This window comes from Bombina bombina, chromosome 3, assembly GCF_027579735.1.
Source record: "Bombina bombina isolate aBomBom1 chromosome 3, aBomBom1.pri, whole genome shotgun sequence".
Classification (NCBI taxonomy): Eukaryota; Metazoa; Chordata; class Amphibia; order Anura; family Bombinatoridae; genus Bombina; species Bombina bombina.
The window spans coordinates 32,273,030-32,345,118 of NC_069501.1; positions in this window are offsets into that span (position 1 = coordinate 32,273,030).

Below are 72,089 nucleotides of genomic sequence, written 5' to 3' on the forward strand. Positions count from 1 at the left end.
CTCTTGGGTGTGAGGGAGATTTTTAGACTGATGGGTGCATGGTCTGAAATTGTTGGGGTGTCAATCCTTGTGTCAGTTATAATTGGCCCTAGGGTATTGGATGTAAGGAATAAATCTATCCTGGAGAGCGTATGTTTAGCTGGGGTGAAACATGTGTAGTTTTTAACCTCTGGGTGTTTATCCCTCCAGATATCCGTTAAAGCTAAGGAGTGTTTAAACTTAGATAAGATGAGGGAGTCTCTTCTAGTGTTGCGTTGGGTCGTGATCTGTCTGATATCTGAGGCAGGGTCTCTAACTCTGTCAGCCGGGAATTGCTGCACTATGTTGTAGTCCCCCCCTAGGATTATAGGAGTGTCTGCAAATTGTAGTATCTTATTACTTAAGTCTCTCCAAAATTCCTTCTTATTAATGTGAGGGCCATATACTCCCCCAACAGTGAGAGTTTTGTTTGTGCATTTCAGTTTAAGAAGGGCATATCTCCCTTCCGCATCTATTAGTTGCTTGTCTATGGTATAGTCCAGGTTCTTTCTAAATAAAATAGCTACTCCCCTGGCTCGCTTTTCCTGATAGGTAGTATGGATTACTTCTCCCACCCACCCCTGTTTTAGTTTTTGGTGTTCAATATTATTATTCAATTAAGTGAGTTTCTTCTAGGATCACAATATCTGCATGTTGGTTTTTTAGGTATTTAAGTATTGCTTTTCTCTTTATGGGGGAAGTTATACCCCCCACATTCCACGACACTATTTTCCTGATGCTCATCACTATGTGAGTGATTAACTATTCCCTACGAAGAATTGTGTGTTATGAGTGTTTGGTCACCTGTGGTTACTTACTATTAGCTGGGCGAGGGAGAGAGTACAATCTTACCACAATCTCTGAGATCTGTTTAGTATCCCCTTCCTTGGCTCTGAAATGAGAAGCAACGATTAAATACAGAGTATATTACCGCTTTTTGAAAAATGTTGAGTAGTGAACTTAAATCTGAAAAAACATGAAAAACAATCCCTTTCAATGCAACAACAAATCTAACAAATGAACAGCAACAGACCCAACAGCCCCCCCACCATATTTTCAAGTAAGAGCATGCAAACCGTGGTCTATACAACTAAGAGTTCTAACCGACCCTCCTAATGGTCAGTATCGGCTGGTAAGTCTAGAGTGTGAGTCTTTATAGTGTTAACAACTACTTTCCTAATTCAGGTTCCGTTCTCCTCTCTTCGTCTGTCTCCTTGCATGCTTTCTGGGGATCTCCTGGTTTGGTCCAGAAATGCCTGCAGATGCTTGGGAGTCTCAAACAACCTCGGGCCTTGTGTCATTTGCAATCTCAGCTTAGCTGGGTAAAGGAGCGCCACAGATTCCCCTTGAGCAATCAGTTCCCTGCAATATGGAGAGAATTCCCTCCTCCGTCTTGCTACGTCCGCTGAATAGTCCTGGAAAATGTATATTCTTTCCCCCTCATATGCAATGGAGGGCATCTGTCTGTAGGCTCTAATCAGAAGCATTTTGTCCTTAAAGTTTAAGTACCGTATCATAATCTGCCTTGGGGGTCTGTCCTGGACGTCTCCTTGTAGCGGGGTCCCAATTCTATGGGCTCTTTCAACTATACACGGCACATTCTTGGCGGGGAGCTTGAGTAATTTCGGGAGAACTGTCTCTGCAAATTCTATTAGATCCCTTGATGGGATAGATTCTGGAACTCCCACTATGCGAACATTGTTCCTCCTTGATCTGTTCTCCAAATCTTCCAGTTTAGTTTGTAACATCTTGTTTTGCTTCTGGAGGTTGGTAATTCTTCTCCTTCCTCTTCTTTTTGCTCTACAGTAGTTAGGCGTAACGAAGTCTGTGGACAGTGTATCCATACCTGTCTGGAATTGTTCTATCTTAGGCAAAAAGAGAGCTGAGAGCTGTGCTACAATTGGGTGTGTGTCCTGCACATTGAGATCTGGAGCTTCTGATCGCAGCTGGTCAGTTTCTTGAATCTCTGCCTGATTTTTATGTAGCCTATCCGGTTGCTTTTGCCTCCCTGACATTTTGTCTGTCTTTTCTTGGTATGGGAGAAAGTATTTTTGCATGCAAATGGCTTTTGGTCGCAGAGTTATCCTGTAATATAGGAAGAATCAGTGATTTTTGAATGGGTGTCAGTGAACCATTAAAAGTTGCTGCGTGGAGGGTCTTCACAAAGGGGGGGGGGGGTTATTGGCCCCTGCTTAATGTGCCATGGTTTCTAGTGCGTCCCAAAGAGTAATCTTTAAACTGTCCTTGGTATAGGTGAAATTCTCAAGGAGGTGAAGTTGTGTGCTCTGTGCCACTCCTTGTGTCTCTTGAATCTCAGGGTATCAGTACAGAATCTGCTGCCCCTAGTAACCAGTTCAGGCTTCTGGCGTGTTGAGTTAATTTCTTAAGAAGGCCTCCCTCCCATATCAGTCAAGTGTGGGGTTAGGTTATGGAAAAGTCTGCCCAAAGCTAATACAGGAAAGTCACCTCTGTTGTCACGGATTCTAAGCTTTCAGCGTTTGTTGAAAGCTGTTAGGAGCAGGTGGCTTATATGGAGAGCTGGTAGCAGCAAGTGGGGGCCGTTTTAAAGATGGCGCTTAGTTTTGCGCCTAATAGTGAGTCCCTTAATGCGGGTTATATTGTCCCTTCTCCTCTCCTTACAAACTTTTGTGCCCCTTTTTTACTCACAGTTCGGGCTATTTTTGCGATGCTGCTGCCCCAAGACAGGTTTCTGTCATGATCCGCCGTCCGGCTTTGATATCGTTTGCCCTCCCGCGTGGAGCTCGATGTCCGCTCCTAACTCTAGTGTCTCCGACAGCTACCTGCAATTGATGCTGCCTAGGATGTGAGCTGTGGGGCACTTATTAAGGTATTTTACACCTTTTTCCTCACTGCCAGCACGGAATTCCACCAGGGACTTAGAAGGACTGGCACATTTTTATAGAATTCCACCAGGAAATTAGAAGGACTGGTGCATTCTTATATAATTCCACCAGGGAATTAGTAGGACTGGCTCATTCTTATAGAATTCAACCAGGGAATTAGACGGACTGGCACATTCTTATAGAATTCTACCAGGGGCTTAGAAGGACTGGCACATTCTTATAGAATTCCACCAGGGACTTAGAAGGACTGGCGCATTCTTATAGAATTCCACCAGGGAATTTGAAGGACTGGCGCATTCTTATAGAATTCCACCAGGGACTTAGAAGGACTGGCGCATTCTTATAGAATTCCACCAGGGAATTTGAAGGACTGGCGCATTCTTATAGAATTCCACCAGGGACTTGGAATGACTGGCACATTCTTATAGAATTCCACCAGGGACTTAGAAGGACTGGCTCATTCTTATATAATTCCACCAGGGACTTAGAAGGACTGGCACATTCTTATTGAATTCCACCAGGGAATTTGAAGGACTGGCGCATTCTTATAGAATTCCACCAGGGACTTAGAAGGACTTGCATATTCTTATAGAGTTCCACCAAGGACTTAGAAGGTGTAACGCTTGGCCGCTGGGAAGCTCCGGCGGTCCTCTCTGTGTGCTTGATTGGCAGGTAGTCTGAGCCACCCCTTCCTGATGATGTCACTACCAGGCTTTTTATTCTGGGCTTTCTGTTTCTTCAGTGCCCGTTTGTTTGTTACTCTTTGTGGCTCCTGTGAGGACTTCGCTGTGAAAACTCTCTAACTGCTGATTTTCTGTTGACAAACTCTGCAAAGACTGACTATGCTGGGTTAACCCTCAAACTTCCTGATAACCTGTTGCCAAACACTGCAAGTACTGTTTATTCTGTGAAACTCTTAAACTGCATGTTAACCTATTGCCAAACTCTGCAAGTACTGTTTATTCAGTGTAAACCTTCAAACTGCTTGATATCCTGTTGCCAGACTCTGCAAGTACTGTTTATTCAGTGTAAACTCTCAAACTGCATGATAACCTTTTGCCAATCTCTGCAAGTACTGATTCATCTGTGTTAACCTTCAAACTACCTGATATCCTGTTGTCTAACTCTGCAAGAACTGACTACACAGTGTTAACCCTCAAACTACCTGATATCCTGTTGTGTAACTCTGCAAGTACTGACTATTCTGTATTAACCTTCAAACTGCCTGATAACCAGTTGCCAAACTCTGCAAGGACTGACTACACAGTGTTAACCCTTAAACTGCCTGATAACAAGTTATCTACTCCTGCATTATTAACTGTTTCTTGTTTTACCCTTCCTCTGTCTGAGTATAAGTGGACTATCCCAGCTCTCCTGATTCTGTGGAAGACATTTCCTGAAACCAGTTCCTTACTCAGAAGTCTATTTGGCTGATATCTTGAATTACTTTGGACTCAGGCTAACTCTGCTCCATATCGTGAGTACATTATTTTTTAGAGGTTGTCGTGGGGTCATGTCCTGGATTAAACTCAGAGTGCAAGGGTGTTGTTTAAGTTTGCCCTAGCATTTGGGTCTTCTTCTGGACATTTCCTAACCTGACAGTACAAACGGGCCATAATATGGACCCTGATGAGTTATCCAGGGCTGTGGCTTTACAAGGGCAACTTCTAGGAAATCATTCTGCTCATTTGCAATCTTTGGATTCCAAGCTTGACCAGATTACTGCTCTGCTACATAACCTCTCCGCTCCTTCTCAAGCTACGGTGACTCCTGCTGCAGCTGCTACTAGCTCCAATGCTGTCTTTAACCCACCTCAACCTGTTGGACAGTATATACCACGAATCCCACTTCCAGATAAATATGACGGTAATCCTGAAGAATGCCATGGATTCCTTAATCAATGTCATTTACACTTCAGAAACAATCCTCAAGTTTTTTCCAATTCTACTTCCAAAATCCCCTTTATTATATCCCTCATGAAGGGTAAGGCTCTAGCCTGGGTGTCTCCTCTTTTAGAGAAGAATGATCCTTTACTACAGGATGTGGAATTATTTGTGTCTATTTTTTCTTCTGTTTTTGACAAGCCTGGGAGGTCTGCAGCTGCAGAGGCAGGATTGTTGGATCCGAGACAAGGATCCCTTTCGGTAGCTCAATATGCTATTGAATTCAGAACTTTACGGGCAGCCTTTCGCAAGGGACTTTGCGAACGCCTTAAGGATGAACTTGTATTTCTGGAACTCCCCGATTCAATGGAGGGTTTTGTCAATTTGTGTATTACTCTTGACGCCCGGCATTCTGAACGTCTTCAGGAGAGAGATGGTGTGACGGATACCCCCAGCTACCCCGACTGGGTAGCTCCGCCAAACGGGTCCTGCTTCCTTCCTGCCAACTGCAGATATGTAGCTGGCAAGTGACCACAGCCTGTAGCCACCCCTGATGCCCGACAGCACCAGTACTCAGGGTCCCACCCTGTGGCAGACTCCAGCTACCAAGGCTGGATAGCTCTGCCTGAGGATCCTTTCTCTGCCTGGAACAGGCTGCTATGTAGCCCAGGAAAGTGATTTTAGCTGGAACCAACCCAAATAACTAGACACACTAGCATTCAGGTTAGACAGGAACTGATTTTATTGAAAACACACACTCCTTTTATACAGTAAGCTCATCTTGATAAGACCCTGGACAATCCTACTATTTTCCCACCATTCCCGCCCCTCCAGACAGCCCAGCACTCCATAGGAGCCACAGTCCCACATAATCCCAATACATATGGGTGGCGGTTTCGGGGTGATCCCGGTGGAGTGGCGGCACTTCCAGGGTGTCATTTTAAAGCTCTTGGTCCCCAGATTTCACAGTCCAAAAATCATGATTCATTACTGGGGACCGGAGTTACAGTCCGATGAAGTTATGGGGTTAGGGGTGTCCAAAACCCCCGGTTCCCAAAGGAGCTCCCCTCTGGCAATTCCCCCACCCCTTGTACTCCCCAGGGGCTACTAATCCCCAAAAGAGTGGAGCACATGGGCACATGGTTGCTGGAGCGACATGGGTTAAATTTTGAGGGTGTTCTGCTGTCCTGTTGCCGACCGGGAGTTCCAGGAGCCTGGCCAGCCTGAGAGGGGTTAGGCGGGTGTCTGTTGTAAGGCGGCCGACCGGGAGTTCCAGGAGCATGGCCAGCCTAGGAGGATTTTCCTGGTCATACACCAACTTTTCTCTGAACACAAAAACAAGCCAACACAAAGCAAACAAACAGCTTCCAGAGATGGTGGTTGCTCTGAGGAGCCCAAAACCACTGAGAAACAACAGGGGTGAGGTTGTAGGGGGGTGGGGGGTAGCCTTAGCCGTCTGATATCCGTGACATCTCCCCCCTCCAGTTCGGCAGACCCGGCTAGACCCTTAACGGGTCAGCCTGGGGCTGTCCGACAGTGGCCCTCCACTTCTTGGTTGCTGAGAGAGGTTATCCCATCTCTCCTGAGCTTGGGGCATCCTGGGGGGTTTCTGCTAGTGTTTATACCCTGCGCCCTGGGCGCAGGGATAGTCACAAAATGCAAAGTCCCAAACAAGTTTGCTAAGGCCGGCTCCCAAACGATTGCTGTTCCACAAGTTCCAGTGTCCTTAAGTTCCATGGCCAAACTGTTTCCCTCTGTGACACTCTTTTGAGTACCGGCTGACCCACCCCCAAACAAAGCCAGTACAGGTTTCCCGGCTGTATACCCACCCCAGACTGTTGGTGGAAGTTGCTCCTTGGTGGGGCTGTCTTCTCTCCCGGCTCCTGGCTCTGCCGCTGGGGAGGGAGACCGACTGTCTCCTCTCCAAGGAAGGGGTTCGGCCGTTGGGGAGAGATATCGATACCCATCTCTCCCTGCAAGGGCTTCTCTGTAAGGGGAGGGGGGACGACTACCTCCGATCCCAGGGGATGGCTCTGCCGCTGGGGAGAGAGACCGACTGTCTCCTCTCCCGGCTCCTGGCTCTGCCGCTGGGGAGAGAGATCAACTGTCTCCTCTCCCAGGCAGGGGTTCGGCTTACGGGGAGGGAGGACGACTACCTCCGCTCCCAGGGGATGGCTCTGCCACTGGGGAGAGAGACCGACTGTCTCCTCTCCTGGCTCTGCCGCTGGGGAGAGAGACCGACTGTCTCCTCTCCCAGGAAGGGGTTCTGTTTACGGGGAGGGAGGATGACTACCTCCGCTCCCAGGGGATGGCTCTGCCGCTGGTGAGAGAGACCGACTGTCTCCTCTCCCGGCACCATGCTCTGCCGCTTGGGAGAGAGACCGACTGTCTCCTCTATCAGGAAGGGGTTCTGTTTATGGGGAGGGAGGACATTCAGGTTAGACAGGAATTGATTTTATTGAAAACACACACTTCTTTTATACAGTCAGCTCATCTTGATAAGACCCTGGACAATCCCACTATTTTCCCGCCATTCCCGCCCTTCCAGACAGCCTGGCACTTCCATAGGAGCCACAGTCCCACATAATCCCAATACATATGGGTAGCGTTTTCGGGGTGATCCCGGTAGAGCGGCTGCACTTCTCGGTCCCCAGATTTCACAGTCTAAAAATCAGCATGATTTGTTACTGGGGACCGGAGTTACAGTCCAATGAAGTTATGGGGTTAGGGGTGTCCAAAACCCCGGGTTCCCAAAGGAGCTCCCCTCCGGCAATTCCCCCACCCCTTGTACTCCCCAGGGGCTACTAATCCCCAAAAGAGCGGAGCTCGGGAGCACATGGTTGCTGGAGCGACCTGGGTTAAATTTTGTGGGAGTTCTGCTGTCCTGTGGCCGACCGGGAGTTCCAGGAGCCTGGCCAGCCTGAGAGGGGTTAGGCGGGTGTCCACTATAAGACGGCCGACCGGGAGTTCCAGGAGCCCGGCCAGCCTAGGAGGATTTTCCTGGTCATACACCAACTTTTCTCTGAACACAAAAACAAAGCAAACAGCTTCCAGAGATGGTGGTTGCTCTGAGGAGCCCAAAACCACTGAGAAACAACAGGGGTGAGGTTTTAGGGGGTGGGGGGTAGCCTTAGCCGTCTGATATCCGTGACAGATGGGAATCGGAGATCCTTTGTTAAATCTTCTTTTCGTCCTCCTATTCGAACCTCAAGTCTGTCTAATAATAATTCCCAATCTCCTGAGTCTGTGGACCCAAGGAAGTAGGAGCTATTAAATTGTCAGAAGCTGAACGCCATAGAAGGCGTACTCTTGGATTATGTCTGTATTGTGGTACCAAAGGACATTTACTGAAGAACTGTTCTATCCTGCCAGTAAAAGCCAAGACTTAACTTTTGATAGAGGGACAGAGTTAAGCCAGAATCCCATATCTTCCCTCAATTCTAAACTTTTTGTTCCTGTAACTATCACTTTTGGAAACACCAAGTTTCGAGCTCAAGCCCTCATTGACTCTGGAGCTGCTGGAGTTTTCATTGATTCACACTTTGCTGACTCTCTCAGGATTCCTCTCCAAGCCAAGAAACAGTTAATTAAGGTAACCACTGTTAGTGGACAGCCTCTAGGTTCTGGTATCATACAAAATTCTACTATTCCTATTCTTTTGTCAGTGTGCATACTCCATTCGGAAATTATTCGTTTTGACGTCATCACTTCTCCCCACATACCGTTGATTCTGGGGTTACCTTGGCTGCAGCTTCATGATCCAGTCTTCTCATGGTCTAAAGGATAACTTATTTCCTGGGGAACTACCTGTTTCAAACATTGCCTGCAAAATCCCTCAAAACCATCTTGTCCTGTCGTAGCTATGGTGGAAGTTCCTGATTCATTGCCTAATTACTATCATGCCTTTAGTGATGTGTTTTCTTAAACGGAGGCTGAGACGTTACCTCCACACCGGATATTTGACTGTCCTATTGAAATGTTTTCAGGGGCTCCTCTACCTAAGGAAAGGACCTATCCCCTCTCTTGTCAAGAAAATGTCTCTCTTGAGGAATACATAAAGGACAACTTAGCCAGAGGATTTATTCGTCCTTCCTCATCACCTGTGGGACAGGGTTTTTTCTTCATTGGGAAAAAAGATGGAGGTCTCCGTCCCTGTATCGATTATCGGGCCTTGAATCAGATTACTGTCAAAAACAGCTATCCTCTGCCGCTCGCTCATTCCTGAGTTATTTGATCGTCTTCAAGGTGCTTCTATTTTTTCCAACTTAGATCTCCATGGGGCCTACAATTTGGTCAGAATCCGTAAAGGAGACGAATGGAAGATGGCATTTAACCCTAGATTTGGTCACTACGAGTATCTAGTAATGCCATTCGGATTGTGCAATGCACCAGCAGTATTTCAGCACTTTGTTAATGAAATCTTCAGAGATTATCTAAATCAATTTGTTATCATTTATCTTGATGATATTCTGAACTATTCCAAAACATTACAGGAACATGTACATCATGTAAGACTGGTACTTCAGAGGTTACGAGACAATTCCCTGTTCGCTAAATTGGAGAAATGCTCTTTTCATCAGAGTTCCATTCCCTTTTTGGGTTATATCATTTCAGAATCAGGTTTTGAGATGGATCCTGCTAAACTTTCGACTATCAAGGACTGGCCCAGACCAACTACTCTCAAATCCCTGCAGAGGTTTCTTGGCTTTGCCAATTACTATAGAAAGTTTATTAAGAACTTTGCTGACATCACGTCTCTGCTCACTTCTCTTACTAAGAAAGGGCAAAATTGTAAGAACTGGTCCACTTCGGCAGTACAGGCTTTTGAAATGCTAAAATCAGCATTTTTTTCTGCACCTCTTCTAAGTCATCCAATTCCTGATCTCCAGTTTATTTTGGAGGTTGACGCTTCTTCTATAGCAGCTGGAGCTGTTCTCTCCCAACGTGATCCGACTACCAGCAAGATACATCCTGTGGCGTTCTTTTCGAAAAAATTAAATCCTGCCGAGTTAACTTATGATGTGGGCAATAAGGAGCTTTTGGCTATAAAATTAGCTTTGGATGAATGAAGGCATTGGTTAGAGGGTACCAGTCAACCTTTTTTCATTCTGACAGATCATAAGAATCTTTTATACCTCCATACAGCTACTCATCTTAATCTTCGTCAGGCTCGGTGGGCCTTGTTCTTCTCCAGGTTTAATTTTGTACTTTCCTATGTTCTTGGTTCAAAAAATTCCAAGGCAGATGCTTTATCTAGGTAGTTCCAATCTTCTGAGCCTTCTCCTTTGGATTCTGAACCTATACTACGTCCAGTCAAAGTTTTGGCTCAAGTATCCTCTTTTCCAGTACAGGCTTTACATGCTTCTCAAGTCCCATCAAGTACCATCTTCTTGCATCTTCTTGCAAACTACCTTCTGGTATCCTGTATGTACCCAATGGATTACGTCTTAAGCTTCTACGTTGGGCTCACAACAACATTTCAGCAGGTCATCCTGGAGTAACCAATACTTTGTGGAAACTGAAGCAGCATGTTTGGTGGTCCACTATGAGGAGGGATGTTAAGGATTATATTGCTGCTTGTAGTTCTTGGGCTTCAAACAAACAATCTTCTCATCGACCATTTGGTCTATTACACCCTCTTCCTATTCCTCATTACCCTTGGTCTCAATTATCCATGGACTTTGTTATAGATCTTCCTGTTTCTGCTGGAAATACGACCATTTGGGTAGTGGTGGATCGGGTCTCCAAGTCTGCTCACTTCATACCTCTTCCAGGCTTGCCTTCAGCTCAAAGACTTTCTGAACTCTTTGTTCTACATATATCTTGTTTACATGGTTTTCCCACTGACATAGTCTCAGATCGTGGAGTTCAATTTGTTTCCAAGTTTTGGAGGTCTTTTTGTAAGCACTTCGGAATCAACATATATCTTTCTACTGCACATTATCCTCAATCCAACTGACAGATTGAACGTGCAAATCAAGCCTTGGAATCTTTTCTTAGACATTATGTAGACCATCACGACTCCAACTGGTCTCAGTTATTGCCTTTGGCGGAATTAGCTCACAACTCACGCTATAACGCCTCATTACAGACCTCTCCCTTTAAGGCAGCTTATGGTTTTGAACCTAGAACCTTTCCTATGATTAGCAGTTCTACTGAAGTCCCCGGAGCAGATCATATTGTGAAAAATCTCAGTAACCACTGGCAACTCATTCATCAAAATCTACTTTCCTCTTCCTTAAGACACAAGAGATATGCTGATCGCAGAAGGTGTAAGGCTCCTTTACTTCGTACTGGAGACAGAGTATTTTTATCCACCAGATTAATACGTCTAAAACAACCTTGTACTAAGTTGGGTCCTAAGTCCATTGGACCTTTTCGAATTGTTTCCAAAGTTTGTTCTTCTGCATACCGCCTGGCTTTACCCAAGACTCTCAAGATCCATCCAGTGTTTCATGTCTCCTTACTCAAGCCAGTCATCTACAACCGGTACTCTATCAAGAGTAAACCACCTCCTCCACTTTCCGTAGAGGGAACTTCTGAGTTTGAAGTCAGCCAGATTTTGGATTCCAAGCTACGGGCAATCGGCTGTACTACCCATTGGAAGGGTTATCCTATCTCTGAACGATCTTGGGAACCAGCCTCTCATGTTCATGCTCCAGCTCTTGTCAAGTCTTTTCACAAGAAATACCCTGCCAGGCCTGGTCGGGTCCCCCGGAGGGGTCCTTAAGGAGGGGGCACTGTCACGCTCGACCACTGGGAAGCTCCGGCGGTCCTATATGTGTGCTTGATTGGCAGGTAGTCTGAGCCGCCCCTTCCTGATGATTTCACTACCAGGCTTTTTATTCCGGGCTTCCTGTTTCTTCAGTGCCCGTTTGTTTGTAACTCTTTGTGGCTCCTGTGAGGACTTCACTGTGAAACTCTCTAACTGCTGATTTTCTGTTGCCAAACTCTGCAAAGACTGACTATGCTAGGTTAACCCTCAAACTTCCTGATAACCTGTTGCCAAACACTGCAAGTACTGTTTATTCTGTGAATCGCTCAAACTGCATGTTAACCTGTTGCCAAACTCTGCAAGTACTGTTTATTCAGTGTAAACCTTCAAACTGCTTGATATCCTGTTGTCAAACACTGCAAGTACTGTTTATTCTGTGAAACTCTCAAACTGCATGTTAACCTGTTGCCAAACTCTGCAAGCATTGTTTTTTTCAGTGTAAACCTTCAAACTGCTTGATATCCTGTTGCCAGACTCTGCAAGTACTGTTTATTCAGTGAAAACTCTCAAACTGCATGATAACCTGTTGCCAATCTCAAACTGCATGATAACCTGTTGCCAATCTCTGCAAGTACTGATTAATCTGTAAACCTTCAAACTACCTGATATCCTGTTGTCTAACTCTGCAAGGACTGACTACACAGTGTTAACCCTCAAACTACCTGATATCCTGTTGTCTAACTCTGCAAGTACTGACTATTCAGTATTAACCTTCAAACTGATAACCAGATGCAAAACTCTGTAAGGACTGACTACACAGTGTTAACCCTCAAACTGCCTGATAACAAGTTACCTACTCCTGCATTATTAACTGTTTCTTGTTTTACCCTTCTTCTGTCTGAGTATAAGTGGACTATCCCAGCTCTCCTGATTCTGTGGAAGACATTTCCTGAAACCAGTTCCTTACTCAGAAGTCTATTTGGCTGATATCTTGAATTACTTTTGACTCAGGCTAACTCTGCTCCATATCGTGAGTACATTGTTTTTAGAGGTTGTCGTGGGGTCATGTCCTGGATTCAACTCAGAGTGCAAGGGTGTTGTTTAAGTTTGCCCTAGCATTTGGGTCTTCTTCTGGAGATTTCCTAACCTGACAGAAGGACTGGCGCATTCTTATAGAATTCCACCAGGGGCTTAAAAGGACTGGCGCATTCTTATAGAATTCCACCAGGGACTTAGAAGGACTGGTGCATTCTTATAGAATTCCACCAGGGACTTAGAAGGACTGGCGCATTCTTATAGAATTTCACCAGAGGCTTAGAAGGACTGGTGCATTCTTATAGAATTCCACCAGGGGCTTAGAAGGATTGGGTGATTCTTATAGAATTCCACCAGGGGCTTAGAAGGACTGGCGCATTCTTATAGAATTCCACCAGGGGCTTAGAAGGACTGGCGCATTCTTATAGAATTCCACCAGGGGCTTAGAAGGACTGGCGCATTTTTATAGAATTCCACCAGGGACTTAGAAGGACTGGTGCATTCTTATAGAATTCCACCAGGGACTTAGAAGGACTGGCACATTCTTATAGAATTCCACCAGGGGCTTAGAAGGACTGGCACATTCTTATAGAATTCCACCAGGGAATTAGAAGGACTGGCGCATTCTTATAGAATTCCACCAGGGACTTATAAGGACTGGCGCATTCTTATAGAATTCCACCAGGGGCTTAGAAGGACTGGTGCATTCTTATAGAATTCCACCAGGGGCTTAGAAGGACTGGCGCATTCTTATAGAATTCCACCAGGGGCTTAGAAGGACTGGCGCATTCTTATAGAATTCCACCAGGGGCTTAGAAGGACTGGCGCATTTTTATAGAATTCCACCAGGGACTTAGAAGGACTGGTGCATTCTTATAGAATTCCACCAGGGACTTAGAAGGACTGGCACATTCTTATAGAATTCCACCAGGGGCTTAGAAGGACTGGCACATTCTTATAGAATTCCACCAGGGAATTAGAAGGACTGGCGCATTCTTATAGAATTCCACCAGGGACTTATAAGGACTGGCGCATTCTTATAGAATTCCACCAGGGGATTAGAAGGACTGGTGCATTCTTATAGAATTTCACCAGGGACTTAGAAGGACTGATGCATTCTTATTGAATTTCACCAGGGGCTTAGAAGTACTGGCACATTCTTATAGAATGCCACCAGAGGCTTAGAAGGACTGACGCTTTCTTATAGAATTCCACCAGGCACTTAGAAGGACTGGCGCATTCTTATAGAATTCCACCAGGGGCTTAGAAGGACTGGTGCATTCTTATAGAATTTCACCAGGGGTTTAGAAGGACTGGCGCATTCTTATAGAATTCCACCAGGGGCTTAGAAGGACTGGCGCATTCATATAGAATTCCACCAGGGGATTAGAAGGACTGGTGCATTCCTATAGAATTGCACCAGTGGATTAGAAGGACTGGCACATTCTTATAGAATTCCACCAAGGGATTGGAAGGACTGGCACATTCTTATAGAATTGCACCAGCGGATTAGAAGGACTGGCGCATTCTTATAGAATTACACCAGGGGTTTAGTAGGACTGGCGCATTCTTATAGAATTCCACCAGGGGCTTAGAAGGACTGGCGCATTCTTATAGAATTCCACCAGGGGATTAGAAGGACTGGCGCATTCTTATAGAATCTCACCAGCGCAGATCGCTTTTTAAAATCAGGCCCTTAGTCTGCTGAGGTGCTAAAAATGTTGAGGTAAAATATCTTCCTTTTTTACATAGAGAGGTTCTGGTGATATTTTCATGTCAGCGTTTTACAGCTATGCTGCATCACTTTCATGTAATTTAGCATATGAGTTTTATGTCCCTTAAACTGCTGCTCTATCAAAAAAATTATAGAACAATTTTAAGTAAAATGTTGTTTGGTTTTCTGTGGCGGAACTTACCTGATTATCACCTACCTGTTCCCAACTGTGCTCAGATATAGTTAACCTGAAATTCTTAACATGAATGTAAATTTTAATGAATAAGTGCCCGGTTTTAAAAATACTATTAAAAACAGGGGCACTTTTATTCATCAAACTTTACATTGAAGTGTTTTTTAAAAAAAATACCTTTTTCTTTAGGATGAAACTTCCTCCAATCGTTGTGTGGCCTCCAGAGCTGGACGCCTTATGGTGCATGCAACGATTGGAGGAAGCTGGTTTTGTGCTAAGTACAACAGGAGCTGCGGGCAGAGGATCAACGGTCTGGTTTTCCTAAAGAAAAGGGTAAGTATTTTAAAAAAAATTCTTCAATGTAAAGTTTAATGAATGAGTGGGCCCTGTTTTTAATAGTATTTTTAAAAACTGGGCAATTATTCATTAACATTTACGTTGACTTTAACTGCATGTGGCCCTTCAGTTGGACACCCTGATACAGATGGTATCATTGACAGGAATTTAGCAGATGGATGATGTATTTTAAACTAGGTCATTGGTAAAAGAAGCAAAGACAAACAAATCAGATATATAGTGCAGAAATGCTGTTTATGACCTCTGGCACACAGTGCTCTGTGGGACTTTCCTAACATTTTGTCGGTGCCCCGCAGCTACACATGGGCATTGATTTTACATGGGTATCACTTGTACAATTTCTCTCCTGTGATACATTTCTATTTCCTTTAAAACCAATGAACATCCTCTAATCACTGGGTTTTCCAATAAGATTATGCCGCTGACTATATCAGTATCGAGGGAAGCACAGCTTTGGGTGTAATTATCACTAATTCCTGGGATTTCTATCCATATGGCCATCCCTGAAATATTTCTATATTAAATGTGTGTAAGCTTTTAAGACCTTGACCTGAGAGCAGGAAAGGAGATGCCAGCTTGGGTCTGTGCCAAGGCCAGGAAGCAGCTGAGTGGGGAGGAAAGAGAGGAGTATTAGGACAAATTACCAGAGGCAAACAATAGGCAGTTAGAAGCTGTGTAGGCGGGAAACCCGATATAAGTTTGTCCTGTGTCAGGAAATGCACGGCTAATCCCTGGTACGAGATAGGCTTGAGGCCGGCAGTAACGTGTGAGAGGTTCTGCAAAGACAAAGAGACGCTTCCTCTCCAGGGGATTTTGCATGAAATAGGAGGTTTATTTCTTGCAAGTGAAATTATGGGTCCTTCAGCAGCACAAGTCCAAGTTATATATATATATATATACATACCAAAACATACACACACGTGCAAGCATGAACGAATGTACGCAAACACACACACACCTGTACTTTAAGGCCCTAATATTACAACCCATTCCTTCCTAATGGACTCCTCTGCCTTAACATTATGGTGTCGATTCCATAATGTTCCCCTTCCTGGAAAACAGAAAGGGATGGGTTTTTTTCCATTAACAAAGAGTAAATATAATTTGTGTTAGTATTTTGCAATTGGATAGAATGGTATTATATATATGTATCATAAAATATGAATGCCATCTCTAAATGAGCATTAAGGGCATACTGGGCATGTTTGATCAATTATGTATTTAAAACTTGTAATATGTTAAAAGTATTTTTTTCCATTTATTTATTTATTTATTTTTGTTTCATTAAGAAAACCTTGTTTTCTGTTTTGGCAAGATTTTTCTCTAAATTCATGAAGAACAATGTGGGAAATTAATTTCCCCAAGAAGAAAGTAGCCATAGCTTATCTCACTTTCTAAAATGGGATTTTGACAGTTCTCACACTGTAAATCATGAAACCACTAATTGTCAAGTTTTCAGAGATAGTCCAAGGTTACAGAACTTACTGTAGATACCCCAGCTTCAAAAACTCACTGTACAGACCATGTTTACAAAAACTCACTGTACAGACCATGTTTACAACAGCACACTGCACAGACCATACTTACAAAAATCCACTTTACAGACCATGTTTACAAAAGCGCAGTGTACAGACCATGTTTACAAAATCTCACTGTACAGACCATGTTTAAAAAAACTCACTGTACAGACCATGAGGCTGATTTACCGATTGGCTGCCCCCTGCAGACTCGCGGCCAATCGGGCGCCAGCAGGGGGGTGTCAATCAACCCGATCGTACTCGATCGGGTTGATTTCCGGCGATGTGTGTCCGCCTGCTCAGAGCAGGCGGACAGGTTATGGATCAGCGGTCTTTGTGACCGTGCTTCATAACTGCTGTTTCTGGCGTGTCTGAAGACTCGCCAGAAACACGGCCCTTCAAGCTCCGTACGGAGCTTGATAAATATGGGCCATGGTCTGCACAGTGAGTTTTTGTAAACATGGTCTGTACAGTGTCCTGTTGTAAACATGGTCTGTACAGTTTGCTGTTGTAAACATGGTCTGTACAGTGGATTTTTGTAAACATGGTCTGCACAGTGAGTTTTTGTAAACATGGTCTGTAAAGTGTGCTGTTGTAAACATGGTCTGTACAGTGTGCTTTCGTAAAACATCATCTGCACAGTGAGTTTTTGTAAACATGGTCTATACATTGTGCTTTTGTAAATGTGGTCTGTACAGTGTGCTGTTGTAAACATGGTCTGTACAGTGTGCTGATGTAAACATGGTCTGTACAGTGTGCTGCTGTAAACATGGTCTGTACAGTGTGCTGATGTAAACATGGTCTGTACAGTGTGCTGATGTAAACATGGTCTGTACAGTGTGCTGCTGTAAACATGGTCTGTACAGTGTGCTGATGTAAACATGGTCTGTAAAGTGTGCTGTTGTAAACATGGTCTGTACAGTATGCTTTCGCAAAACATTGTCTGCACAGTGAGTTTTTGTAAACATGGTCTATACATTGTGCTTTTGTAAATGTGGTCTGTACAGTGTGCTGTTGTAAACATGGTCTGTACAGTGTGCTGTTGTAAACATGGTCTGTACAGTGTGCTGATGTAAACATGGTCTGTACAGTGTGCTGCTGTAAATATGGTCTGTACAGTGTGCTGCTGTAAACATGGTCTGTACAGTGTGCTGCTGTAAACATGGTCTGTACAGTGTGCTGATGTAAATATGGTCTGTACAGTGTGCTGCTGTAAATATGGTCTGTACAGTGTGCTGCTGTAAACATGGTCTGTACAGTGTGCTGATGTAAACATGGTCTGTACAGTGTGCTGATGTAGTGTGCTGTTGTAAACATGGTCTGTACAGTGTGCTGCTGTAAACATGGTCTGTACAGTGTGCTGCTGTAAATATGGTCTGTACAGTGTGCTGATGTAAACATGGTCTGTACAGTGTGCTGCTGTAAACATGGTCTGTACAGTGTGCTGCTGTAGTGTAAGCATGGTCTGTACAGTGTGCTGCTGTAAACATGGTATGTACAGGGTGCTGCTGTAAACATGGTCTGTACAGTGTGCCTCTGTAAACATGGTCTGTACAGTGTGCTGTTGTAAACATGGTCTGTACAGTGTGCTGCTGTAAACATGGTCTGTACAGTGTGCTGCTGTAGTGTAAGCATGGTCTGTACAGTGTGCTGCTGTAAACATGGTATGTACAGTGTGCTGCTGTAAACATGGTCTGTACAGTGTGCTGCTGTAAACATGGTCTGTATAGTGTGCTGCTGTAAACATGGTCTGTACAATGTGCTGCTGTAAACATGGTCTGTACAGTGTGCTGCTGTAAACATGGTCTGTACAGTGTGCTGCTGTAAACATGGTCTGTACAGTGTGCTGATGTAAACATGGTCTGTAAAGTGTGCTGTTGTAAACATGGTCTGTACAGTCTGCTGCTGTAAACATGGTCTGTACAGTGTGCTGCTGTAAACATGGTCTGTACAGTGTGCTGTTGTAAACATGGTCTGTACAGTGTGCTGATGTAAACATGGTCTGTACAGTGTGCTGCTGTAAACATGGTCTGTACAGTGTGCTGATGTAAACATGGTCTGTACAGTGTGCTGTTGTAAACATGGTCTGTAAAGTGTGCTGTTGTAAACATGGTCTGTACAGTCTGCTGCTGTAAACATGGTCTGTACAGTGTGCTTCTGTAAACATGGTCTGTACAGTGTGCTGCTGTAGTGTAAGCATGGTCTGTAAAGTGTGCTGCTGTAAACATGGTCTGTACAGTGTGCTGTTGCAAACATGGTCTGTACAGTGTGCTGCTGTAAACATTGTCTGTACAGTGTGCTGCTGTAGTGTAAGCATGGTCTGTACAGTGTGCTGCTGTAAACATGGTATGTACAGTGTGCTGCTGTAAACATGGTCTGTACAGTGTGCTGCTGTAAACATGGTCTGTACAGTGTGCTGCTGTAAACATGGTCTGTACAGTGTGCTGCTGTAAACATGGTCTGTATAGTGTGCTGCTGTAAACATGGTCTGTACAATGTGCTGCTGTAAACATGGTCTGTACAGTGTGCTGCTGTAAACATGGTCTGTACAGTGTGCTGCTGTAGTGTAAGCATGGTCTGTACAGTGTGCTGCTGTAAACATGGTCTGTACAGTGTGCTGATGTAAACATGGTCTGTAAAGTGTGCTGTTGTAAACATGGTCTGTACAGTGTGCTGATGTAAACATGGTCTGTAAAGTGTGCTGTTGTAAACATGGTCTGTACAGTGTGCTGATGTAAACATGGTCTGTAAAGTGTGCTGATGTAAACATGGTCTGTAAAGTGTGCTGTTGTAAACATGGTCTGTACAGTGTGCTGCTGTAAACATGGTCTGTACAGTGTGCTGCTGTAAACATGGTCTGTACAGTGTGCTGCTGTAAACATGGTCTGTACAGTGTGCTGCTGTAAACATGGTCTGTACAGTGTGCTGATGCAAACATGGTCTGTACAGTGTGCTGCTGTAAACATGGACTTCTCCAGATACTCTGCCTCCCGTCCCACTCGCTCTGCTCCTGACGTCCTCCTGTCCTCCTCTCTTGTTACCTCCTCACATTCCCATCTACAATACTTCTCCAGATACCCTCCATTCCATCCCCCTCGATCTGCTCATGACTTCCTCCTCTCTTGTTACCTCCTCTCATTCCCGTCTACAAGACTTCTTCAGACTGGCCCCTAATTTGTGGAACTCTCTGCCTCGCTCTACACAACTCTCCCCTAGTTTTTAAACCTTCAAGCGCTCCTTAAATACTCTGCTGTCCAGGGATGCATATAATATACACAAACATTTATTATCTTAGTTCCTCTCCTCTAGTTATCCCCTTGAACCCCCTTAGCATGTGGGTCTACAAGCCCAGCTTATTGTAGATCCTCTTCATGAGAGATAATATACAACAGTGCAACTCTTGGCAGGGTAATCTATCTCACATAATTATCACCTTGTATATTAGCCCCATGTTTATAGTGCTGCGGAATCTGATGGAGCTCTACAAACAAATGATAGTAGTAATAAATAATAATAATAACGATTTGTACCCGTCCTCAACAAAACTCCATAATACTCAATAGAGCCGCATATATCTTAAATCGGCATCACAAGAAACGCATTCAAAACCTTTCAGTACAAACAAATTAACATGAAAAATAATACACAGAACGACCTAATGTGCAGAGAAGAAAACGCGATAGCAGTTAAAGAGAAATAAATAAAAAGTAAAAACAAGACAACCTGAGATGTGACCGCGAGCCAAGAACCTTCACAGGGGCCAGAGAGTCTATGAACTCTGCATTTGGGCTGAAGTGTAGGCGAAAACTTCAGACTTCACCACTAGACAACCCCAGAACGCCCACAACCAAACCTCAGAGACACTGATCATCCTATCCAATACTTTTGTGAAGATTTGCGGTTTTTGAGGCTTTGCAGTGCAGACGCAGGAGCAAGCCGCAACCACAAATTTAAAGGGATATGAAATCCAAAAATGTTTCCAATTTACTTTTATTATCAAATGTGCTTTGTTCCCATGATATTCTTTGTTGAAGAGCTACTTCGGTAGGAAATAGTGCTGACATCTGGTGCTCTCACAAATGGATGACAGTCTTGCAAAACTGCTGCCATATAGTGCTGCAGACACGTGCACGCTCCTAAGCTTAAGTCCCTGCTTCTCTACAAAAGATACCAAAAGAACGAAGACAATTAGATAATAGAAGTAAATTATGAAAGTTTGGGTAAGGCAGACAGGTTCTGTACTTGAGAGCTACATTTAGCCACCAATCAGCAAGCGCTACCCAGGGTGCTGAATCAAAAATGGGCTGGCTCCTAAGCTTACATTGCTGCTTTTTCAAATAAAGATACCAAGAGAACAAAGACAATTTTATAATAGGAGTAAATTAGACAGTTTCTTGCTCTATCCGAATCATGAACGATACAATTTGTGCTTCATATCCCTTTAAAGCTTGTTGTTGCTATTGTTTAATGTGGGGGATATGATGTCTTGGGTACCTCACGCAGCTATAGACAATAATGGCAGGAACATCCACTAAGGCAACTTAGACATTTAGGTAAAAAATCCTTTGAATAATGAAAAGTAGTTTTTGACTATTCTAAACAGGGGTGTGGAATTGCCTGCATGTGAGGTTTAGGGGGGATTAGCTGAGGATGTATTAGAAACCTTTTAGCTAAATGGATTTCCCAGGGTTAACGAATTGATTAAAAAAAAACCCTTGATAACCCACTTAAAGGGACATTCCGGTCAATATTTAAATACACATAGATGAATTCCATATTTGAATAGAAACATATTTGCAATATACAGGTATTGGCAAAAATGATTCTAGTAAAAGGTATCACTATTTTAGTGTTAAAATTTTTCTCTGCACGTTCATGTGAAGCATAGCTAGATATTCTCAGTGCACCAGCATTTTAAATACTGTAGCTGCTCAGAGCACCAGCGGGGTTTGTATCATGTCCGAAATTAACAAATTGAGTCATTACCAGATGGTACAAACACCTTAGGCTCTCCGAGCAAGTGCTGTGTTTAAAATGCTGGTGCACGGTGCATACTTAAATACACTTTTGAAACAGCTATAGCTTTTATTAGTAGCATTTCTGCTAATACATTTATTTTGCATCTCTTCAGAACTGAAATGCACCCATGTGGATTCCAATTCGGGCTGGAATGTCCCTTTAAGTACCAGAAGACCATTTTGGTCAGTTCTAGGCCAATGTGAGCCTTCTCTCAATAAGCACAAGGGAAATAAATATGGTGCATTTCTCAATAAAGATAAATTGTAATTGTTCGGCCTCCTCCATTGCGCATTTCACCTCTAGTGCACAAGGAATGTTTTCAGCAGATATAGTGGTGAATTTGAATCTTGTCAATAGACCTTATTGGCTGTTTACTTGCTCCCTACAGACCTCTTTGGATATTGGAGTAATCACAATCCAATTAATAAGATCATTTTCATTCACCCATATAATGCATTGAATTTGACAGCGATAACTTTTGCAATACACCTGTGCACAAATAAATATCGTCAACAAAACACACTGAATTGTTACCATTTCTGTTACAGGGAAATAGCGACCGAATAGAGTGACAGTTATCAGCCTCTGCTGGGAGTGACATAGGAACAGTGTAATAGATTTAATAAAAATATAAAGGCCTATCTTGTTTTTCTGATATCAAAAGATTGTAATTAACCCCATTATGTGCGAATGTGACATTCTTCTTTGCTATTTTTCTATACTTTTTATGAAACATTTTGCTAAATTATAAAAGTATATTTATTATGTTTAGTATTACCTTGTGCTATATCTCAGTTCTAATGAGGATTAACAAAGACTCTTGTTTTTATTAATACTAACTGGTTAATATATATTTCTGGAAATCTTTGAACCAATGTGACATTCTGCTTGCGGTTCCCCAGTAAGTGGCACTGTGCCTTTATGGAATAAACAGAACCCGCTGCTGATTTACAGGACAGAGAACTGACTTAACTGACAGAAGCTGTTAAAAGCTGCGGCAGGTTACACAAGATATCATTTTACCATCTGAAGACAGAGGCTTCTTCAATCTGCTGGGGCATGTAAATAGCAAATTGTCAATTTCTGCATAACATGCCATTGGCTTGGCAATAGCTCTAGAGTTTCCCAATTTAGAATGGCTCAGATCTGACCACTCAAGCTATTGAAGTGCGTGGTATTTCCAAGCATAGGGGATCAACATTCCCTGCGGAGGTGTCAGGGGATCTGGTTACCAGCAAGATGGAGGCAAAGCCAGTTCTGCAGAGTGATTTTATACAGACTGCAGGAGATTTAATTAATGCAGCAACTGAAGGATACACACAAGTACTCACAGCTGACAGAGAATATTAGATATCTCTGTAAGCACTTGAGATGAACATAGTGATGGCAAAGTGGAAAAAGATTCAGAACATGAAATGCGTAGAGGTTCATCATCCAAGGATCATATGCTCTGTTACTTATCATGACATGACTGCTGCCCACCTGTGCACCATGATGCAGCTCTCTCTCTATATATATTTATATTTATATATATATATTGCTTTTCTATCAGGGGAAATGGTCAGCACCTAATAAGGAACAATTAGCTTTAAATGTTTTTTCCTTTGCTTCACACCAAGGTCCCTGATCTAAAGCTCTCTGCTCTGGTGAGAATTTTAGAAAAACACATTTTAGCTTGACAGCTGTTTATGTCTCTATGTAGGTTCTATGTGATAAAGAGACAACTACATTACAATATAATGTTTAAAAAAGTCCCCAAAGAATAATAGATTTATATGTGGGTGTGCAGTTAAATGAATACCTGATATCGCTTGCACTATAAGTTGGCTACTTTTTGCAGAGTGTATTTTGGATTTAACAAAATTGTTATTGTTTAAAAAGATAGGCAACGCCTTTACTACCCATTCCCCAGCTTTGCACAACCAACATTGTTATATTAATATACTTTATAACATTTAAACCTCTAAATGTCTGCCTGTATCTAAGCCACTACAGACAGCCTCTTATCACGTTTTTTTTAATAGTTTTTAACATCAAGAGACTGCTAGTTCATGTGGGCCATATAAATAACTGTCACCTAGATTACGAGTTATGCGCGCTATAGGGAATTTAACAAACGCACGTTATTTAACCCTCTATAGCGCTGCCATTACAAGCTTTGAAAGAGCCGGCTTGTGCGTGCAATATGGTTGCATTGAGCTCCATACCGCACACGATACAAGCGCTGTTTTGACGTGCTCATGCACGCTTTCCCCATAGACATCAATGGGAAGAGCGGGCTAAAAAAAAGCCTAACACCTGCGATCGCGGAATGAAAAGCTCCGTAACGCAGCCCCATTGATATCTATGGGAAAAAAAAGTTATGTTTAAACCTTTAACATGAAAACCACGTCTAAACACCTCTAATCTGCCGCCCCCGACATCGCCGACACCTAAATCAAGTTATTAACCCCTAATCTGCTGCTCCCGATATTGCCGCAACCTAAATACATCTATTGACCCCTAATCTGCTGTTCCCGATATCGCTGCCATTAAACTAAAGTTATTAACCCCTATTCCACCGCTCCCCAACATCGCCACTACTAAATAAAGCTATTAAGCCCTAAACCTCTGGTCTCCCACATCACTACCACTAAAAAACCTATTAACCCCTAAACCGCCAGCCCCCCCCATCACAACAATCTAAATTAAACTATTAACCCCTAAACCTAACGCTAACGTAACCCTAACTCTAAAACCCCCTAACTTTAACATAATTAAAATAGAGCTAAATTAAAGTTACAAATTATTAACTAAATAAACCTATTTAAAACTAAATACATACTTACCTGTGAAATAAAACCTAAACTAGCTACAATATAACTAATAGTTACATTGTAGCTAGCTTAGGATTTATTTTTATTTCACAGGTAAGTTTGTATTTATTTTAACTAGGTAGAATAGTTAGTAAATAGTTATTAACTATTTACTAGCTACCTAGTTAAAGTAAATACAAACTTACCTGTGAAATAAAAACTAACCTGCCTTACACTAAAACCTAACATTACAAAAAATAAAAAACACTAAAATTACTAAAAATAAAAAAAACTACCATTAAAAAAAATAACAAACAAAACTATCCAAAACAAAAATTATTCCTATTCTAATACCCTTTAAAACAAAAACAAAAAAAAAAACCCAACCCCCCCCCATCTATAATAAACTACCAATAGCCCTTAAAAGGGCATTTTGTAGGGCATTGCGCCAAAGTTAACAGCTCTTTTGCTAAAAAAAGAAAATCAAGCACCCCATTTAGCTCTTTTTCTTGCCCTTAAAAGGGAATTCAGCTCTTTTATGAAATGCCCAACACCTAATCTAAAAATAAAAACCTACCCCAAAACGAAAAATAAACATTACACAAAATAATAAACGAATTATCAAAAATAATAAAAAATATTCCTATTCTAATACCCATTTTAAAAAAAAAACACCCCAAAATAAAAAACCTAATCTAGAATAAACTTTAAATTAAACAGCTCTTTTACCTGAAAAAAAAAATACAAAGTCCCACTAACATTTCAAACCCCCCCCAAACCCACAAAATAAAAAAAAACTATCTAAAAAACATAATCTACCCATTGCCCTGAAAAGGGCATTTGTATGGGCATTGCCCTTAAAAGGGCATTTAGCTCTTTTGCATTGCCCTGAAAAGGGCATTTAGCTCTTTTACGAGAAGCCCAAACCCTAAACTAAAAAAAAAGCACCCAAAAAAACCTTTAAAAAAACCTAACACTAACCCCTATTTAGGTACTCACAGTTTTTTGAAGTCCCACTTGAAGGATCTTCTTCCCGGCGGCTCCATCTTCATCCAGACGGCATCTTCATTCAGGCGGCTTCATCTTCATCCATCGCGGGACCTGCATCTTCTTCATCCCTGCGGAGGCGGAGCGGTCGATGCGCGGAGGCGAAGGTCCAAGACAGAAGTCCAGTTTGATTCAAATCAGCCAATAGAATGAGAGCTGCTTAAATCCTATTTGCTGATTTGAACAGCCAATAGGATTTTAGCAGCCCTAATTCCTATTGGCTGATTCAAATTTTTCAGCCAATAGAAAGGCAATGGTGCCCCCAGTATAAAAGGGGTACCTTGCATTTCAATCCTCAGTGTGCGGCGGATGATCGCATGAAGAGGACCTCCACATTGGATTTAAAACTTTTTTGGGTGTTTTTTTTGTAGTTTAGAGGTTGGACTTTTCGTAAAAGAGCTAAATGCCCTTTTAAGGGCAATGCCCATACAAATGCTCTTTTCAGGGCAATGGGTAGCTTAGGTTTTTGTTAGAGTTAGGTTTTTTATTTTGGGGGGTTGGTTGGTGGGTTTTACTGTTGGGGGGGGTCTTTGTGTTTCTTTTTCAGGTAAAAGAGCTGTTTAACTTAGGGAGCGGCGGAATATGGGTTATTAACTTAAGTATAGTGGGGCGATGTGGCCATACAACAGATTAGGGGTTAATAATATTTAAATAGTGTTTGCAATGCGGGAGGGCGGCGGTTTAGGGGTTAATAACTTTATTATAGTGGTGACGATGTCGGGGAGAGGTGGAATAGGGGTTAATAAATGTTATTAGTGGCGGCGATGTCGGGAGCGGCAGACAAGGGGTTAATAAGTTTAATATAGTGTTTGCGATGCGGGAGGGCCTCGGTTTATGGGTTAATAGGTAGTTTATGGGTGTTAGTGTACTTTGTAACACTTTAGTTATGAGTTTTATGTAACAGTTTTGTAGCGTAAAACTCATAACTACTGCTCTCAGATGGCGGTACGGATCTTATCGTTATGCGCTATGAAAGCCCCGTGAAAAAACGTGTGCGGGACTGACGTTGCATTACAGGCTAAAAGGCTTGCGGTACAGCTATACCGACAAGACTCCTAATGGCTGCGGTGCTGTTTTAACGCTGAAATTACCATTTTTTTAGCGTTAAAACATGAACGCACAACTTGTAATCTAGCTGTGTGTGCTCTCTGCACTAATTGGCTTAAATGCAAGTCAATAGATAATAAACAAGAGAAGACTTACACGGTATATAATACAAGATAATTACAGAGGTAAAAAGTATATTATTATAACTGTGTTGTTTATGCAAAACTGGGGAATGGGTAATAAAGGGATTATCTATCTTTTTAAACAATAAAAACGTTGGAGCTGACTGTCCTTTTAACTCCCCACCTAATTCAGTGTTCCCTCTAAGGCCAGTTTTGTGTGCGGCCCAGCAGTGAAACAGTGAATAAGGGAACCACACCTTGCAGTCTGATTTGTGTAGTGTTTGCTAATTGCTCTAATTAACTGTTTCACTGCTGGGAACACTGCTTGTAATACAAGCGCTATTAGGGGTCGATTTATCAAAGGCTTTGCTAGCCTTCGCCCCCCTCTACGACTGCAGGTTATCACAAGAGAACCTGTGGTTCGTATTTATGAAGCAGCGTTCATTAAACAAAATTGCATTCTTGTGCAATGCTGATTTCCGGCAGCAGAATTCAGCCCTCCAGAGGCGAGCTGCGGCAGACGGGCGCTTGTATACGCCCCTGTCTGCCGTAGCTTGATAAATCAACCCCTTAGTATTAGCAGATGTTTTCAGCCCCTGAGCCTACCTAGGTATGCTTTCCAACAAAGAATACCAAGGGAATGAAGCAAATTAGATGTAAATTATAGTAAGTAGTAGTAAATTGGAAAGTTGTTTAAAAGTGTTCATTTTACCTGAATCATAAAAGAAAAAGTTTAGATTTTATGCCCCTTTAAATTCCATATGTTTAAAAATGTTTAGGAAACACGACAGCCCAGATTACAAGTGGAGCTCTATTGATAGGGCAGGGTTTGCTATCAATATCGCTGGACGGTGCTAGGATTAGCGCAAATTGATAATGAAATCACAAAACACATGTAAAACATATTCAAATAAAGTAGTACACTCATATATACACATATTAAATATAAAATAAAAGTTTAATATTGAAAAAAATGTATAAAAAGGGTTTTAAAAAAAATAATAAAATTAATAATTATATAAAAAAAATAATAATTCAGAATTCTGACCTAGCAGCATGCTTCACAGTGATTGTTGGATCAGCGAAGTAGCTCTCATTCATATTTATACTTAAAGGGAAAGTCTTCTTGAAAATGTTTATTTAAAAAAAAAAATAGATTTCCCTTTATTACCCATTCCTCAGTTTTGCATACCCAACACTGTGATATTAATACACTTTTTACCTCTGTAATTACCTTGTATCTAAGCTTCTGTAAACTGCCTCCTTATTTCGGGTTCTTTAGACAGACTTGCATTTTAGCCAATCAGTGCTGACTCTTAAATAACTACATAGGCGCGTGCACAATGTTATCTATAAGGCACACATGAACTAGCGATGTCTAACTGTCACAAACTGTCAAAATGCACTGATATAAGAGGCCATTTTCAAAGGGTTAGACATGAGTTGGAGCCTACCTAGGTTTAGCTTTCAAAAAAGTAAACCAAAAGAACAAAGAAAATTTGATGATAAAAGTAAATTGGAAAGTTGTTTAAAATTGCTTGCCCAATCTGAATCATGAAAGTTTAATTTTGACTTTACTGCCCCTTTAATTAGTACAGTACAGAAGATAACATATGTGTGTATATCTATAAAGCTTTTTCAAGGGATGTGACCCTAAACCACAAAACAATACAACTTTTACTAACAAAGGGTTCGATTTCTGAACCACAGTCGGTAGTCACTTTGATTTTCCAGTGAGCAGAGTATGCTTCTGCCTGTGAATTTATTAATCCCTTTTAATAGCGATGCTAAGATGTGACGTGTGTAATTAACCATAGAGATGTGTGTCTCATTGATTTTTAATTTATGTTTAAATAATTTTTATTAAAAAAAGATTTTTAACACTTTAAATTTCACATACAACATAAATTGTACCTCAATCCCCCTTGTCAAAATACAACACAAAAAAAAAACTTTGAGGTGTTTCAGTACAAATGACAATATTCCTTTTATAAAAATACAACGTACCTGTCGATGGGGAAAATAAAAAAAAAGAAAAAGAGAAAAAGGGGGGGGGGGGGGGCGGCGGAGAACAAAGGGTGGGGGGAGGAATTATCCAGAAACTCAGTGACAACCATTTATGATTGATTATCTTATTTTTTCCTTACAATAAATCACGATGCCCTATCGAAGGTGTTAGTCAGTTAGCCCACTCTTAGAGTATGCTGCTTTACTTGTCCAGTAGTACCATATCTTATTGAACAAATCTCTATTGTTTAATATGTCAGCTGCAGACTCATACATAGTGTAGGTGTACTGCATTTTGTTATATATCTCTGGCCATGTGGGGGGTACCCACTTTCCAATACTTTGCGATGCAGGTCCTCGTGACCGTACATAAAATTCTAATAAAGGTGTTGAGGTGTCTATGGAACTTATCTATGTATTCATGTAGTAGTTCAGACCTAGATTTTCTCAAATTTGATAATATACTGCAGGATTCTTTAGCCAGTGGTAAACAGGTAATTATGGAAAATAAACACTAAATTTATAAGAGATAAAACCGATTATCTAAAAAACTCTGTTTATATCTGGAGCAGAAAACAAAGTTTTGATTATAGACGTAGTTTACCACAGTCTAAAAATCGCAGAGGGAATCGTAGAAACAGAAGTAGACAGTCTGAACAAGTCACTTTTTCGGACAGTGATACTGATAGATCCTCTGATGAAAATGCATCTGGTATGGAGGATAACACTAGCACAATTACCTATGCTAACACTATTTCTAATCTACAATCAGGTATTTTGAGAAATACACAAACCTCTGCTATTATGACTCCCATACCATCAAACCAGGGGCTAGACCTAAAGAAAAAAACAATTCTTCTAATATGAGCTCTAAATATATTCCCACTGGTACATCTACTGAGCCTACTGGTATTTATACAGTGAATTACAATATACAAGAACAGTCAATATTGGATCAGGTTTTTCCCTTGGCTCAGCTACCGCAGGGAGTGGGAGGGACACATGCGACCAATCAAGTCAACCAAGAGAGGTATCAATTGAGAGGCAATCGCACCCAGACGAAATACAAATAAATAATGTTATTAATCTATCATCAGTTAAATTAACTAGGGATCAAATAGATTTATTAGGCCTAGGATTAGGCTTTGCACTTACAGCTCAATTTGACCTGTTTCAAACGATGATAGATATCAATCGCCTTATTGGTAACATTACTCTCAAAAAATATTACTCTGATTTACCATCATCCCATGTGGAAGTTGTAAGTGATCCCACTGTTCCTATACCCGAGTTTCAGGCGTTTGCAGAAGTCTGTGATGTCATCTCGCTTCAGAATCTGGCATCTGAAATTGAGACCATCTCGGTTATGTGAATAGTGGAACCTCTTTCAAAAATAAATCCAGATTTTATCCCATTCACACTAGAGGCCCTGTTGTACAGATATTTCATTCTCGAGTTGAGGCTGATCTGCAAATTTTGAAAAATAATTCAGACAAACTTACACATAATCTGCCCAAAAGACAACAGGATCTTAGGTCCCTACAACAGAATGATAATCTAGTCATACGCCCGGCAGATAAAGGGGGTACTATTGTAGTCATGAATCGTGCTGATTATGTATCTGAAGCTTTATGACAATTAAATAACCCGCTAGATTATTCTACTTTGGACAGAAACCCTACAAGTGACTATAGGAGACTTTTGGTGGACATTTTGGATGATGGTGTTGAACATGGATTTCTTGATGAAAATACTGCATCCTTTCTCAATGTTACTTGTCCCAACATCCCCATGTTCCACCTTTTTCCAAAGGTCCACCAGCTATTGCACAGAGTTAAAAGAAAATTGGGGATTTACATATACAACTTGTTTGCAAGTTTAGAAATATAGTGGTGCACCACTCTTTATGTTGCGGTAGTATCTGAATAGCTGATATATTACCAATCCACCTTATTATTTTGGTACAAAAGGTTTGACTGTTTGCACACAAAACAAAGTAAAGTCACACTTTACACTGGTAATATATCAGCTATTCAGCTACTACCGCAACATAAAGAGTGGTGCACCACTATATTTCTAAACTTGCAAACAAGTTGTTTATGTAAATCCCCAATTTTCTTTTAACTCTATGCAATAGCATTTTTAAAGTATTGAAATACTTGCCTTTACTCTTTTAGTTCTTAAATATTTAAGACCGGTCATAAAATTAGGATTTTACCTATGTGTTTATTGAAATAAATGTGTTTGTATTTTATAACAAATTTGCTTTATTGATTTCATAATATATTCAAACAACATTTGCCTATATCAGTGACACATTCCCTGCTGCTGTTTAGCACAATCGAACCAATTCAGGATTTTACCTATGTGTTTATTGATATAAATCTGTTTGTATTTTATCACTTATTAGCTTTATTGATTTTATATATTTGCCTATACCAGTGACACATCCCCTGCTGCTGCTAGCGCACTCTCACCAATTTATATATTTCTTGGAACTTCGCATTTATCCCTATTTATCTTATATCCCGAGGTAACTGAAAAGTTGTCCAGTAGTGCATATAAATATGGCATTTTCAGCGTTTAAACAGCACTGTAGCCATTACAAGTGTTGTCGGTATAGGTGTACCACACACCTTTTAACCTGCAATGCAACGTCAGTACCGCACTCGTAAAAATTAAGTTTTTTCATGGGATTCCCATAGCGCCGGTATAATGAGTTTTGCGGTGAGGCTAAAAAGTGAGCGTTACAGCGTATAACGACACGATACGCACCACCATCTAAAGTCAGCAGTTATGAGTTTTATGCTACAAAGCTGTAGCATAAAACTCATAACTAAACTGCTACAAAGTATACTAAACACCCATAAACTACCTATTAACCCCTAAACTGAGGTCCCCCCGCATTGCAAACACTATAATAAACTCATTAACCCCTAATCTGCCGCTCCCGACATTGCCGCCACTAATAAAATGTATTAACCCCTATTTCGCAGATCCCCAACATCGTCGCCACTATAATAAACATATTAACCACTAAACCGCCGCCCTTCTGCATCGCAAACACTATTTAAATATTATAAACCCCTAATCTGCCGTCCACCCACACCACCGCTATAATAAACCTATTAACCCCTAAACCGCAAGCCCCCCACAACGAAATAAACTAAAACTAACACCTTATCTAATAGCCCTGTCAAAATAAAAAAGCCCCCCCCCCAAATAAAAAAACCCTAGCCTACGATAAACTACCAATGGCCCTTAAAAGGGCCTTTTGTGGGGCATTGCCCCAAAGAAATCAGTTCTTTTACCTGTAAAAAAAATACAAACCCCCCAACAGTAAAACCCATCACCCAACCAACCCCCCCAAATAAAAAAAAACTATCTAAAATAACCTAAGCTAAACATTGCCCTGAAAAAAAGGCATTTTGCTCTTTTACATTGCCCAAACCCTAATCTAAAAAAAAACCCCACCCAAAAAAAACCTTAAAAAAACTCTAACCCCCAACGATCCACTTACAGTTGTTGAAGTCCCGTTTAAAGGATCCATCCAGCCGGCGAAGTCATCATCCATGTGGCAAGAAGTCTTCATCCAGGCGGCCTCTTCTATCTTCATCCAGCCGGCGAAGTCCTCATCCATGCAGCAAGAAGTCTTCATCCAGACGGCCTCTTCGATCTTCATCCAGCCGGCTCGGAGCGGGTCCATCCTGAAGACATCTGGCGCAGAGCATCCTCTTCATACGGTCCTGCCGTATAATGATTCTTCATAGCAAGTGACGCAATCCAAGATGGCGTCCCTTGCATTCCTATTGTTCTAATGAGCCAATAGAATGAGAGCTCAATCCTATTGGCTGAGACATTACTAAGGGTTGAGAGCCTGAAACGTAGTCTTGTATTTTGTACCTGCTCCTGGTGAAAAGGAATAAAGAAAATTTGATATAATTGGTTGTGCTGCCTTTCTTTGGAACTTTTGCTGTTAGATTAGGTGTAATTATTTTTTATTTTGGATGATTTTGTTCTTTATTTTGTGTAATGTATATTTTTAGGGGGTGTTTTATTTTTTGTAGCAAAAGAGCTGTCTAACTTAGGGCAATGCCCTACAAAAGGCCCTTTTAAGGGCCCCCCAAAATTTATTCTAGATTCGGCTTTTTTTATTTTGGGGTGTTTTTTTAAGGGTATTAGAATAGGAGTATTCTTTATTTCTTTGGATAATTTAGTTGTTTTTTGTAATGGTAGGCTTTTTATTTTTGTAATGTTAGTGCAAGGCAGCTTAGGTTTTATTTCACAGGTAAGTTTGTATTTATTTTAGCTAGGTAGTTAATAAATAGTTAATAACTATTTACTAACTAGTCTACCTAGTTAAAATAAATACAAATTTACCTGTGAAATAAAAATAAAACCTAAGCTAGCTACAATATAACTATTAGTTATATTGTAGCTAGCTTAGGTTTTATGTCACAGGTAAGTATGTATTAAGTTTTAAATAGGTATTATTTAGTTAATAATTGTAAATTTTATTTAGATCTATTTTAATTATTTTAAAGTTAGGGAGTGTTAGAGTTAGGGTTAGAGGTTAATAGTTTAATTTAGGTTGTTGCGATGTGGGGGGCTGGCGGTTTAGTGGTTAATAGGTTTATTTAGTTATTAATTGTAAGTTTAATTTAGATCTTTTTTAATTATGTTAAAGTTAGGGGGTGTTAAGCTTAGGGTTACATTAGGGTTAGGGTTATGTTAGGGTTAGGGTTACGTTAGGGTTACGTTAGGGTTATGGTTTAATTTAGGTTGTTGCGATGTGGGGGGCTGGCTGTTTAGGGGTTAATAGTGGTTGATTAGTGGTAGTGATGTGGGAGGCCAAAGGTTTAGGGGTTAATAGCTTTATTTAGGTGGCGGCGATATCAGGAGCGGCGGAATAGGGGTTAATAACTTTAGTATAGTGTCAGTGATATCAGGAGCGGCAGATTAGGGGTTAATAATTTTATTTAGGTGGCGGAGATATCGGGAGCTGCAGATTAGGGATTAATAACTGTAGGCAGGCATCAGCGATGTCAGGGGCAGCAGATTAGGGGTGTTTAGACTCAGGGTTTATGTTAGGGTGTTAGGTTTAAACTGTAGTTTCTTTTTCCCCATAGACATCAATGGGGCTGCGTTACGGAGCTTTTGTTTCCGCGATTGCAGGTGTTAGACTTTTTTTTGCTGGCTCTCCCCTTTGATGTCTATGGGGAAAGCGTGCACAAGCACGTCAAAACACTGCTGCTTTTGTGTGCGGTATGGAGATCAACGCAGCCATATCGCCCGCACAAGCTGTTTTTTTTTTTAAACTTGTAATAACAGCGCTATAGGGGGTTAAATAACGCAACTTTTGTGGCATTTTTTACTTTCCCTATAGTGCTCAAAACTCGTAATCTAGGTATGTATTAGTTATTGTGGTGGGGGATTGCGGTTGACAGGTAGATAGATATTGCGCATGCATTAGGTGTTAGTTTATATTTTCAGGCAGTTACGGGAGTTACGGTGCCTTTGTGTGGAGAGGTGAAAACGGAGTAAAATTTCTCCATTTTCACCACGTAAGTACTTGCGCTGAGTATTGGATACCGATTTGCGACCCGGTCCCATGTTAGCTTATGGGAGTAAAAGTTGCGGCAGACAAGTGAAATATACGTGCCGCATTTATATGCAGCACTGTATATTGGATACCAAAACCGTGTAAAAAAACATCCGCTTTGTGGGCGACGCCACATATGTAATGGAGCCCCAGGAATGTGAGGCTTAAGAGCTGGCCCATTTTTGGTTGAGAACCTGGGTTATGCTTGCTTATTGGTTTGCAAAATGTAGCCACCAATAAGCAAGCGCTATCCAGGGTGCTGAACCTAAAATGAGCCAGCTCCTAAGCTTTAAATTCCTGCTTTTTAAATAAAGATAACAAGAGAAAAATTGATAGTAGGAGTAAATTAGAAAATTGCTGCTCTATCTGAACCAGGAAAGAAAAAATGTGGTTTTAGTGTCCCTTTAAATTGAACAGGAAGTGTTTGTATCTTTTGGGTACTCAGTAATAAGTGAAAAAGTGTTGCCTGCAGTTTAGCAAATCCTTTTAGCTGTTGTGCCTGCAGTTTAGCAAATCCTTTTAGCTGTTGTGCCTGCAGTTTAGCAAATCCTTTTAGCTGTTGTGCCTGCAGTTTAGCAAATCCTTTTAGCTGTTGGATTCAATAAGTGCCCCATAAATGGTCGTTAATGGAATATGAAGCGCAAAGTTAAACGTTCATCATTCAGTTAGAGCAGAAATTTTAAACAAATTTCCAATGTAATTCTATTATTAAAATGCGCACACTCTTTTTATATACACAATTTGAGCTAGATTACAAGTAGCGTGCTAACTGTTGTGCGCAAGCGTTATCGGTTTTATCGTGCCTGTTTGAAAGTAAACGCAACTGCTTGAGCGCAATTTAATTTAACGTGCATCCTCAGAGCTCTGGTAGTACAGTTTTTCACATAACATTATTTTTTTTTTAAAAAATGCATTAAAAAGGGCTCAGGTGTTAGAAAACAATGGGTTTTAACAAAGTGATACATACATTCATGTCTAAATATGTCTATGTATGTCTATATATATTCTCTGGCAGAATTTATGATTTCTTGGCCATTTTTCAGAATGATAACACAAAAACTTTTCTTTCACTCATGGTTAGTGTTTGGCTGAAGCCATTTATTATCAATCAACTGTGTTTACTCTTTTTAAATCATAATGACAACAGAAACTACCCAAATGACCCTGATTAAAAGTTTACATACCCTGGTGATTTTGGCCTGATAACATGCACACAAGTTGACACAAAGGGGGTTAAATGTCTATTAAAGGTAACCATTCTCACCTGTGATCTGTTTGCTTGTAATTAGTGTGTGTGTATAAAAGGTCAATGAGTTTCTGGACTCCTGACAGACCCTTGCATCTTTCATCCAGTGCTGCACTGACGTTTCTGGATTCTGAGTTATGGGGAAAGAAAAAGAATTGTCAAAGGATCTGTGGGAAAAAGGTAGTTGAACTGTATAAAACAGGAAAGGGATATAAAAAGATATCCAAGGAATTGAGAATGCAAATCAGCAGTGTTCAAACTCTAATCAAGAAGTGGAAAATGTGGTGTTCTGTTTGATAACATACTACATTCATCTTGCCATCAATTCTGACCAAATTTCCTGTGCCTTTGTAGCTCACACATCCCCAAAACATCAGCAATCCACCTCCGTGTTTCACAGTAAGGAATTGTGTACCTTTCATCATAGGCCTTGTTGACTCCTCTCCAAATGTAGCATTTATGGTTGTGGCCAAAAATCTCAATTTTGGTTTTATCACTCCAAATGACTTTGTGCCAGAAGGTTTGAGGCTTGTCTCTGTGCTGTTTGGTGTATTGTAAGCGGGATACTTTGTGGTATTTGCGTAGTAATGGCTTTCTTCTGGTGACTCGACCATGCAGCCCATCTTTCTTCAAGTGCCTCCTTATTGTGCATCTTGAAACAGCCACACCACATGTTTTCAGAGAGTCCTGTATTTCACCTGAAGTTATTTGTGGGTTTGTCTTTGCATCCTGAACAATTTTCCTGGCAGTTGTGGCTGAAATTTTAGTTGGTCTACCTGACCGTGGTTTGGTTTCAACAGAACCCCTCATTTTCCACTTCTTGATTAGAGTTTGAACACTGCTGATTTGCATTCTCAATCCCATGGATATCTTTTTATATCCCTTTCCAGTTTTATACAGTTCAACTACCTTTTCCCGCAGATCCTTTGACAATTCTTTTGCTTTCCCCATGACTCAGAATCCAGAATCGTCAGTGCAGCACTGGATGAAAGATGCAAGGGTCTGTCAGGAGTCCAGAAACTCAATGACCTTATATACGCACACACTAATTACAAGAAAACAGATCACATGTGAGAATGGTTACCTTAAATAGCCATTCAAACCTCTTTGTGTCAACTTGTGTGCATGTTATCAGGCCAATATCACCAGGGTATGTAAACTTTTGATCAGGGTCATTTGAGTAGTTTCTGTTGTCATTATGATTTAAAAAGAGTAAACACAGTTGATTAATAATAAACACTAACCATGAGTGAAAGAAAAGTTTTTGTGCTAGCATTCATATTCTCTGAAAAATGGCCAATAAATAATAAATTCTGCCAGGGTTTGTAAACTTATGAGCTCAACTGTATATATATATATATATATATATATATATATATATATACTCTCCAAAAAGCAGGCAGTACTACTGATCCGGGGTGCTTGGGTGCACTCTGTCCTTGTACTTTTTGTTGTATAACATTGACAAAGGCACAATGCAGTGCCGAAACGTTTGTTTTTTAAACTGATGTAATAAATTCTAGTTTTACTGCAAAGACCAGTGGGCTGCCTGCTTTTTGGAGAGTATTGTTATGGTATTAGCAGAGCACCGTGGCATTATTTAAGTATGATTGTGCAATCCTATCTATGACTTTGTATATATATATATATATATATATATATATATATATATATATATATATATATATATATATATATATATACCAAGATGGATGAGCCCAGCACACTTTAAAAGTTCCAACAACTGTGGTGCTCTTCAAAACAAATGATAGTGCTGCAGATTAAGGAAAAGCACTCCTCCGGATTTAGTCAAATACAAACATTTATTAGTATAAACGTTTTCTTGGTTGCCCCCATCCTCATATGTACCTGAGGACGGGGGCAACCCCGAAAACTTTATACTAATAAATATTTATATTTGACTAAATCCAAGGACGGGGGGAACCCTGAAAACGTTTATACTAATAAATGTTTATATTCGACTAAATCCGGAGGACGGGGGCAACCACGAAAACGTTTATACTAATAAATGTTTATATTTGACTAAATCCGGAGGAGTGCTTTTCCTTAATCTGCAGCACTATATATATATATATATATATATATGTATATGTATACTGGATATATATATATATATATATATATATATATATATATATATATATATATATGCTTATATGTGTGTACATATGTATTTATATGTGTATATATGTATTTATATGTTTATATGTGCATATATGTATTTACAGACATTTATACCTAAAACATATGTACGCACATATAAACATATAGATATATATAAGTGCATTGGAGCGCTTTGCAGATAAGTAGATGAAAACATAAAATCATATTTATACAATATTTATATTTAATAAAGTGTTATACTGCGTATGTACTGTAAATATTTTAAATTCTAATGTTCTAAATATGTTCTAAATACTTATAAATAGATTTTCCATATACAGTATATCTATCTGTATATATCTATACCTATATATATAATCATGTATATAGGTATAGATAGTTATTGTACCAAAATATCAACGGATATAAATAGAAATATATATTAAATAGAAGATAATCTTCTATGTGAAGAGCATTGGAATGTGAAGTATTAATATTTTCATGTCGGGTTAGCGCACTTGAGAAAATGTGTTCGGGTTAGCGCGCGAGCAGGTGTTTTTTTTCACTTTTTTTGCTCTATTGACTTCTATGGGGGAATTTGTTATTGTGGTTGTTATTTTCTAACTTCTGCTTCTTGCGCATGTCGGGTTAGAGCGCAAGTGTTTTTTTTTTACTTTCACTTTGTAATACACGCATTGCCCGACACGCACACAAAACTTACTTCTAACGGAATTAGCAGACGAGTGGGAGCCATAAATTGTGCTCCACTCATAATTTATCCCTGTGTCAGGCACCTGTTTCTACTGAGCATGTGCAAGAATTTACAGTATATACGTATATGCATTTTGTGATTGGCTGATGTTGTTACATAAAGCAGGGGAAGGAAAATAGAACTCATTTTTGTCAGAAAAAATCTGCTACTCATTTGAAATTCAGACTCGAAAGTGCTGTGAGGCGGTGATATATTCAAAGGGGATCCGATGTGATGTCGAAAATACTGGCGAAATATTCAAAAGTATAGACATTAATGTTTAAAGGCAGCATCGTAGAGGGGTATTTTACTATACATCGCATTGGCACAGACATTGTTGATGAAGTAAAGGATCCCTTTTAAATATGTAGCACGAAGCCTAATAACTATACCTATGTACCCCTAAACTGCCATAACCCACTGCAAACTAACCTACACTACTTAACCCCTAAACCGTCATAACCCACTGCAAACTAACCTTATACTACTTAACCCCAAAACTGCCATAACCCACTGCAAACTAACCTTACACTACTTAACCCCTAAACTGCCATAACCCACTGCAAACTAACCCTACACTACTTAACCCCTAAACTGCCATAACCCACTGCAAACTAACCCTACACTACTTAACCCCTAAACTGCCATAACCCACTGCAAACTAACCCTACACTACTTAACGCCTAAACTGCCATAACCCACTGCAAACTAACCTACACTACTTAACCCCTAAACTGCCATAACCCACTGCAAACTAACCTTACACTACTTAACCCCTAAACTGCCATAACCCACTGCAAACTAACCCTACACTACTTAACCCCTAAACTGCCATAACCCACTGCAAACTAACCCTACACTACTTAACCCCTAAACTGCCATAACCCACTGCAAACTAACCCTACACTACTTAACCCCTAAACCGCCAATAGCCCACCACAATAAACTTCCTAACCTATTAACCCCTATGCTGCTAATAGCCCACTGCAATAAACTTCCTAACCTATTAACCTCTATACCGCCAATAGCCCACTGCAATAAACTTCCTAACCTACTAACCCCTACTAAGCCCACCGTAATAAACTTCCAAATCTATAAACCCCTATGCCCCCAATAGCCACCACAATAAACTTCCTAACCTATTAATCCCTATACCGCCAATAGCTCACTGCAATAAACTTTCTAACCTATTAACCCCTATACTGCCAATAGCCACCGCAATAAACTTCCTAACCTATTAACCCCTATACCACCAATAGCCCACAGCAATACACTTCCTAACCTATTAACCCCTATACCGCCAATAGCCTACGGCAATAAACTTCCTAACCTATTAAACCCTATACCGCCAATAGCCTACGGCAATAAACTTCCTAACCTATTAAACCCTATACCGCCAATAGCCTACGGCAATAAACTTCCTAACCTATTAAACCCTATACCGCCAATAGCCTACGGCAATAAACTTCCTAACCTATTAACCCCTATCCTGCCAATAGCCCACCGCAATAAATTTCCTAACCTATTTACCCCTATCCTGCCAATAGCCCACAGCAATACACTTCCTAACCTATTAACCCCTATACCTCCAATAGCCCACAGCAATACACTTCCTAACCTATTAACCCTTAAACCACCAATAGCCTAAGGCAATAAACTTTCTAACCTATTAACCCCTATACCGCCAATAGCCCACTGCAATAAACTTCCTAACCTATTAACCCCTAAACCGCCAATAGCCAACCACAATAAACTTCCTAACCTATTAACCCCTATCCTGCCAATAGCCCACAGCAATACACTTCCTAACCTATTAACCCCTATACCGCCAAAAGCCCACAGCAATAAACTTCCTAACCTATTAACCCCTAAACCGCCAATAGCCTACGGCAATAAACTTCCTAACCTATTAACCCCTATACCGCCAATAGCCCACTGCAATAAACTTCCTAACCTATTAACCCCTATACCGCCAATAGCCTACGGCAATAAACTTCCTAACCTATTAACCCCTATACCGCCAATAGCCCACTGCAATAAACTTCCTAACCTATTAACCCCTACTAAGCCCACCGTAATAAACTTCCTAACCTATTAACCCCTATACCGCCAATAGCCCACTGCAATAAACTTCCTAACCTATTAACCCCTATACCGCCAATAGCCCACTGCAATAAACTTCCTAACCTATTAACCCCTATACCGCCAATAGCCCACTGCAATAATCTTCCTAACCTAACTACTTAACCTCTAAACTGACAAGGCCAGAAAGGCAGATTCTCGTCGATCTGTCGATGCTTTGAATATTGGGGTCTAAGTGCTTTTGCGTTGTCTTCATATTATGCATCTGTTGTTTATGCAATTCTACTGTAGTTAATAGTCATTTAAGTACTGAGAATTCGGATTGTGATTGGTAAAACAGGACTGGCCTATATTAAGTAAAGGACCATTTCCTACCGAAATGGTAGTGTAAAATGTGTAGCTGAAAATAACTGATCTGGTTACGTTGAAATTGAAAAGTGTCTGATTGCAGCCATTTACGTGCTGATAATTATCACTGTATGTACATATATATGTGCTTTTTATTAGAACTGTGCCTGTTATATTCTGTTATGTTCCTATTGGACAACAATAATAACATTGTTCCTTTAAAGAAGACTAAGGACCTAATCCTAGGTAATGAACTTTCAATGATATACACCGAGATTACGAGTTTTGCGGTAACAGGGGTGCGTTACTAACAAGCATTTTTTTTAACGCTCCCTTAAGACTGGTATTACAGGCTTTTTTAAACCCGGCATTAGCCGCAAATAGGTGAGCGTAGAGCAAAATTTAGCTCCACATCTCACCTCAATACCAGCGTTGCTTACGGTAGCGGTAAGCTGGCTAAACGTTCTGGTGCACAATATCCCAATAGGAAACAATGGGGCAGATTCAGCTGAAAAAAAAACTAACACCTGCAAAAAAGCAGCGTTCAGCTCCTAACGCAGCCCCATTGATTCCTATGGGGAAACACTTTTTATGCCAACACCCTAACATAAACCCCGAGTCTAAACACCCCTAATCTTACACTTATTAACCCCTAATCTGCCGCCCCGACATCGCCGACACCTGCATAATATTATTAACCCCTAATCTGCCGCTCCGGACACCGCCGCCACCTACATTATCCCTATGAACCCCTAATCTGCTGCCCCCAACATTGCTGACACCTACATTATATTTATTAACCCCTAATCTGCCCCCCAATGTCACCACAACGTTTATATTTATTTTACAGGCAACTTTGTATTTATTTTAACTAGGTAGAATAGTTATTAAATAGTTATTAACTATTTAATAGCTACCTAGTTAAAATAAGTACAAATTTACCTGTAAAATAAATCCTAACCTAAATTACAATTACACCTAACACCACACTATCATTAAATTAATTACATAAACTAACTACAATTAACTACAATTAAATTAAATAAACTAAAGTACAAAAAAAAACCACACTAAATTACAGAAAATAAAAAAATAATTACAAGAATTTTAAACTAATTACACCTAATCTAATCCCCCTAATATCCCTATGAACCCCTAATCTGCTGCCCCCAACATTGCCGACACCTACATTATATTTATTAACCCCTAATCTGCCCCCCAATGTCGCCACAACGTACCTACATTTATTAACCCCTAATCTGCCGCCCCCATCGTTGCCGCTACTATATTAAATTTATTATCCCCTAAACCTAAGTCTAACCCTAAGTCTAACACCCCCCTAACTTAAATATAATTTAAATAAAATGAAATAAAATTACTACAATTTAATAAATGAATCCTATTTAAAACTAAATATTTACCTATAAAATAAACCCTAAGCTAGATACAATATAACTAATAGTTACATTGTAGCTAGCTTAGGGTTTTTATTTATTTTACAGGCAACTTTGTATTTATTTTAACTAGGTAGAATAGTTATTAAATAGTTATTAACTATTTAATAGCTACCTAGTTAAAATAAGTACAAATTTACTTGTAAAATAAATCCTAACCTAAATTACAATTACACCTAACACTACACTATCATTAAATTAATTACATAAACTAACTACAATTAACTACAATTAAATAAAATAAACTAAAGTACAAAAAAACCAAACACTAAATTACAGAAAATAAAAAAATAATTACAAGAATTTTAAACTAATTACACCTAATCTAATCCTCCTAATAAAAATAAAAAAGCCCCCCAAAATAATAAAATTCCCTACCCTATACTAAATTACAAATAGCCCTTATAAGGGCTTTTTTGCGGGGCATTGCTCCAAAGTAATCAGCTCTTTTACCTGTAAAAAAAATACAATACCCCCCCAACATTAAAACCCCCCACCCACACTCCCAACCCTACTCTAAAACCCACCCAATCCCCCCTTAATAAAACTTAACACTACCCCCTTGAAAATCACTCTACCTTGAGCCATCTTCACCCAGCCAGGCACAAGTGGTCCTCCAGAGGGGCAGAAGTCTTCATCCGATCCGGGCAGAAGAGGACCTCCAGACGGGCAGAAGGCTTCATCCAGACGGCATCTTCTATCTTCATCCATCCGGAGCGGGTCCATCTTCAATCCAGCTGACGCGGAGCATCCTCTTCAAACGAAGTTCAAGGGAAGAATGAAGGCTCCTTTAAATTAATTCTGATTGGCTGATCCTATCATCAATTAAGGTAGGAAATCAGCCAATAGAATTGAGCTTGCATTCTATTGGCTGATTGGAACAGCCAATAGAATGCGAGCTCAATCCTATTGGCTGATCCAATCAGCCAATAGGATTTTTCCTACCTTAATTCCGATTGGCTGATAGATGCCATCTTGGATGATGTCATTTAAAGTAACCTTTATTCTTCGCTTATGCTCCGCGTTATGCTTTATGCTCAGCGTCGGCTGGATTGAAGATGGACCCGCTCCGCTCCGGATGGATGAAGATATAAGATGCCGCCTGGATGAAGCCTTCTGCCCGTCTGGAGGTCCTCTTCTGCCCAGATCGGATGAAGACTTCTGCCCCTCTGGAGGACCACTTGTGCCCGGCTGGGTGAAGACGGCTCAAGGTAGGGTGATCTTCAAGGGGGTAGTGTTAGGTTTTATTAAGGGGGGATTGGGTGGGTTTTAGAGTAGGGTTGGGTGTGTGGGTGGTTGGTTTTAATGTGGGGGGTATTGTATTTTTTTTTACAGGAAAATCAGCTGATTATTTTGGGGCCATGCCCCGCAAAAGGCCCTTTTAAGGGCTATTTGTAATTTAGTATAGGGTAGGATTTTTATTATTTTCGGGGGCTTTTTTATTTTATTAGGGGGAATAGAGTAGGTGTAATTAGTTTAAAAAAAAATTAATTATTTTTTTATTTTCTGTAATTTAGTGTTTGTTGTTTTTCGTACTTTAGTTCATTTAATTTAATTGTAATTAATTGTATTTAATTTAGGTAAATCATTTAATTGTAGTGTAGTGTTAGGTGTAATTGTAACTTAGGTTAGGATTTATTTTACATGTAAATTTGTCTTTATTTTAACAAGGTAGTTATTAAATAGTTAATAATTATTTAATAACTAATGTAGCTAGTTAAAATAAATACAAAGTTGCCTGTAAAATAAAAATAAACCCTGAGATAGCTACAATGTACTATTAGTTATATTGTAGCTATCTTAGGGTTTATTTTACAGGTAATTATTTAGTTTTAAATAGTAATAATTTATTTAATTGTAGTAATTTTATTTAGATAATTTAAATTATATTTAAGTTAGGGGGGGTTAGGGTTAGGTTTAGAATTAGGTTTAGGGGTTAATACCTTTAATATAGTAGCGGCGACGTTGGGGGTGGCAGATTAGGCATTAATAAATGTAGGTAGGTGTTGGCGATGTTAGGGACGGCAGATTAGGGGTTAATAAAATGTAACTAGTGTTTGTGAGGTGGGAGTGTGGCGGTTTAGGGGTTAATATATTTATTAAAGTGGCGGCGATGTCCGGTCGGCAGATTAGGGGTTAAACTTTTAATATAAGTGTTTCCTATGTGGGGGGGGGGGGGGCTCGGTTTAGGGGTTAATAGGTAGTTTATGGTTGTTAGTGTACTTTTTAGCACTTTAGTTAAGAGTTTTATGTTACGGCGGTAGCCCATAAAACTCTTAACTACTGACTTTTAAATGCGGTAGGAGTCTTGACAGGAGAGGGTCTACCGCTCACTTCTTCCAAGACTCGTAATACCGGCGTTATGCAAGTCCCATTGAAAAGATAGGATACGCAATTTACTTAAGCGGATTAGCGGTAAGCTTGAGTCACGGAAGAAAAGTGAGCGGTACACCTCCTGTACCTGCCAGACTCGTAATACCAGCGGGCATTAAAAAGCAGCAAGCTAACGCAAGACTCGTAATGTCGCCGATAGTTTCCAGGAGGTGTTAATCAACAAAACGCTGGCATTTAACATGAACTGAAGTTACCATAGCACAGCCTTAAATCATAAGAGACAGATGAGCAATTGTTACATTAAATAACCTCAATACCTTTATTGCATATCAACGTTTAACTGTCATGTGAAACAGTTAATTCATGTGGCTGCATGAGTGATTAGTGCTTTAAATGACACAATAAAGAAATGCCCAAGCTTCACGTGATGGATAAGACAAAAAAAATAAATGAAGACCTTCCTTGGAACAAATGCCTTTTGAGTGACGTGTAATAAATTACCCCTGACAGATGTGCGAGTCTCCCACACTTTATTTACTCAGTGTAGCTCTGCACATGAGTCCTATTGAGTCAGGAGCTGGCAGGACGCCCTGTATATTTTTCAAAGGCTGTTGGATCTCAGATAGAGGTCTGTGGTAGAGCAGAGTTCATGTTTTGCCAGGCTAGGTATGGATAGAGCGTCTCCCCTGGGTGCTCGCTCTTTGTCAGCAGGTGCTGAGAGATTGAGGAATCTTTCCACTGGAGGCTCTTGTGAGTCCCAATTCTTGTGTCTCCAGTCATTTTATGGTTCTGCACTAACATGAACAAAACAGAATATCTATCTGGGGGATCAAATGTGTTCATCCTAAACCACACATTAGCTCCTAAACTGAAATATCAACATCCTATTTAGCCAAGGAACAGAACCACAAAATTAGAGACTATGGAAGTTTGTCTCACATGATTAGGGAAAATACATTATGTTGTATAACATATGGATTCAATTGCAGTAAAACATTTATGTCACCTAAACAGAATTTTCTTAATTAATGTAATAAATGTACAGAATTATAGTTTAAAACAGGAAAATGGTCTTTTAGCCTCTTCTAACAGCGTTACAGACTGAAAAAATAAAATCCAAAGACTAAATTATGGAGTTGATGTTACTATACGCAGTAAATAGATTAAAGGGACACGGTACTAATAAAAAATCCGTCAGACTAGCCTATACACATGGATTTTTTTCTTTTTTTTGTATGAAAATGTGAAGTAAATATTATTTAAAATGAAAGTAATACAGCTATATCAGCTGTCCACATCTTACTGTTCATTGGTTCACAGGAAGTTCCTAATGCTCATTGGATGATATGTACTTCCTGTTGGTAAGTTTATTTATTTTAAGTTTATTATTTGTACAGCTTTTACTTCATATATATTCAAGCAAAGAGTTCTGCTCTTTCGTATAGATGATAAAATCATTTTGTGTACAATGCCCCTTCAATGACACATTTAAAAAAGATGTAATATTAAGTAGAGGAATACAGTTGCTATGGTACATTACTGACTGTAACTAAAGAAGAAAGGGAATTATTATTTCAGATGATTTACAATGTGGTACACAATGCAGCAGTGCAGCCAGTAAGGCCAGTCGGATACTTGGTTGCATTGGAAGAGGTATTAGTAGCAGAAATAGCAAGGTTCTTATGCCACTTTACAGATCATTAGTTAGGCCAAATCTGGAATACTGTGTACAGCTCTGGAGACCATGGGGCCTATTTATCATATGTCTGTCGGACCTGATCCGACAGTGCGAATCAGGTCCGACAGACATCGCTGAATGCGGAGAGCAATACGCTCTCCATATTCAGCATTGCACCAGCAGCTCTTGTGAGCTGCTGGTGCAACGCCGCCCCCTGCAGACTCGCGGCCAATCAGCCGCCAGCAGGGGGTGTCAATCAACCCGATCGTACTCGATTGGGTTGATTTCCGGCGATTCCTGTCGGCATCATCAGAGCAGGCGGACAGGGTTATGGAGCAGCGGTCTTTAGACCGCTGTTCCATAACTTGTGTGTCTGGCGAGTCTGAAGACTCGCCAGAAATACGGGGCCCACAAGCTCCTTACGGAGCTTGATAAATGGGCCCTCATATCTTCAGAAAGATATAAATAAACTAGAAGCTGTCCAAAGGAGGGCTACTAAATGGTGTATGGTCTAAAATATAAAGAAAGACTCTATGACCTAAATATGTATAGTTTAGAGGATAGAAGGGAAAGAGGTGACACAATAGAAACCTTCAAATATATGAAGGGACCTAATAAAGTAGAAGCTGAAAGCATTTTCCACAAAAAAATAAATTTCAAAACAAAAGGGTCACAATCTAAAGTTAGAGGGTAGCAGATTCAGGAGAAATTTGAGGAAGCATTTTTTTAAAGAAAGGGTGGTGCGTTCATGGAATAAACTTCCATTTGAGGTGGTAAACACAAAGGGGCCTATCTATCAAACTCTGAAAGGAGCTTGACGGACCGTGTTTCTGGCGAGTCTTCAGACCTGGCGAGTCTTCCATAACCTATCCGCCTGCTCTGAGCAGGCGGAGAGACACCGCCGGAAATCAACCCGATCAAGTACGATCGGGTTGATTGACACCCTCTGCTGGGGAGTGGCGTTGCAATGCTTAATACGGAGAGCGTTTTGCTCTCCGTATTCAGCAAGGTCTGGCGGACCTGATACGCACTGTCGGATCAGGTCTGCCACACCTTGTTAAATAGAGGCCAAAGACTGTAAAGGAATTAAAAAATGCCTGGGACATGCATAAGGCTATACTAAGTAATAAGTAACATGTAATATGTATAGACTTAATGGGACATGCATAAGGCTATACTAAGTAATAAGTAACATGTAATATGTATAGACTTAATGGGACATGCATAAGGCTATACTAAGTAATAAGTAACATGTAATATGTGTAGACTTGATGGGACATGCATACGGCTATACTAAGTAATAAGTAACATGTAATATGTATAGACTTAATGGGACATGCATAAGGCTATACTAAGTAATAAGTTACATGTAATATGTATAGACTTGATGGGACATGCATAAGGCTATACTAAGTAATAAGTAACATGTAATATGTATAGACTTGATGGGACATGTATAAGGCTATACTAAGTAATAAGTTACATGTAATATGTATAGACTTGATGGGACATACATAAGGCTATACTAAGTAATAAGTTACATGTAATATGTATAGACTTGATGGGACATACATAAGGCTATACTAACTAATAAGTAACGTGTAATATGTATAGACTTGATGGGACATGCATAAGGCTATACTAAGTAATAAGTAACATGTAATATGTGTAGACTCGATGGGACATGCATAAGGCTATACTAAGTAATAAGTAACATGTAATATGTGTAGACTTGATGGGACATACATAAGGCTATACTAAGTAATAAGTTACATGTAATATGTATAGACTTGATGGGACATGCATAAGGCTATACTAAGTAATAAGTAACATGTAATATGTATAGACTTGATGGGACATACATAAGGCTATACTAAGTAATAAGTTACATGTAATATGTATAGACTTGATGGGACATACATAAGGTTATCCTAAGTAATAAGTTACATGTAATATATATAGACTTGATGGGACATGCATAAGGCTATACTAAGTAATAAGTAACATGTAATATGTATAGACTTGATGGGACATGCATAAGGCTATACTAAGTAATAAGTTACATGTAATATGTATAGACTTGATGGGACATGCATAAGGCTATACTAAGTAATAAGTTACATGTAATATATATAGACTTGATGGGACATTCATAAGGCTATACTAAGTAATAAGTAACATGTAATATGTGTAGACTTGATGAGACATGCATAAGGCTATACTAAGTAATAAGTAACATGTAATATGTATAGACTTGATGGGACATGCATAAGGCTATACTAAGTAATAAGTTACATGTAATATGGGTAGACTTGATGGGACATGCATAAGGCTATACTAAGTAATAAGTTACATGTAATATGTGTAGACTTGATGGGACATGCATAAGGCTATACTAAGTAATAAGTTACATGTAATATGTGTAGACTTGATGGGACATACATAATCCTATACTAAGTAATAAGTTACATGTAATATGGGTAGACTTGATGGGACATGCATAAGGCTATACTAAGTAATAAGTTACATGTAATATGTGTAGACTTGATGGGACATGCATAAGGCTATACTAAGTAATAAGTTACATGTAATATGTATAGACTTGATGGGACATGCATAAGGCTATCCTAAGTAATAAGTTACATGTAATGTGACAGACCCTTCTGTCAGGACTGACGGAGTTAACTGTGTTTAGCTAAGAAACTAATTTCTAAAGACAGAGTTGCTGGCTCCAGCTATAATCTAATTAGTGCTAAGCATTCTATTGTTTGATCACCTCCAGAGAGAAAACGCCTAAGTGATAAGAAGAGCCAAGAGTGTCTTGTGGTTGAAGTGTTTAAGTAATATAATTCTATTGTATCATGTCAAAAGGGCGCTTTTCCCTTTTATCTAATGTACAACATTCTTTCAACCCCCATCTGGGGGGGTCAGACCTGCATAAATACTAGGCATAGCCTTTTAATAAATGTCATTCTGTTTTAAACCTGACGTGAAGCCTGGTCTCATGTTTGAGGGGAAAAACTGGCTGGGTTGTGAGTTGCTGATTCCCTATGCAGGACATTGTTCCCTGGTATTAACCCTTGGTACACTGTTGGTACCGTAACAATTGGTGGCAAGCGACGGAATGAACCTTATCGCCCAGAAGAGCAACTACACAAGCCAGTAACCTCAGGAAGAGGGGGATTATTACAATACTGACTAAGATGGAAAGAGTACCAGGGACAGAAGGAACCAATGGGCCCAGCATATCAGACAGAACCCCTGAAGAAGCAAGCTTTGATCGGGCGGTTAAAATAAGACTGGCACATTATGGCCCCAACCCATCTGCGGAAATTATCGACCGGGTGATAGCAGCTGTGGAGGCCAACCTACTTCGCCAAAGCGGCGCTGCAGCAGCCCAAGTCACAGCAACCCCAGTGGAAAAGAGAAAAGTAAATTTTGCAGCTTTTAAAAACTTCCTGGAAACAGAAGGAGAGATTGATGGGTACCTTGCGGATTTTGAGAGGCAATGTGCACTTCACAAGGTACCCACAGAGGACTGGGTCATGATATTATCCGGAAAATTATCCGGCCGGGCCAGTGAGGCTTTTCGGGCCATTCCAGATGAGGAAGTCGGGGATTATAATACTGTAAAAGAGGCTCTGCTCTCCAGGTATGCGGTTACACCGGAGGCATACCGGAGGCGGTTCAGAGACACTGTTAAATTAACTGGAGATTCCTACCTTGAGTGGGCATGTAAGGTGCACCGCACAGCAGCTCACTGGATAGCGGGGTGCCAAGCCGTGTCTGGGGAAGAGGTGCTGCAGCTATTCCTGTTGGAACATTGCTTCGACAAGTTACCCGCAGGAGTTCGAGAGTGGGTTCGGGACCGTAAACCCTCCACCCTGCATGAAGCGGCTCGCTTGGCAGATGAGTATACGGATGCCCGCAAACTAGACACTTCTACCACTAAGCCCCCTGCTAGAGTGGAGTACAGACCCCCAGTCACCCCAGCAGCTGCCAGTTACCAACCCCCGGCACACCGCTATACCACACGGCCTCTGGCCACGAACTACCCTCAGAGAGCCCGGTTCAATTCGCGGGGCTACTCACAACCGATTCGGTGCTTTGGATGTAAGCAACTAGGGCACAAAAGACCAGAGTGTCCCCTAAATGCAGCGAACCAAGCACAGTCCTGGAGAAGACCTGCCGGCGGAATCACACGTAACCCTCAGCCTGCGGCCCGCTACGTAGAGGCGCAAGAATGCTGGGGCATCCTACATGAGGCAGACCTTGTGCAAGCTGCCCACTGGAATAACCGGCAACTGGTTAAAGTGAATGGGAAGGAGGTCAGTGGTTTACGGGATACTGGTGCTACCATGACCTTGCTTCGAAAGAACTTGGTGTCTGAGAAACAGCACACTGGAGATACTGTGGCTGTGAGGGTAGCACGGGGCACTGTGTTCCACCTACCTGTTGCCAGGGTACATTTGGATTGGGGAGTGGGCGCTAGACCTGTGAATGTGGGGGTCATGAAGGATTTACCAGCTGATATTCTCCTTGGAAATACCTTGGCTCCCCTTGTTTCTGCCTACGCTCCTATGGGTCCCGCGGATGTTAACCCTGTGACTACCCGTGCCCAGATCCGTGCAGCAGAGACTGACCCACCTGCTGCTAAGCCCCAGGACGCTGAGCTCAGTAAATCTCTATCCGCTATTGATATGTGGGAGTCACGTTACAATGCGCTGATGAAGGAGAAGAGCCACGTAGAGGATGAAATGGCCACGTTAAATAATCATGTAACAGTGCTAGCGGGAGAGAAGAGGAGTGCAGAGGAAAAAGCACGTTTAGAACAGGAATCTCTGCTAGACAAGCTGCACCGACAGACTGCAGAACACACCAGCTTGAGAGTGGAACATGAAACATTAAAGACAAACTTAGTGACACTGGAGGAGAAGCTGACGCTGGCTCATAGGGAGGTGCAGCAACTCAAGGGCACCCTATGTCAGTATGAAGGGATTGTGGATACCTATAAAGAGCAGGTACAAAAACCACGTAAAGAAGCCGATGATATTTTGAAGGACTGTTTAGCCCTAGTCGGGGCACTGAAGAGGTTGAACCCTTATTTATACAGAAAGGGATTCTCTCTCATAACGGGAATACAGATGGATTGTCCCGGCAAACTGACATGCCTACCACCTCCTAGTCCGGTCATCCCCAGGTTGACCCGCCAAAGGGTCAAGCCGGGTCTGCCGGAGTGTTCCACAAGGGGGGAGCAATGTGACAGACCCTTCTGTCAGGACTGAAGGAGTTAACTGTGTTTAGCTAAGAAACTAATTTCTAAAGACAGAGTTGCTGGCTCCAGCTATAATCTAATTAGTGCTAAGCATTCTATTGTTTGATCACCTCCAGAGAGAAAACGCCTAAGTGATAAGAAGAGCCAAGAGTGTCTTGTGGTTGAAGTGTTTAAGTAATATAATTCTATTGTATCATGTCAAAAGGGCGCTTTTCCCTTTTATCTAATGTACAACATTCTTTCAACCCCCATCTGGGGGGGTCAGACCTGCATAAATACTAGGCATAGCCTTTTAATAAATGTCATTCTGTTTTAAACCTGACGTGAAGCCTGGTCTCATGTTTGAGGGGAAAAACTGTGTGGGTTGTGAGTTGCTGATTCCCTATGCAGGACATTGTTCCCTGGTATTAACCCTTGGTACACTGTTGGTACCGTAACATGTGATATGTATAGACTTGATGGGACATGCATAAGGCTATACTAAGTAATAAGTTACATCTAATATATAGACTTGATGGGACATACATAAGGCTATACTAAGTAATAAGTTACATGTAATATATATAGACTTGATGGGACATACATAAGGCTATACTAAGTAATAAGTAACATGTAATATGTATAGACTTGATGGGACATGCATAAGGCTATACTAAGTAATAAGTTACATCTAATATATAGACTTGATGGGACATACATAAGGCTATACTAAGTAATAAGTTACATGTAATATATATAGACTTGATGGGACATACATAAGGCTATACTAAGTAATAAGTAACATGTAATATGTGTAGACTTGATGGGACATGCATAAGGCTATACTAAGTAATAAGTAACATGTAATATGTGTAGACTTGATGGGACATGCATAAGGCTATACTAAGTAATAAGTAACATGTAATATGTGTAGACTTGATGGGACATGCTATAAGGCTATACTAAGTAATAAGTAACATGCTAATATGTGTAGACTTGATGGGACATGTATAAGGCTATACTAAGTAATAAGTAACATGTAATATGTGTAGACTTGATGGGACATGTATAAGGCTATACTAAGTAATAAGTAACATGTAATATGTGTAGACTTGATGGGACATGCATAAGGCTATACTAAGTAATAAGTAACATGTAATATGTGTAGACTTGATGGGACATGTATAAGGCTATACTAAGTAATAAGTAACATGTAATATATATAGACTTGATGGGACATGTATAAGGCTATACTAAGTAATAAGTAACATGTAATATGTGTAGACTTGATGGGACATACATAAGGCTATCCTAAGTAATAAGTAACATGTAATATGTATAGACTTGATGGGACATGTATAAGGCTATACTAAGTAATAAGTAACATGTAATATGTGTAGACTTGATGGGACATACATAAGGCTATACTAAGTAATAAGTAACATGTAATATGTATAGACTTGATGGGACATGTATAAGGCTATACTAAGTAATAAGTAACATGTAATATGTGTAGACTTGATGGGACATGTATAAGGCTATACTAAGTAATAAGTAACATGTAATATGTGTAGACTTGATGGGACATACATAAGGCTATACTAAGTAATAAGTAACATGTAATATGTGTAGACTTGATGGGACATGTATAAGGCTATACTAAGTAATAAGTAACATGTAATATGTGTAGACTTGATGGGACATACATAAGGCTATACTAAGTAATAAGTAACATGTAATATGTATAGACTTGATGGGACATGAATAAGGCTATACTAAGTAATAAGTAACATGTAATATGTGTAGACTTGATGGGACATGCATAAGGCTATACTAAGTAATAAGTAACATGTAATATGTGTAGACTTGATGGGACATGCATAAGGCTATACTAAGTAATAAGTAACATGTAATATGTGTAGACTTGATGGGACATGCATAAGGCTATACTAAGTAATAAGTAACATGTAATATGTGTAGACTTGATGGGACATGCATAAGGCTATACTAAGTAATAAGTAACATGTAATATGTGTAGACTTGATGGGACATGTATAAGGCTATACTAAGTAATAAGTAACATGTAATATGTGTAGACTTGATGGGACATGTATAAGGCTATACTAAGTAATAAGTAACATGTAATATGTGTAGACTTGATGGGACATGCATAAGGCTATACTAAGTAATAAGTAACATGTAATATGTGTAGACTTGATGGGACATGCATAAGGCTATACTAAGTAATAAGTAACATGTAATATGTGTAGACTTGATGGGACATACATAAGGCTATACTAAGTAATAAGTAACATGTAATATGTGTAGACTTGATGGGACATGCATAAGGCTATACTAAGTAATAAGTAACATGTAATATGTGTAGACTTGATGGGACATGCATAAGGCTATACTAAGTAATAAGTAACATGTAATATGTGTAGACTTGATGGGACATGCATAAGGCTATACTAAGTAATAAGTAACATGTAATATGTGTAGACTTGATGGGACATGCATAAGGCTATACTAAGTAATAAGTAACATGTAATATGTGTAGACTTGATGGGACATGCATAAGGCTATACTAAGTAATAAGTAACATGTAATATGTGTAGACTTGATGGGACATGCATAAGGCTATACTAAGTAATAAGTAACATGTAATATGTATAGACTTGATGGGACATGCATAAGGCTATACTAAGTACCGTATTGTGCCGCATATAGGCCGCACCTGAATATAGGCCGCACCCTTAAAGTTTGGTGCCATTTTGAAGAAATTTAATTTTTAAAGAAAATACACAACATGTGCAAGCAGTGAGTCCCAATGCATGGTGTCGGTTACCAGGGGATAGTTTTACACTTCTCCAAGAGTATAGAAAAAAAACCCAAAGGAAAGATGTTTCACTCCTCAGTAATTTAAAATGTGAAAAAAACTTTATTCAGCCATTAAAGCTGTAATGGCTGAATAAAGGCTTTTTTCACATTTGAAATTACCAGTACAAAGCATCTTTCCTTTTTTTATTTTAACACATTAAAGCTGCAATTTGGTATGTACTGGTACATTATTAGCAGGTTTAGCAGGTATGATGTGATGGGAAAAAAGCACTTTCTTACCTGACAATATCAGTAGCAAAACGGACTCACATGAACTATTGCAAGACGTTGAAGAACTATCCAATCCGGTGGACTACATTCCCCATAAGGCCACAGGGTGCACCGGAAGTTCGGCTGTATAAGCCCGTTCTCCGAATTACACTGTGCTCAGCACAGTATTACTGCATCTTCACACACCTTCACAGCGGTGGCTCCTGCATATGAACATCCTGCTCATCATCCAAACCAATCAACTATTGCAAAACGTTGGAAAACTACCCAACTCTGGCGGACTACAATCCCCATAAGGCCACAGGGTGCACCAGAAGTTCAGCTGTACTGCGCAAGTAAAATTTTGCCGAAAAGCACCCGATTATAGGCCGCGCCCCGCATATAGGCCGCACTGCACATTTAAAGCAACAAATCAAGGGAAAAAAGTGCGGCCTATATGCGGAACAATACGGTAATAAGTTACATGTAATATATATAGACTTGATGGGACATACATAAGGCTATACTAAGTAATAAGTAACATTTAATATGTATAGACTTGATGGGACATGATTAAGGCTATCCTAAGTAATAAGTAACATGTAATATGTGTAGACTTGATGGGACATGCATAAGGCTATACTAAGTAATAAGTTACATGTAATATGTATGGATTTGATGGGATATGCATAAGGCAATACTAAGTAATAAGTTACATGTAATATGTATAGACTTGATGGGACATGCATAAGGCTATCCTAAGTAATAAGTAACATGTAATATGTATAGACTTGATGGGACATGCATAAGGCTATACTAAGTAATAAGGTACATGTAATATGTATAGACTTGATGGGAAATGTATAAGGCTATTCTAAGTAATAAGTAACATGTAAGATGTGTATACTTGATGGGACATACATAAGGATATACTAAGTAATAAGTAACATGTAATATGTATAGACTTGATGGGACATACATAAGGCTATAATAAGTAATAAGTAACATGTAATATGTATAGACTTGATGGGACATGCATAAGACTATACTAAGTAATAAGTAACATGTAATATGTATAGACTTGATGGGACATGCATAAGGCTATACTAAGTAATACGTTACATGTAATATGTATAGACTTGATGGGACATACATAAGGCTATACTAAGTAATAAGTTACATGTAATATGTATAGACTTGAAGGGAAATGTATAAGGGTATCCTAAGTAATAAGTAACATGTAATATGTATAGACTTGATGGGACATGTATAAGGCTATACTAAGTATTAAGTGACATGTAATATGTATAGACTTGATGGGACATGTATAAGGCTATACTAAGTAATAAGTTACATGTACTATGTATAGACTTGATGGGACATGCATAAGGCTATCCTAAGTAATAAGTTACATGTAATATATATAGACTTGATGGGACATACATAAGGCTATACTAAGTAATAAGTTACATGTAATATGTATAGACTTGATGGGACATGTATAAGGCTATACTAAGTAATACGTTACATGTAATATGTATAGACTTGATGGGACATGTATAAGGCTATACTAAGTAATACGTTACATGTAATATGTATAGACTTGATGGGACATACATAAGGCTATACTAAGTAATAGGTAACATGTAATATGTATAGACTTGATGGGAAATGCATAAGGCTATACTAAGTAATAAGTAACATGTAATATGTATAGACTTGATGGGACATGCATAGGTCTATACTAAGTAATAAGTAACATGTAATATGTGTAGACTTGATGGGACATGCATAAGACTATACTAAGTAATAAGTAACAGTAATATGTGTAGACTTGATGGGAATTGTATAAGGCTATACTAAGTAATAAGTTACATGTAATATGTATAGACTTGATGGGACATACATAAGGCTATACTAAGTAATAAGTAACATGTAATATGTATAGACTTGATGGGACATGCATAAGGCTATACTAAGTAATAAGTAACATGTAATATGTATAGACTTGATGGGACATGTATAAGGCTATACTAAGTAATAAGTAACATGTAATATGTATAGACTTGATGGGACATGTATAAGGCTATACTAAGTAATAAGTTACATGTAATATGTATAGACTTGATGGGACATGTATAAGGCTATACTAAGTAATAAGTTACATGTAATATGTATAGACTTGATGGGACATGCATAAGGCTATCCTAAGTAATAAGTTACATGTAATATGTATAGACTTGATGCGACATGTATAAGGCTATACTAAGTAATAAGTAACATGTAATATGTATAGACTTGATGGGACATGTATAAGGCTATACTAAGTAATAATTTACATGTAATATGTATAGACTTGATGGGACATACATAAGGTTATACTAAGTAATAAGTAACATGTAATATATATAGACTTGATGGGACATGCATAAGGCTATACTAAGTAATAAGTAACATGTAATATGTATAGACTTGATGGGACATGTATAAGGCTATACTAAGTAATAAGTAACATGTAATATGTATAGACTTGATGGGACATACATAAGGTTATACTAAGTAATAATTTACATGTAATATGTATAGACTTGATGGGACATACATAAGGTTATACTAAGTAATAAGTAACATGTAGTATATATAGACTTGATGGGACATGCATAAGGCTATACTAAGTAATAAGTAACATGTAATATGTATAGACTTGATGGGACATGCATAAGAATATACTAAGTAATAAGTAACATGTAATATGTATAGACTTGATGGGACATGCATAAGGCTAAACTAAGTAATAAGTTACATGTAATATGTATAGACTTGATGGGACATGCATAAGGCTATACTAAGTAATAAATTACATGTAATATGTATAGATTTGATGGGACATACATATGTTTATACTAAGTAATAAGTTATATGTAATATGTATAGACTTGATGGGACATGTATAAGGCTATACTAAGTAATAAGTTACATGTAATATGTATAGACTTGATGGGACATGCATAGGTCTATACTAAGTAATAAGTAACATGTAATATGTATAGACTTGATGGGACATGCATAGGTCTATACTAAGTAATAAGTAACATGTAATATGTATAGACTTGATGGGACATGCATAGGTCTATACTAAGTAATAAATTATATGTAATATGTATAGACTTGATGGGACATGCATAAGGCTATACTAAGTAATACGTTACATGTAATATGTATAGACTTGATGGGACATGTATAAGGCTATACTAAGTAATAATTAACATGTAATATGTATAGTCTTGATGGGACATGCATAAGACTATACTAAGTAATAAGTAACATGTAATATGTGTAGACTTGATGGGAAATGTATAAGGCTATACTAAGTAATAAGTTACATGTAATATGTATAGACTTGATGGGAAATGTATAGGGCTATACTAAGTAATAAGTAACATGTAATATGTATAGACTTGATGGGACATGCATAAGGCTATACTAAGTAATAAGTTACATGTAATATGTGTAGACTTGATGGGACATGCATAAGACTATACTAAGTAATAAGTAACATGTAATATGTATAGACTTGATGGGGCATGCATAATGCTATACTAAGTAATAAGTTACATGTAATATGTATAGACTTGATGGGACATGCATAAGACTATACTAAGTAATAAGTAACATGTAATATGTATAGACTTGATGGGACATACATAAGGCTATACTAAGTAATAAGTTACATGTAATATGTGTAGACTGTATGGGAAATGTATAAAGCTATCCTAAGTAATAAGTTACATGTAATATGTATAGACTTGATGGGACATGCATAAGGCTATACTAAGTAATAAGTTACATGTAATATATAGACTTGATGGGCCATACATAAGGCTATACTAAGTAATAAGTTACACGTAATATGTATAGACTTGATGGGACATGCTTAAGGCTATACTAAGTAATAAGTTATATTTAATATGTATAGACTTGATGGGACTTGCATAAGGCTATACTAAGTAATAAGTTACATGTTATATGTATAGACTTGATGGGACATGCATAAGACTATCCTAAGTAATAGGTTACATGTAATATGTATAGTCTTGATGGGACATACATAAGGCTATACTAAGTAATAAGGTACATGTTATATGTATAGACTTGATGGGACATGCATAAGACTATCCTAAGTAATAGGTTACATGTAATATGTATAGACTTGATGGGACATGCATAAGGCTATTCTAAGTGTTACGGTACCAACTGTGTACCAAGGGTTAACCCCAGATGAACAATGTCCTGCATAGACAATCAGCAATTCACAACCCAGCCAGTTTCAGGTTTAAAACAGAATGACAACTTTATTTGAAGGCAGCACACAGATTTATACAGGTTTTTGACCCCCCTCAGATGGGGGTTGAAAGAATGTTGTACATTAGATAAAAGGGAGAAGCGCCCTTGACATGATACAATAGAATTATATTACTTAAATACTTTACTTAGGCAGATAACAACTTAAACACATTTGGCTTGTCTTATCACCTAGCGTCTGTTCTCTGAGGGTGATTAAACAATGGCCTGTTTATTACTTAAATGTAATTATAGCACACAATAGCTGAGGCCAGAAAACCTGTCTTTAGAAATTAGATTCTTAAAGCTAAACACAGTTAACTCTTTCAGTCCTGACAGAAGGGTCTGTCACATAGCTCCCCCCCTTGTGGAACACTCCGGCAGACCCGGCTTGACCTTTTTGCGGGTCAACCTGGGGATGACCGGACTAGGAGGTGGTAGGCATGTCAGTTTGCTGGGACAATCCATCTGTATTCCCGTTATGAGAGAGAATCCCTGTCTGTATAAATAAGGGTTCAACCTCTTCAGTGCCCCGACTAGGGCTAAACAGTCCTTCAAAATATCATTGGCTTCTTTACGTGGTTTTTGTACCTGCTCTTTATAGGTATCCACAATCCCTTCATACTGACATAGGGTGCCCTTGAGTTGCTGCACCTCCCTATGAGCCAGTGTCAGCTTCTCCTCCAGTGTCACTAAGTTTGTCCTTAATGTTTCATGTTCCACTCTCAAGCTGGTGTTTTCTGCAGTCTGTCGGTGCAGCCTGTCTAGCAGAGATTCCTGTTCTAAACGTGCTTTTTCCTCTGCACTCCTCTTCTCTCCTGCTAGCACTGTTACATGATTATTTAACGTGACCATTTCATCCTCTACGTGACTCTTCTCCTTCATCAGCGCATTGTAACGGGACTTCCACGTATCAATAGCGGATAGAGATTTACTGAGCTCAGCGTCCTGGGGCTTAGCAGCAGGGGGGTCAGTCTCTGCTGCACGGATCTGAGCACGGGTAGTCACAGGGTTAACATCAGCGGGACCCATGGGAGCATAGGCAGAAACAAGGGGGACCAAGGTATTTCCAAGGAGAACATCAGCTGGTAAATCCTTCATGACCCCCACATTCACAGGTCTAGCGCCCCCTCCCCAATCCAAATGCACCCTGGCAACAGGCAGGCGGAACACAGTGCCCCCTGCTACCCTCACAGCCACAGTGTCTCCTGTGTGCTGTTTCTCAGACACCAAGTTCTTTCGAAGCAAGGTCATGGTAGCACCAGTATCCCGTAGACCACTGACCTCCTTCCCATTCACTTTAACCAGTTGCCGGTTATTCCGGTGGGCAGCTTGCACAAGGTCTGCCTCATGTAGGATGCCCCAGCATTCTTGCGCCTCTACATAGCGGGCCGCAGGCTGAGGATTACGTGGGATTCCGCTAGCGGGTCTTCTCCAGGACTGTGCTTGGTTCGCTGCGTTTAGGGGACACTCTGGTCTTTTGTGCCCTAGTTGCTTACATCCAAAGCACCGAATAGGTTGTGAGTAGCCCCGCGAATTGAACCAGGCTCTCTGAGGGTAGTTCGTGGCCAGAGGCCGTGTGGTATAGCGGTGCGCTGGGGGTTGGTAACTGGCAGGTGCTGGGGTGACTGGGGGTCTGTACTCCACTCTGGCAGGGGGCTTAGTGGTAGCAGTGTCCAGTTTGCGGGCATCCGTATACTCATTTGCCAAGCGAGCCGCTTCATGCAGGGTGGAGGGTTTACGGTCCCGAACCCACTCTCGAACTCCTGCGGGTAACTTGTCGAAGCAATGTTCCAACAGGAATAGCTGCAGCACCTCTTCCCCAGATACGGCTTGGCACCCCGCTATCCAGTGAGCTGCTGTGCGGTGCACCTTACATGCCCACTCAAGGTAGGAATCACCAGCCAATTTAACAGTGTCTCTGAACCGCCTCCGGTATGCCTCCGGTGTAACCGCATACCTGGAGAGCAGAGCCTCTTTTACAGTATTATAATCCCCGACTTCCTCATCTGGAATGGCCCGAAAAGCCTCACTGGCCCGGCCGGATAATTTTCCGGATAATATCGTGACCCAGTCCTCTGCGGGTACCTTGTGTAGTGCACATTGCCTCTCAAAATCCGCAAGGTACCCATCAATCTCTCCTTCTGTTTCCAGGAAGTTTTTAAAAGCTGCAAAATTTACTTTTCCCTTTTCCACTGGGGTTGCTGTGACTTGGGCTGCTGCAGCGCCGCTTTGGCGAAGTAGGTTGGCCTCCACAGCTGCTATGACCCGGTCGATAATTTCGGCAGATGGGTTGGGGCCATAATATGCCAGTCTTATTTTAACCGCCCGATCAAAGCTTGCTTCTTCAGGGGTTCTGTCTGATATGCTGGGCCCATTGGTTCCTTCTGTCCCTGGTACTCTTTCCATCTTAGTCAGTATTGTAATAATCCCCCCTCTTCCTGAGGTTACTGGCTTGTGTAGTTGCTCTTCTGGGCGATAAGGATTCTCCCGTCGCTTGCCACCAATGTTACGGTACCAACTGTGTACCAAGGGTTAACCCCAGATGAACAATGTCCTGCATAGACAATCAGCAATTCACAACCCAGCCAGTTTCAGGTTTAAAACAGAATGACAACTTTATTTGAAGGCAGCACACAGATTTATACAGGTTTTTGACCCCCCTCAGATGGGGGTTGAAAGAATGTTGTACATTAGATAAAAGGGAGAAGCGCCCTTGACATGATACAATAGAATTATATTACTTAAATACTTTACTTAGGCAGATAACAACTTAAACACATTTGGCTTGTCTTATCACCTAGCGTCTGTTCTCTGAGGGTGATTAAACAATGGCCTGTTTATTACTTAAATGTAATTATAGCACACAATAGCTGAGGCCAGAAAACCTGTCTTTAGAAATTAGATTCTTAAAGCTAAACACAGTTAACTCTTTCAGTCCTGACAGAAGGGTCTGTCACATAGCTCCCCCCTTGTGGAACACTCCGGCAGACCCGGCTTGACCTTTTTGCGGGTCAACCTGGGGATGACCGGACTAGGAGGTGGTAGGCATGTCAGTTTGCTGGGACAATCCATCTGTATTCCCGTTATGAGAGAGAATCCCTGTCTGTATAAATAAGGGTTCAACCTCTTCAGTGCCCCGACTAGGGCTAAACAGTCCTTCAAAATATCATCGGCTTCTTTACGTGGTTTTTGTACCTGCTCTTTATAGGTATCCACAATCCCTTCATACTGACATAGGGTGCCCTTGAGTTGCTGCACCTCCCTATGAGCCAGTGTCAGCTTCTCCTCCAGTGTCACTAAGTTTGTCCTTAATGTTTCATGTTCCACTCTCAAGCTGGTGTTTTCTGCAGTCTGTCGGTGCAGCCTGTCTAGCAGAGATTCCTGTTCTAAACGTGCTTTTTCCTCTGCACTCCTCTTCTCTCCTGCTAGCACTGTTACATGATTATTTAACGTGACCATTTCATCCTCTACGTGACTCTTCTCCTTCATCAGCGCATTGTAACGGGACTTCCACGTATCAATAGCGGATAGAGATTTACTGAGCTCAGCGTCCTGGGGCTTAGCAGCAGGGGGGTCAGTCTCTGCTGCACGGATCTGAGCACGGGTAGTCACAGGGTTAACATCAGCGGGACCCATGGGAGCATAGGCAGAAACAAGGGGGACCAAGGTATTTCCAAGGAGAACATCAGCTGGTAAATCCTTCATGACCCCCACATTCACAGGTCTAGCGCCCCCCTCCCCAATCCAAATGCACCCTGGCAACAGGCAGGCGGAACACAGTGCCCCCTGCTACCCTCACAGCCACAGTGTCTCCTGTGTGCTGTTTCTCAGACACCAAGTTCTTTCGAAGCAAGGTCATGGTAGCACCAGTATCCCGTAGACCACTGACCTCCTTCCCATTCACTTTAACCAGTTGCCGGTTATTCCGGTGGGCAGCTTGCACAAGGTCTGCCTCATGTAGGATGCCCCAGCATTCTTGCGCCTCTACATAGCGGGCCGCAGGCTGAGGATTACGTGGGATTCCGCTAGCGGGTCTTCTCCAGGACTGTGCTTGGTTCGCTGCGTTTAGGGGACACTCTGGTCTTTTGTGCCCTAGTTGCTTACATCCAAAGCACCGAATAGGTTGTGAGTAGCCCCGCGAATTGAACCAGGCTCTCTGAGGGTAGTTCGTGGCCAGAGGCCGTGTGGTATAGCGGTGCGCTGGGGGTTGGTAACTGGCAGGTGCTGGGGTGACTGGGGGTCTGTACTCCACTCTGGCAGGGGGCTTAGTGGTAGCAGTGTCCAGTTTGCGGGCATCCGTATACTCATTTGCCAAGCGAGCCGCTTCATGCAGGGTGGAGGGTTTACGGTCCCGAACCCACTCTCGAACTCCTGCGGGTAACTTGTCGAAGCAATGTTCCAACAGGAATAGCTGCAGCACCTCTTCCCCAGATACGGCTTGGCACCCCCGCTATCCAGTGAGCTGCTGTGCGGTGCACCTTACATGCCCACTCAAGGTAGGAATCACCAGCCAATTTAACAGTGTCTCTGAACCGCCTCCGGTATGCCTCCGGTGTAACCGCATACCTGGAGAGCAGAGCCTCTTTTACAGTATTATAATCCCCGACTTCCTCATCTGGAATGGCCCGAAAAGCCTCACTGGCCCGGCCGGATAATTTTCCGGATAATATCGTGACCCAGTCCTCTGCGGGTACCTTGTGTAGTGCACATTGCCTCTCAAAATCCGCAAGGTACCCATCAATCTCTCCTTCTGTTTCCAGGAAGTTTTTAAAAGCTGCAAAATTTACTTTTCCCTTTTCCACTGGGGTTGCTGTGACTTGGGCTGCTGCAGCGCCGCTTTGGCGAAGTAGGTTGGCCTCCACAGCTGCTATGACCCGGTCGATAATTTCGGCAGATGGATTGGGGCCATAATATGCCAGTCTTATTTTAACCGCCCGATCAAAGCTTGCTTCTTCAGGGGTTCTGTCTGATATGCTGGGCCCATTGGTTCCTTCTGTCCCTGGTACTCTTTCCATCTTAGTCAGTATTGTAATAATCCCCCTCTTCCTGAGGTTACTGGCTTGTGTAGTTGCTCTTCTGGGCGATAAGGATTCTCCCGTCGCTTGCCACCAATGTTACGGTACCAACTGTGTACCAAGGGTTAACCCCAGATGAACAATGTCCTGCATAGACAATCAGCAATTCACAACCCAGCCAGTTTCAGGTTTAAAACAGAATGACAACTTTATTTGAAGGCAGCACACAGATTTATACAGGTTTTTGACCCCCCTCAGATGGGGGTTGAAAGAATGTTGTACATTAGATAAAAGGGAGAAGCGCCCTTGACATGATACAATAGAATTATATTACTTAAATACTTTACTTAGGCAGATAACAACTTAAACACATTTGGCTTGTCTTATCACCTAGCGTCTGTTCTCTGAGGGTGATTAAACAATGGCCTGTTTATTACTTAAATGTAATTATAGCACACAATAGCTGAGGCCAGAAAACCTGTCTTTAGAAATTAGATTCTTAAAGCTAAACACAGTTAACTCTTTCAGTCCTGACAGAAGGGTCTGTCACACTAAGTAATAAGTTACATGTAACATGTATAGACTTGATGGGACATGCATAAGGCTATACTAAGTAATAAGTTACATGTAATATGTATAGACTTGATGGGACATGCATAAGGCATACTAAGTAATAAGTAACATGTAATATGTATAGACTTGATGGGAAATGTATAAGGCTATACTAAGTAATCAGTGGAGGCTCCTCCATTTGAGCACTCCCGCACGTGAACACCCAAAAGAAAAAGGGAAAAAAAGAAAGAAAATATTTTTTTGGATGAATAAATATAATTTCTCCTATTGGAAATATTATATTTATTCAGCCAAAAATTTTCTAGTCTAAACTGTCAAGTTGTCAATTTTTATTAAAAAAACCCAACCTCTTTTATATACCTCTATTTCACTTCTCTACCGCACGTGCGGTAGAGCAGTATAGCCTGCCATATAAATTTGCATAATTTTCCTATGTGACTACAGCGCAGCCCATAACTGAGCCTATACCTCTCTTAATCGCACAATATTTAGTGTGCGACTAGTGTTTTTTTTATGGGCGGCCAGCAGATGGAGCACTTTTTTTTTGCTGGCTGTTAACAGGCAAATACAGTCTACAATGATATCTGTGTCATACAAGTAATGAGGTGATAGCGTATGCAGAGGGCAAACTACTAGTTTATCAAGTAAGCTTTATAATTAATTGTCTTAATGATTAAGTGTATGAGGTGGATTAGGGAACTGAATATGACTTTTTATTTTTTAATAGCAAAAAAATAATAAGATTTTAGACTGTCTAAAAGTCTCGTTGATTGGGGTTGGGGCCGGGCCGGGCCAGGTCAGGATGCAGCACTGAGCGCGCTCAAGTGAAATTGAGTAGCAAGCGAGTGGAGTCTGGCCCAATGTTCCCTCTAATGTGTGTGGCCGCGCACTTCTTAATTATTCCCAAGCGCCATTGATGTTGTTTAGCCTGGATCCACTCATGTCACGTGGAGTCTGCTGTGGAAACTGAGGTGAAACTGGAACATCCAAATTGTAAGTTTGGGGCATGTTTGGGGTCTGCCTGGCACAGTATTGCATTACAGATATTACTGAATCTGATTACTTATCAGCGGGCTTAATATTTTATAAGTTCTGCTCTGGCGAATAGAGAACTTATAAAAAATATTGAGTCCGCTGATAAGTAATCAGATTCAGTACTGTCTGTAATGCAATTACAGTACTGAATCTGCACAATTTATATTTTCCTCTACTTTTTGCCCTGCTGTGGGCTAGCAGTACACCGGGACCATGGGCTAGCAGTACACCGGACCAGCAAGCGAGTGTAACAGACTGAGTTAACAAGGTGCTGAAACGTATTTGTCTTGGGCTGCAGCCTCATTTTATTATTAGTTTAATAATAAAATGAGACTGCAGCCCAAGACATATACGTTTCAACACCTTGTTAACTCTGTAACTTACAGACACCAACGTAATGGCTGCGCTCCACTAAATAAAGCAGAGGGGGCACTGGGCGAGTATATGCATTGTTGAGTCTGACTGACTTCTACGCCGCACGCTGGGAGACTAAAAAAATGTATGTGCAAAATCCACAATTTCTGAAAAATAAGGCAAACAATATAAGTGTCTGTTTATTAGTATGCAATCTTGTTTTCATGAACTGCAGCAATTTTGTTGACTGCTTAATAAAAGATGTGCTTGTAAAACTGTGTTAGTGTTAGGGTCATGTATATATATATATATATATATATATATATATATATGTGTGTGTGTATATATATATATATATATATATATATATATATATATATATATGAGAGAGCAATCTGAGGGGCGTGGCTTTATTTCAAGGGGTGTGGTCAGGGGAGGGGCCAAGTGCACCTCCATCTTCATAATTCACCAGCCGCCACTGTAAGTAATAAGTTACATGTCATATGTATATACTTGATGGGACATGTATAAATACTAAGTAATAAGTAACATGTAATATGTGTAGACTTGATGGGAAATGTATAGGGCTATACTAAGTAATAAGTTATATTTAATATGTATACACTTGATGGGACATGCATAAGGCTATACTAAGTAATAAGTTACATGTAATATGTATAGTCTTGATGGGACATACATAAGGCTATACTAAGTAATAAGGTACATGTTATATGTATAGACTTGATGGAACATGCATAAGACTATCCTAAGTAATAGGTTACATGTAATATATATAGACTTGATGGGACATGCATAAGGCTATACTAAGTAATAAGTTACATGTAACATGTATAGACTTGATGGGACATGTATAAGGCTATACTAAGTAATAAGTTATATTTAATATGTATAGACTTGATGGGACATGTATAAGTCTATACTAAGTAATAAGTTACATGTAATATGTATAGACTTGATGGGACATGCATAAGGCTTTACTAAGTAATAAGTAACATGTAATATGTATAGACTTGATGGGACATGTATAAGGCTATACTAAGTAATAAGTTACATGTAATATGTATAGACTTGATGGGACATGTATAAGGCTATACTAAGTAATAAGTAACATGTAATATGTATAGACTTGATGGGACATGCATAAGGCTATACTAAGTAATAAGTAACATGTAATATGTATAGACTTGATGGGACATGTATAAGGCTATACTAAGTAATAAGTTACATGTAATATGTATAGACTTGATGGGACATGCATAAGGCTATCCTAAGTAATAAGTTACATGTAATATATATAGACTTGATGGGACATACATAAGGCTATACTAAGTAATAAGTTACATGTAATATGTATAGACTTGATGGGACATGTATAAGGCTATACTAAGTAATAAGTTACATGTAATATGTATAGACTTGATGGGACATACATAAGGTTATACTAAGTAATAAGTAACATGTAATATATATAGACTTGATGGGACATGCATAAGGCTATACTAAGTAATAAGTAACATGTAATATGTATAGACTTGATGGGACATGCATAAGAATATACTAAGTAATAAGTAACATGTAATATGTGTAGACTTGATGGGACATGCATAAGACTATACTAAGTAATAAGTAACATGTAATATGTATAGACTTGATGGGGCATACATAAGGCTATACTAAGTAATAAGTAACATGTAATATGTATAGACTTGATGGGACATGCATAAGGCTAAACTAAGTAATAAGTTACATGTAATATGTATAGACTTGATGGGACATGCATAAGGCTAAACTAAGTAATAAGTTACATGTAATATGTATAGATTTGATGGGACATACATATGTTTATACTAAGTAATAAGTTACATGTAAAATGTATAGACTTGATGGGACATGCATAAGGCTATACTAAGTAATACGTTACATGTAATATGTATAGACTTGATGGGGCATACATAAGGCTTTACTAAGTAATAAATTACATGTAATATGTATAGACTTGATGGGACATGTATAAAGCTATATACTAAGTAATAAGTTAAATGTAACATATATAGACTTGATGGGACATACATAAGGCTATACTAAGTAATAAGTTACATGTAATATGTATAGACTTGATGGGACATACATAAGGCTATACTAAGTAATAAGTTACATGTAATATGTATAGACTTGATGGGACATGCATAAGGCTATACTAAGTAATAGGTAACATGTAATATGGGTAGACTTGATAGGACATGCATAAGGCTATACTAAGTAATAAGTTATATATAATATGTATAGACTTGATGGGCCTTTTTGGTTCTTATCTACCGTCAAATTCTATCGGCTAGATTACGAGTTTGGCGTTAGCCTTAAAAAGCAGCGTTGAGAGGTCCCAAAGCTGCTTTTTAACGCCCGCTGGTATTACGAGTCTGGCAGGTACAAGTGTACCGCTCACTTTTTTTTCCGCAACTCAAGCATACCGCAAATCCCCTTACGTCAATTGCGTATCCTATATTTTCAATGGGATTTGCCTAACGCTGGTATTATGAGTCTTGGAAGAAGTGAGCGGTAGACCCTCTCCTGTCAAGACTCCTAACGCATTTAAAAGCAAGTAGTTAAGAGTTTTATGGGCTAACGCCGGAACATAAAACTCTTATATAAAGTGCTAAAAAGTACACTAACACCCATAAACTACCTATTAACCCCTAAACTGAGCCCCCCCCCCACATCGCAAACACTATAATAAAATTATTTAACCCCTAATCTGCCGACCGGGCATCACCGCCACTGTAATAAATATATTAACCCCTAAACCGCCGCACTCCCGCCTCGCAAACACTAGTTAAATTTTATTAACCCCTAATCTGCCGTCCCTAACATCGCCGACACCTACCTACATTTATTAACCCCTAATCTGCCGACCCCAACGTCGCTGCTACTATATTAAAGGTATTAACCCCTAAACCTAAGTCTAAGCCTAACCCTAACCCCCCCTAACTTAAATATAATTTTAAATAATCTAAATAAAATTACTAAAATTAAATAAATTAATCCTATTGAAAACTAAATACTTACCTATAAAATAAACCCTAAGGCCTAGATTTGGAGTTTGGCGGTAGCCGTGAAAACCAGCGTTAGAGGCTCCTAACGCTGGTTTTAGGCTACCGCCGGTATTTGGAGTCAGTCAAAAAAGGGTCTAACGCTCACTTTTCAGCCGCGACTTTTCCATACCGCAGATCCCCTTACATCAATTGCGTATCCTATCTTTTCAATGGGATCTTCCTAACTCCGGTATTTAGAGTCGTGGCTGAAGTGAGCGTTAGAAATCTAACGATAAAACTCCAGCCGCAGAAAAAAGTCAGTAGTTAAGAGCTTTCTGGGCTAACGCCGGTTCATAAAGCTCTTAACTACTGTGCCCTAAACTACACTAACACCCATAAACTACCTATGTACCCCTAAACCGAGGCCCCCCCACATCGCGACACTCGATAAAAATTTTTTAACCCCTAATCTGCCGACCGCCACCTACGTTATCCTTATGTACCCCTAATCTGCTGCCCCTAACACCGCCGACCCCTATATTATATTTATTAACCCCTAATCTGCCCCCACCACGTCGCCGCCAGCTACCTACACTTATTAACCCCTAATCTACCGTCCGCACGCCGCCGCCAGCTACATTATAGCTATGTACCCCTAATCTGCTGCCCTAACATCACCGACCCCTATATTATATTTATTAACCCCTAATCTGCCCTCCCTAACATCGCCGACACCTAACTTCAATTATTAACCCCTAATCTGCCGACCGAATCTCGCCGCTATTCTAATAAATGTATTAACTCCTAAAGCTAAGTCTAACCCTAACACTAACACCCCCCCTAAGTTAAATATAATTTAAATCTAACGAAATTAATTAACTCTTATTAAATAAATTATTCCTTTTTAAAACTAAATACTTACCTGTAAAATAAACCCTAATATAGCTACAATATAAATCATAATTATATTATAGCTATTTTAGGATTTATATTTATTTTACAGGTAACTTTGTATTTATTTTAACCAGGTACAATAGCTATTAAAAAGTTAAGAACTATTTAATAGCTAAAATAGTTAAAATAATTTCAAAATTACCTGTAAAATAAATCCTAAACTAAGTTACAATTAAACCTAACACTACACTATCAATAAATTAATTAAATACAATACCTACAAATAACTACAATGAAATAAACTAACTAAAGTACAAAAAATAAAAAAGAACTAAGTTACAAAAAATAAAAAAATATTTACAAACATAAGAAAAATATTACAACAATTTTAAACTAATTACACCTACTCTAAGCCCCCTAATAAAATAACAAAGCCCCCCAAAATAAAAAAATGCCCTACCCTATTCTAAATTACAAAAGTTCAAAGCTCTTTTACCTTACCAGCCCTGAAAGGGCTCTTTGCGGGGCATGCCCCAAAGAATTCAGCTCTTTTGCCTGTAAAAAAAAACATACACTACCCCCCCAACATTACAACCCACCACCCACATACCCCTAATCTAACCCAAACCCCCCTTAAATAAACCTAACACTAAGCCCCTGAAGATCTTCCTACCTTATCTTCACCTCACCGGGTATCACCGATCGGTCCTGGCTCCAAAATCTTCATCTAAGCCCAAGCGGGGGCTAGACATCCATCATCCGACGGCTGAAGAAGTCCAGAAGAGGGTCCAAAGTCTTCATCCTATCCGGGAAGAAGAGTAGATCCGGACCGGCAACCATCATCTTCCAAGCGGCATCTTCTATCTTCATCCGATGAGGACCGGCTCCATCTTGAAGACCTACATCGCGGATCCATCCTTCTTCTACGACGACTAGACGACGAATGACGGTTCCTTTAAATGACATCATCCAAGATGGCGTCCCTCGAATTCCGATTGGCTGATAGGATTCTATCAGCCAATCGGAATTAAGGTAGGAATATTCTGATTGGCTGATGGAATCAGCCAATCAGAATCAAGTTCAATCCGATTGGCTGATTCAATCAGCCAATCAGATTGAGCTCGCATTCTATTGGCTGTTCCGATCAGCCAATAGAATGCAAGCTCAATCTGATTGGCTGATCGGATCAGCCAATCGGATTGAACTTGATTCTGATTGGCTGATTCCATCAGCCAATCAGAATATTCCTACCTTAATTCCGATTGGAATTCGAGGGACGCCATCTTGGATGACGTCATTTAAAGGAACCGTCATTCGTCGTCTAGTCGTCAGAGAAGAAGGATGGATCCGCGATGGAGGTCTTCAAGATGGAGCCGGTCCTCATCGGATGAAGATAGAAGATGCCGCTTGGAATACAAAGTTACCTGTAAAATAAATATAAATCCTAAAATAGCTATAATATAATTATAATTTATATTGTAGCTATATTAGGGTTTATTTTACAGGTAAGTATTTAGCTTTAAATAGGAATAATTTATTTAATAAAAGTTAATTAATTTCGTTAGATTAAAATTATATTTAATTTAGGGGGGTGTTAGTGTTAGGGTTAGACTTAGCTTTAGGGGTTAATAAATTTATTAGAATAGCGGTGAGCTCCAGTCGGCAGATTAGGGGTTAATATTTGAAGTTAGGTGTCGGCGATGTTAGGGAGGGCAGATTAGGGGTTAATACTATTTATTATAGGGTTAGTGAGGCGGATTAGGGGTTAATAACTTTATTATAATAGCGGTGCGGTCCGGTCGGCAGATTAGGGGTTAATAAGTGTAGGCAGGTGGAGGCGACGTTGTGGGCGGCAGATTAGGGGTTCATAAATATAATATAGGGGTCGGCGGTGTTAGGGACAGCAGATTAGGGGTACATAGGGATAAAGTAAGTAGCAGCGGTTTACGGAGCGGCAGATTAGGGGTTAATAATAATATGCAGGTGTCAGCGATAGTGGGGGCGGCAGAATAGGGGTTAATAAGTATAAGGTTAGGGGTGTTTAGACTCGGGGTTCATGTTAGGGTGTTAGGTGCAGACGTAGGAAGTGTTTCCCCATAGCAAACAATGGGGCTGCGTTAGGAGCTGAACGCGGCTTTTTTGCAGGTGTTAGGTTTTTTTTCAGCTCAAACAGCCCCATTGTTTCCTATGGGGGAATCGTGCACGAGCACGTTTTTGAAGCTGGCCGCGTCCGTAAGCAACTCTGGTATCGAGAGTTGCAGTGGCGTTAAATATGCTATACTCTCCTTTTTTGGAGCCTAACGCCGCCATTCTGTGGACTCTCAATACCAGAGTTATTTTAAAGGTGCGGCCAGAAAAAAAGCCAGCGTTAGCTATGCGGGTCGTTACCGACAAAACTCTAAATCTAGCCGTAAGATAGCTACAATATAACTAATAGTTACATTGTAGCTAGCTTAGGGTTTATATTTATTTTACAGGCAACTTTGTATTTATTTTGACTAGGTACAATAGTTATTAAATAGTTATTA